This window comes from Microcaecilia unicolor, chromosome 2 (assembly GCF_901765095.1).
Source record: "Microcaecilia unicolor chromosome 2, aMicUni1.1, whole genome shotgun sequence".
Taxonomy (NCBI): Eukaryota; Metazoa; Chordata; class Amphibia; order Gymnophiona; family Siphonopidae; genus Microcaecilia; species Microcaecilia unicolor.
In genome coordinates this window covers 420,449,358-420,521,446 of record NC_044032.1, presented here as the reverse complement: position 1 = coordinate 420,521,446, position 72,089 = coordinate 420,449,358, and the positions used below count along the sequence as shown (strand labels likewise).

The window sequence follows — 72,089 nt, the reverse complement described above, 5'->3', positions numbered from 1 at the left end:
GGCATCCTCTGCCACTGCTGCACCTTGCTCACTGGATCATGGGGCTGGGGTGCCTGCAGATTGTCCAGAATGTGGCTGCACAGTTGATTATTAGTACTTCAAAGACTGCTCATATCACTCCTATACTGGAAGAATTGCATTGGTTGTCAGTGCTCTATAAAGTGCACTTTAAGATATTTTTTTTATTCATAAACAGATATATGCTGAAGAACCTGGTTATTTTATTGAAATTTTGAAAATGTATACTCCATCACATTCATTGAGAACAGTTTCTACCAAGCAATTATGTAACCCAAATGCTGCGGCATATCATTATATAGAAACCCGAAACCGTGCACTTTCTGCTGTGGCACCTTTTTAAAGAAATAATCTGCCTGGTTATCTAAAATGTCGTGCTAGTATACAACAATTCGGGAAATTGTTAAAAGCTCACTGTTTTGTAAATGATGTTACTGAAGTTTTTTATATATAGGATTTAATGTTCTGCAGATCCTGTTCTTATCTGATATGATCTTATCTGATTAAGAGTATATTTTGGTTATGTATGTATGATCTACTCATATATTTGAGCCCTGTGTGGAAGGAATCCAGCATAGAGAGCATCATGAGTCCATTACACACTGGTGGATGTCCTGATTCGTGGAATCCCAGTGTGGGGTAGAGTTGATGAATTGCATTTAAGGGAGGGTAGTGCTGTGTAAATTTGTCCTTGGTTGCCTGTATTCGAGAAGACCAGAACCCCTACCAAGTGACCCGTTAGAGTTAAGAGGGGTACCTGCTGAAAGCCTTGAATGAGAAGCAGGATTAAAGCTTTTACTGTTAATCTCCTGAGCCGTGAAGAGAAGCCGACCTGCGGGCTGGAGATTGGGGAGTCTCACTGCAACCCAGGCTTAGGGGAAGGATGCTGTCTGCCCTTGGCTGGTGATTCCTTTCAGGGTGAACCCCTGAAGGGCTGGGACAGTTAGTGATGTTGCAGCAATGGAGGAGTTGAATATGAATACCAACTGGTTGCAGGTCAGGCAAAGGGATTTTATATATAAGGGCATAACCCAGTAAGGAAAGACTAACTGCTCTTGTGACTTTATAAGATCAACTGTGTTTACCATCTAAGTCCTATGCTGCTTCCTATGACCAGTGTTGCAGAGTTATACTTGTTAAATAAAGTTTAGTTAATTTCTTGCACTCTTCTGACTACTATGTGGTTCCTGTGTGAGACCCAAAGGGGACCTGAAGTGAGTAGTTATATCCAGTCTCCCGAACCCAAGATTAACTCAAGGAGTCCACCTCCTGAGCACGAACCTGCGTCTGGGTGAGAGGAGTGGGTTACATATGTATTTTTGTGACCTACTTTGGGTATATCAATTCAAAAGAAAGTTGAAGGCACTGTTTTTCAAGGAATGTTTTGATTGAAATCTGTATAAGACATGAAGGCTTACAGTAAGAAGTAGGGTTTTGAGATTTTGTGTGTTGGAGGGAGAAGTGTTTTCATATTTTTAGGAATGGTTTTGATAACTTGTAAATTATTTTATATATGATTTTGTTTTGGAATTTATGAATGTATTTTTATAAACAGCTCTGAACTGACATTTGTTAGTATAGCGGTATAACATTTTTTAATAATGATAAAGTCTCAACGCCCTATGTGGTTCTCATTCTCATCTCAGCCCTAGGCTTGAGCCCCAAGTTCATTCTCTTCCCCCTCCCTCCCAAGATTTTATTCTCCTAAACTCCTACACACACACACACAATCTCAACTCTTAATCTCTGCTTCCTTACCCCTCCCCTGGTTTAATCCTCTTGCTCTCACTTTCTCTCTCCTCATCCCTCTCCCCCCCCCCCCCCCCCAAGCTCCCTTCATCCCTTGTTCCTTTCTCCATCCTGTCCTGGGTGGAAGCAAGGGATATGCATAGGAAAAATACTTTTTGGATCACTCATTGAGTTCGTTTTCAGATACTGAATGATTCATTTCATTTGTTTCCATTAAAGTCAATAAGACCAGCAATTTTACATTACAACAGTGGGTTTTCCATCTATTTTTAAGGGCACTGGCACCAACCTAGAGTACAGGAGTAGCCTAGAGGTTGGAGCAATGGGCTGAGAGACAGGGTTCAAGTTGCATTGTGTGCAGCTGCTATCTCAGGTACCAACATTTGTCTTTTTTCTTATCTTTGATATAACACCTAACAACAAACCACTATGTGGTTACATCATTAGAGTCAACAAAGCATAAACTCATTACGAAATCACTCAGTAAGAAAAAATGTTTACAAAATGCTTAGACAAGTATTTAAACCAACCCTATTAACAATTTTTTTAAAAAGCGTGTTGGAACATGTAGGCTTTAAGATAACAACAAAAATGATTCATCTTGGACAACCTCTAAAGAAGTGTGAGCTAAATCCATATAATTTTTAAACTTGCTGGCAGCAGTCGACAGACTCAACAGCACTGTAAGATATCAAAGAGCTGAGCTTCCAAGTAAGCCACTTTTAGAAGGGAGATTTTACTCCAGTCCTAGATTTTTAAAAACTGTATCATAATGTGTTAAAGGACCTGCAGCACTGATTTCAACAGTTAGAACCAGGGATTAAAAATACCACACTGATTTAGGATATAAATTCAAAACCACGATTGGCCAAAAAGTCTCTATCCTGGAACTGGGTAACTTCACAGCTCTATATGAGTGGTATGAAGATCCCACGGCAAAAAAAAAACCAACAACTGGTATAAACCAGCAGATGAAAGGATGTATTGTTGCCCCTGTACAAGTAATTGATGAGGGCCCACTTGGAGTATTGTATTCAGTTTTGGAGGCTGTATCTTGTTAAGGATGTAAAAAGGTATGAAGCAGTTCAAAAGAAAAGCAACAAAAATTGTATGGGGTTTGCGTCACAACACATATGAAGAGAGACTTGAAGACCTTAGCATGTACAGTATACCCTGGAGGAAAGGAGAGACAGGGGTGATATAATACAGAGTTAATCCCCTATTAGATGGGGGATTACTGGAAGGGAAGGTACCTATCAGGCTCATTTTTGAAAGAGAAGGACGCCCATCTTTCAACACAAATTGGAAGATGGGTGTCCTTCTCACAGGGTCGTCCAAATCGGTATAATCAAACGCCGATTTTGGACATCCCCAACTGCTTTCCGTCGCAGGGATGGCAAAAGTTCAAGGAGGCATATTGGAGGCACAGCGAAGGTGGGACTTGGGCATGCCTAACACATTGGCGTCCTCAACCCATAATGGAAAAAAAAGGGCGTCCCTGATGAGCACTTGGACGACTTTACCTGGTCATGTTTTTCTTATGACCAAGGACCAAGAAGGTGGCCAAAATGACCAGATGACCACCGGAATCTGGGATGACCTCCCTTACTCCCACAGTGGTCACTAACCCCCTCCCACCCACCCCCAGCCTCTATGCCAGCCTCAGATGTCATACTCAGGTCCATCACAGCAATATGCAGGTCCCTGGAGCAGTTTAAGTGGATGCAGTGCACTTCAGGCAGGCAGACCCAGGCCCATCCCCCTCCCTACCTGTTACGTTTGTGGAGGAAACAGCGAGCCCTCCAAAACCCACCACAAACCCACTGTACCCACATCTAGGTGCCCCCCTTCACCCATAAGGGCTACAGTAGTGGTGTACAGTTGGAGGTAGTGGGTTTTAGGGGGGTTTGGGGGGCTCAGAAGACAAGGTAAGGGAGCTATGTTCCTGGGAGCATTTTATGAAGTCCACTGCAGTGCCCCCTAGGGTGCCCAGTTGGTGTCCTGGTATGTCAGGGGGACCAGTGCACTACAAATGCTGGCTGCTCCCATGACCAAAGGGCTTGCATTTGGTCGTTTCTGAGTTGGGCGTCCTTGGTTTCTATTATCGCCGAAAATCAGAAACGACCAAGTCTAGGGATGACCATCTCTAAGGACGACTTAAATTTCAAGATTTGGGCGTCCCCGACCTTATTACTGAAACAAAAGATGGACGTCCATCTTGTTTCGATAATAAGGGTTTCCCCGCCCCTCCACCGGGATGTTTTGTGAGGACGTCCTCAACAAAACTTGGGCGTCCCTTTCGATTATGCCCCTCTTAGAGTCACTGAACATAAGAGTAGCCATACTGGGTCAGACCAATGGTCCATCTAGCCAAGTATCCTGTTTTCCAAATACCGGCCAAGCCAGATCACAAGTACCTGGCAGAAACCCAAATTGTGGCAACACTCCATACTACAAATCCCAGGGCAAGCAGTTGCTTCCCATGTGTGTCTCAAAAGCAGACTATGGACTTTTCCTCCAGAAATTTGTCCAAACCTTTTCTAAGCCCAGATACACTAACCGCTGTTACCACATCCTCCGTCAAAGAGTTCCAGAGCTTAACTATTCATTGAGTGAAAAAATATTTCCTCCCATTTGTTTTAAAAGTATTTCCATGTAATGTCCTTGAGTGTCCCCTAGTCTTTCTACTTTTGGAATGAGTAAAAAATTGATTTACTCATTCTACACCACTCAGGATTGTGTAGACCTTAATCATATCTCCCCTCATCCATCTCTTTTGCAAGCTGAAGAGTCCTAACCTCTTTAGCCTTCCTCCTACAAGAGGAGTTCCATCCCCTTTATCGTTTTGGTCACTCTTCTTTGAAACTTTTCTAATTCCACTATATCTATATATATAGGAGGAGTGGCCTAGTGGTTAGGGTGGTGGACTTTGGTCCTGGGGAACTGAGGAACTGAGTTTGATTCCCACTTCAGGCACAGGCAGCTCCTTGTGACTCTGGGCAAGTCACTTAACCCTCCATTGCCCCATGTAAGCCGCATTGAGCCTGCCATGAGTGGGAAGCACGGGGTACAAATGTAACAACAAAAAAAAAACTGAATGCAATACTCAAGGTGCAGACACACCATGGAGTGATACAAAGGCATTATAGTATTTTTCAGTCTTATTCACCATCCCCTTCCTAATAATTCCTAGCATCCTGTTTGCTTTTTTTGGCCGCCACCGCACACACTGAGCAGAAGATTTCAGCCTATTATCTACAACGATACCCAGATCTTTTTCTTGAGTGCTGACCCCCAAGGTGAACCCTAGCATCAGGTAACTATGATGTGGATTATTCTTTCCAATGTACATCAACTTGCATTTGTCCACATTAAATTTCATCTGCCATTTGGATGCCCAGTCTTCCATTTTGCTAAGGTCTTCCTGCAATATTTCACAGTCCGCATGTGTTTTAACAACCCTGAGTAGTTTTGTATCATCTGCAAATTTAATCACCTCACTCATCATTCCAATTTCCATATCGTTTATAAACATGTTAAATAGTACTGGTCCCAGTACAGAACCCTTTCGGCACTCTACTGTTCAGCCTCCTCCATTGACAGAAATGACAATTTAACCCTACCCTCTGTTTTCTGTCCAGTAACCAACTCCTAATCCACATCAGAACCTTGCCTCCTATCTCATGACTCTTTAATTTTTTCAGGATGACCCCAGATGGGAGTAGTCCCAGCTCATGGGAAGTGGTTGATACAAGTTGCAGAGAAATGCAGGTTCCCTGGGAGTGACTGACAAGGAGGGAGGAGTTACCAAGGGAATAAGAGGTTGAAATTATTCCCAAGGGGGGGTCTTTGGTTGCCTGAGTGTTCCCTGCCAAGAGACCTGGAAGAGGAAAGGGAGAATCCTGAGTGAGGAGTGTGGCCTCTGGCAGTACATGGGGGAGGGGCATTGTGGCTCCTGAATTGGCAACCAATAAACTGAGTGGTACAGGTGGGAGGAGGAGAGGCCCAGCCCATGAGCTAGGGATTGGAGCCAGGAGCCAGGGAGAGTTCACAGCTTTTTCATGAGAGACTGATCCCAGATTCTTGCATGCTATGTTTTAACAGCTGCATCAGCCAGGCTGATTTTGAAATTTTACATCTGCTGGTGACCTACTGCCCATGACTCAGCCATTTATACTAGCAGAACATAGCCAAGTCAGGCATTTTATGTTGAAATTCTGGGAGCTTTTAGTCTATTAATAAAGACTGTGTTTCTTACAAGGTCTACCTTGTTGTTTTATCTTCCATATTGGATTTGGTGGACCGCCTGCCTTGCTGTTTTGTGACTCATATTCCATGATTGAAACTTGCCCTTGTAAATGAACCTGGAAAACAGGGGCGGACTGAGAGTGGTCTGGGCCCCTGGGCACTGAGGGTGGTCTGGGCACCCTGCCTGGCTGTTGCCCGACACCACCCTACTGCTGCGCTGCTGCCTCCCCTAATGCCACAGCTGACGCCCCAGTTGCCCCGGTCCTACCTGAAGGGCCCTGGTGGTCTAGTGATCTTTGCAGGGTGGGGGCATGTTCTTTCCTGCCTGCTGCGTTGTCACTATTCCCCCATCTGCTGGTGCCACGAGACTTCCACAGGGAGTCTCGGCCGCCATTTTTAAAATACAGCAGTGCCAGGCAGGGGGAATAGCGGCAGCACAGCGAGCAGGAAAGAACATATTCCCCCCTGCAGAGGCCACTAGATCACCAGCGGAGCACCTTTAATAGGACCAGGGAGGGCTGTAGAGTGCGACAGGCATCCGGGCAGAGCCTCTGGGCCCCCTAAAGCCTCTGGGCCCTTGGGCACTGACCGGTTGCCCAAATGGTCAGTCTGCCTCTGTGGGAAGGAGAAGTGGCACGGGAGTTCCCCTGTGGAACAGCAGAAGTGAAATTCAAGTTTGACTTTATCTACAGTTGGAGTGCTGAAACTGTTTTAACGTTGCCATCATTGCACAGTTAGAGAATAAAGATTTGAGTTCTTGCATAGATTGCTGATTCCAGTGTGCTTTTTTGGAGAAAGAGGGTCAAAAGTGAACTGATTCCTGAGAGTGCTAATCTCTCCCAAATCCCCAGATCACAATTCTGAAACTTTAACCCACTCCCAGCTCATCAGAAGTGTGGACTAGAACCAAGGGAAGAGTGGTGTGATTGGGTGTAAGTGGTTGTGGAATTGTCCTTGTGAGCTCAGGTCAAAGCTGAGTCTAGCCTAGGGCCCAGGTCCAGGCTATATAAAAATGGCACACAATGTGGAGCATTTGGGAGATCAAAGAGAATAATGATTTTTGCTAAAGGATTACAAATTTGGTTATTCTATTGTGGAGAACAGACTGGAAGCTCTTGCTTGTGGATTATAGTTACCAGAAAGATTGCTATTCAGACCTGGGATTTACAAATATTGCTAGAACCAGGGGAAGAACTGTCGGTACAGACCTGGTAAAAGTTTGAAAACTCTCTCCCAGTAAAGACCATGCAAACAGAGCCAAGAAAATTCCGCCAGAACAGTGATTACCTGGGAAAGGGCAGGAAGGAGGAGCTGAGCTATTATGGTGGCAGTTTCTGCACCAGCAGCCTGGGGGGGAAGATAGAGTGCTCCAACTGATAGTACACTGCAAAGAATATTGGATCTCTTTTGAACATTTGGGGTGTTTGATGTCACACGTAACCCAGGAGGGTGGAGGTCATGCACGTGGATCAGACACGCCTGCTGCCCCTAAAAATGCAAGGAGGATCAGTCTGGCCACATGGGAGATTTGGTGATTGTGAATGGCAGAGAGACTGAATGAATGAAGAAAATGGCTCACCACTTGCTAGCTCTTGTTATTGCACATATAGTCAAGGTATTGTCTAAACTAAAGGGTACTTTTACTAAGCTGCGGTAACAAATAGCCTTAGTTAACCTTACATAGGTCATTCCCATGAGCCAAGGCCATTTTTACCACTTACATAAAAACCCACATTTTCTATTTATTTCAATAATTGCGATGTACTAATGCTGCCATTAGTATGCGGCCATTTTTTTAAAATACAGTGGGAGCACTTATCAACATCTATTTTGAGGTGGTAAGGGCTCCCATGTTATCTATGCACTAACTGGTTAGCGCAGGAATGCCCACTCTCCACCCCTGACATGCCCCCTCAAAAAAAAAGTAATAATAATAGCATGTGGTTAGCAAGCGCACATCCCAAAGCTTATATGGAATATGGAATTATGAGACTCAAAGGTGCTGAAGGCGGATGTGTGGGAAGTGGTGATAAAAAAGTGAAATTGCAAAATGAATACTCCAGTGTTCATGGAAGAAGAACTTGGAGAAGGTCCACAGATAATTGGTAAATATACATATGGGGATGGCGTAGATACCATACCATTCACTGAAGATAGTGTTTATCAACAGCTAGCAAAACTGAAAGTAGATAAAGGCATGGGATCTGATGAGAAACATCCCAAGATTTTATAATAGATCTTTAGAAATGGGGAATGTTCCACGAGTTTGGATAAAGCTTGATGTGATCCCTCTTTACATACGTGGGAACTGAGAAGAGGTGGGAAACTACAGGCTGATAAGTTCAACCTCAGTGATGAGAAAGATAATGGAAATGCTGCTGCAAGAAAGGAAAATTAATTTTCTATAATCCAATGGGATGCAAAATCCGAGGCAACATAGCTTCACTAAAGGTAGATCATGCCAAACAAATCTGATTGATTGATTGATTTCTATCACTGAGTGACAAAAGAACTGGATTGAGGACATGCACTGGGTGTGGTCTACTTAGATTTCAACAAAGCCTTTGATACTTTTCTTCACTAGAAACTCATGAATAAATTGAGCAGCTTGAGGAAGTGATCCAAAGTGGTTAACTAGATCATAAATTTGTTGACCAATAGGTGACAGAGGAAAAATTAGTGAGCAGTGCTGTGCTTCAAGGATCCATCCTGGGGTCAATTCTGTTCAATATTTTTGTGAGCAAGATTACCAAAAGGTCAGAAGGAATAGAATGCCCTTTTTCAGATGACATGAAGATTGACAACAGAGTGGACACCCCAGAGGAAGAAGAAAGCATGAGAAGTGATTGAAAAACATTAGAAGCATGAACAATTGTTTGGCAGTTAAGCTTTACTGTAAGCTCCTTTGAGCAGGGACTGCCCCCCCTTTTTTGTTAAATTGCACAGCGCTGCGTAACCCTAGTAGCGCTATAGAAATGTCAAGTAGTAGTAGTAGTAGTAGTAGTAAAGTGTATTTGGAGTGCAGAAACCCAAATGTGTTGGTGTCTGAGGATCTCAAGATAGTGAAACAATTTGATAAGGCAGTGGCCAAGGCCAGAAAGATACTTGGCTGCATAGACAAAGGCATAACCAGCAGAAATACTAGGACTAGGGGGCATGCGATGAAACTACAGTATAGTAAATTTAAAACAAATCGGAGAAATTTTTCTTCACCCAACGTGTAATTAAACTCTGGAATTCGTTGCCGGAGAAAGTGGTGAAGGCGGTTAGCTTAGCAGAGTTTAAAAAGGGGTTGGACGGATTCCTAAAGGACAAGTCCATAAACCGCTACTAAACGGACTTGGAAAAATCAAAAATTCCAGGATAACATGTATAGAATGTTTGTACGTTGGGAAGCTTGCCAGGTGCCCTTGCCTGGATTGGCCGCTGTCGTGGACAGGATGCTGGGCTCGATGGACCCTTGGTCTTTTCCCAGTATGGCATTACTTATGTACTTATGTACTTATGAAAGGAGGAGGAGAAGATAATGCCGCTGTACAAGTCATTGGTGAGACTTCACTTGGAGTACTGCGTTCAGTTCTGGAAGTCATATCTTAACCAAGACAAAAAAAAATGAAACAGTTCGGAGGAAAAGGATCAAACTTATATGGGGTCTCCATCAGAAGATGTATAAGAAGACACTTGAAAACTTATATATGTATACCCTGGAAGAGAGAAGGAAGAGGGGATATATGATACAGATGTTCGAATACCTAAAAGATATACATTTATAAGCATACCTTTTCCAAAAACAGAGAAGCTATATAACTAGAGGACACGAAATGAAACATCAAGGGGATAAACTGAAAAGCAGCATTAAGAAATACGTTTTCACAAAGAGGGTGCAAATGCCTGGAATGCTCTTCCATGGGAGGTGGTGGGCAGGCATGCATGAAAATGGTAACGGACTTTAAAAAGACATGAGATATACACAGATGATCCTTAAATTGGAAGAGGATGGACTAAAAATATAGAGCATTTCCACACAAGTAAAATATAACTAAAGTCACACACAGAAAAAGAGAGCATAGAAGAGGTAACCTGTATGGAGTGGCATGTACAACCCTAACAAGAAAAAGGAAAAGTAGCCTGAAGAGAGCAGCAGATTCAACACTGCCTACCTTTCTGAGCAGACTGGATGGACCATACTGGTCTTTATCTGCCATCAATTACTATGTTACTATGATCACACCAATAGAACCCCTCTCAGAACAACACTGTAAAATACATAATTGGACATAATGAGGGCAATTTCAAAAAGCCGTTTACCAAGGTAAATGGACTGTTTGAAAATTGCCCACCGTCTCTGTACACAAAAATACAAGCACTTGGTTCTTTGAGTTTTTGTGGCAGTTAGGACCTATTGTTTTGCTTTAACTGCAGCTGTTATTTGCCATCCCCCAGAAGCTGTCATCCTAGGTGTCCACCTAGTTAGCCTTAATGGTTACACCAGCCCTGCCTCAAGAGGTGGTGCGAAGGTCATCTGCTCTACCGGCTGGCTGGTAGCATAGTTGCTGCCTAAATAAAGAACAGCTTAATCCTCAGTGGTGCACTCTCTTTTCCTCCTCCTCCTCCTCCTCCTCCTCCACCTCCAAAGAACTTATCCCTAGATCAGATCCCCGAAAGAGCTTACACCCTGATCTTATTCCTTCAGAGCAGAGGCGTAGCCAGACAACAGTTTTTGGGTGGGCCTAAGCAAGAAGTGGGTGGGCACCAAGTTTCTTCCCCTCCTCCCCCACCAAAAAAAAATGTCAGCTGGTGGGAAAAATGCTTCTTTCCCACCTTGGCAGTCTGCAGTAGACATGTGCTGAAAACTGAGCATGCACAGGTGCCATTATCGTGGAGAGTAGCGTTTTCATTACCATCAGGAGGAAGTCTTCAGGTGGCTGAGCTTGAGATCTCCACCAGCTACCGCTAATCATGTGCTACTGTTGGGTGGGCCTGAGCCCTAAGTGGGTGGGCCCTGGCCCACCCAGGCCCACCTGTAGCTACGCCACTGCTTCAGAGGCACCACCTCAGAAATAACCTGCTCCTCCATTTATCCCAACCGCCTCCCCCAGCACTCACCCAGGGAGTCTCCTTGGTAGTCTAGTGGCCCAAGATGAGCACAGTCCCCCTCCACCTATGACTCCTAGCAGTACTGTCGGGGTCATCCTTCTATTTAAGGAGCAACTTTCTAACATATGCTCTGCATCTATGCTGGAGTGAAATCATTCAAGAGACTGACAAAAAAAATGGATTTGTCATTTGCTACAATAACATCCAGGATATTTCTAATTAGGTGTATAAAAGTGAAATGAAGCTCAAAAAAGCTTTCTTTGATTTCTTGGTATCTGGAATCATTATGTGGCACATTGACAACTTGGGGAACTGGGTTTGATTCCCACTACAGTTCCTTGTGTCCCTGGGCAAACCACTTAACCCTCCACTTAAACTTAGATTGTGAGCCCACTAGAGACAGAAAAGGTACCTGCATATAATATATGTAAACCACTTTGGTTGTTTTACACAGAAAGGTAGTATATGAAATCCATGACCCTTTGAAACAATTGGCCCCACTTGTTGCTGAATCAGAAATAAAATGAGTTATGTCTGAGGTTACGAAGGACAATAAGAAGTTTTATGGCTGAGTGTAAACAAATCTACATGCAATAAAAGGAAATCTTATAACTGATAACGTATAAAAGAAAAGTAAATAGCATTAGAGATAAACAGCTATCATCATACCAGCAGCACCAGAGTTACAACCGATTTAACAACAGCTAGTCAAACCATCCAATGTCATTCACGGAACGTGCACAAGAATACAGCATCAACAATGCACCAAAAGAGTGAAGTAGGCTACAAAGTGGGATGGAAGAAACAATTTTATTAAGGACCCGACATGGGCCATATTTCGGCATATTGGCTGCATCAGGGGTCTGCATAAAAATACATATAAATATTCATATATAAAAAATAATATGATGAAAATAAACATTAAAAATCACAATACAGAACAGAAATAAAAATAAAAATAAAGCAACATAATAATAAAATATACATAACTTTTAAAATGTTTGTAGTAGCACTTATTAAAATAATACAATCACATAAAAGTACTTGACAGGAAAATGATGTTCTAAGCATGCAAAAATAAATGTATTAGATATCCATTAAAACTTGTGAAGAAGTAGCAGCATCTTCTGTCTCCTCCAACATCTCTTTTGGTCTCTTCAACTCCCAGTCCCTTGATGTAATTTGACATCTTTCCCCCTATCTGTGAGTCAACGTCACCACCCCCCCTATGCGCCAGTCCTGCCTTAAAGGTGGTAATCTGTTGATACCCACGGCAGCAGCATTGCACATAGGCTGCCTTCACCTGGTCCAAAGCTTTCCCTCTGACCCATCCAACCATGCAGAAACAGGAAGTGATGTCAAAGGAGGGAAGACAAGCCACAGGGAAAGCTTCAGAGCAGGCGTCAGGCAACATATGTGCAACACTGCCACTGCCTGGGATCAACCTGGGTATAACAGTGGAGGGGGGATTGAGAGTGGGGCAGCTGCTGAACTCCAGGTAGGGGGAGGGGAGTAGGCTGCAGACCCACGAGCAGAACAGGAGGGGCCACCGATGGAAGCTATGACTGAGGCAGTAAGCTCCAGCAGCCACAAGAAGAGCTCGGTGCTGCTTATCACCAAGTTTGGGTGTCTGCTTATGGGGGTGGAAGACATGCCCCCTCCAAAAAATATTTTTTTAAATTAGTGATATATGTTAGTGTCTGCTAGCAAGCAAAATACCACAAAATGCCTTAACATGTTTCTGCAGTAGAATGTTTGCATGTGCTAACCTCACGTTAAGGCAGACAGAAAGATATATATCCTCATATAATCTCATTATACTGCAGCATAAGGACTGAATAGGCTGCAAGATTAAACAGACTCCTAGCACAAGTTCACTTAAAAAGGGAACTAGAATTCAGTTTAAAAATAATCATTAAGCTATACAGAGCAAACACAATTATCAAGTGGTTTATATATGTCTAAATTAAGGGGCAACCAATATTTAGGGGGAAAATTATCAAGGTGCAATGAAAATTCAGTAACCTGTGGAATCTCAGTCCCTCAGATTGCTGAATCCCGAGATAAAAGAATAAAAGAGCTTGTGCGTCACCTCACAAGCAGCATTATTCCAGTGGCCCATAAGCATCCAACATGATGCTCCCAGTTCGGCAGAGCAACCCCCCCACACACACACACAATCAAGCTCCCTCCCAGTTCAAACCCCCTCACTCAAACTCTCCCACCCTCATGTCCAAATTCCACCCCAGCTCAAGCCCTTCCAAAAGGCCCTAGCCCCTGCTAAAGGCCCTAGAGCTCCCCAAAAGAGTGAACCATGTACATTATTGGTGGTCCTAGGGGGTCCTCAGTCGCTCCTGCCCTCTCCTTATAAGTGCAATATGACCCCTAGCAGTAGTCATATGAGTCTATTTCTACGGGAGTCATTTTGATGACAATGCTGGACTGGAGTGGACAGGAGCAACAGGGCATCGTTCCTGCCCGAAGACCTTCCAGAACCATGAATAATGCATATAGTAGGCCCTTTCAGGGGATCTTACACCTTTTTTGGGGGGGGGGGGCTGAGGACTTTTGGAGAGGTTTGAATTGGGGGGGGGGCTTGACCTAGAGGGAGAGTTGAGCTGGGGGGGTGCTCTGCCAGCCCAGGAGCATCAGGCTGCATCTTTGTGGCCCGATGCTCCCAGTTGATAAATTAACCCCAGCTGTGTTACTCTGATTTACCATAACATGACTTGCAGTGTGTACCCAGTGCACACCGCAAGTTGCATTTTTACATAGTAATGAGCTGCATGTTTTGCATCTCATTTCTATGTAACCCCCTGCGGCAACTTAAATATTGCTGCAGTAAAATAAGTCGAGCTGCAATAGGGCCCTTTAAGTCATGTTAAGGGACAAATAACCCGACAAAGTCAAACGCAGCTTGATAACTTCCCCCCCCCCCCCCCCCTTAATGAATGTGAATAAATGTAGGCATATTTATTTATTTATGCATTCTTGTATCCCACTATTATCCAAAAACAAGTTTCGGTTCAAAGTGGCTTACAAATTACATTTTGGTGGAGTTACAATAGTGTTCAGTAATGTGGGCAGGGCATCTCCACATTGCACAGCAACACAATTGCATTACAAATGCAGTGTAAATAATACACAACTACAAATGCAACTGATGTCCGGGGTATAATTCAGAAGATAATAGATAGCCACAAAGTGAAGAAAGTGGCGTGTTATGGATTACGTCTCATTCATCTCTCTTCAGAGGAGGTTCACTGGCTGCACATAGACGTGGGTGTATCACATGTGAGGAAGAAATACGAACTAGGGCATCCTGCAGAGGAATGGAAGTAAGATGAGAAATATTATACTGTAAAATCGTACCTCTTTTTTTGCTTTGTTGATTTTGCCTCTCCCACTTTGCAACAAAATCCTTGTTTTAGTGTACCTCGTGTAATGATAAATCTGAGAATGGCATGACTAAAATGTTGGACAGTTGGAGTATGTAGTGATTACACTGCAGCTGTTCTAGGCTTGAAGAAAAATATAACACAGACGTTAACTGTAGAAAAGTATTATGCTTTAACCAAGTAATTGGGATTCGGTTGAATACCCACAATATAATTACCAGGTAAGTGTTACCTTCTGAGATTCCTCTTAAAAAGGAGAAATAAAACAAGTCAATGCAACCCTACATTTAGATGAATTAATTTTCTCTGAGAACAAGCAACATAGCAAGTCCTTACAGCACAAATGACATTGCTGATGCCTGCACAGAAGCTTCTCCAGCTTAAAATAAGCTCAAAGCTTTTGAATTGCTCCACCATGCAAGCATGCTACTCCTGTCTACTTCTATATGGATCCACCTCTGTCTTTGTGTTTTTTGAACAGAGCCACCTGTGTGTGCCTAATTGGAGCTTGCCTCAAGACATCATTTTCTTACACAAATCTGCACTTCTACATTTTTTTTTCCTAGAGTCTTGTCACTATCAAGTGGTCCTTCTTTCTCATCAGTATTAGGCTTTTCAATTTTTAGGTTTCCTTAATTTTTTCAGATCGCCTGGTGTAGAGCTTGCTGAAGACCTCAGGTTCCTGATTCGGTGGGCTTATTTTCAGAATCAAGTTTTGTGATTTTGCAGAGGCTGTTTTTCCAGACAAGATATCCCAGAAAGCAACCAGTGTCTTTACACCGGGTGACACTTCTTATAAAGAACCGTATCCATGATGAATACAGTCTCAATTATCCGACCTTCACTAATCCGACCTCCCTGGCATATCTGACAGACCCTCGGTGATGTCATCACAATGCTGTTCAGAAACGTATGCCTTTGCTTCCTTTTTTCCAGCTTCACACGCTGCAAGGAAGCCATGTTGAGCTGAGACTGTGCTTCTCCTCAAGGGAACCATGCTTTGCAGCTGATACTCCTTTGTTTAGTGAATGTTAGCAGGACGAGTGGCGGCTGATAGGGGACATCCTTCAAAAAGCATTCCAGCAAAACATGCCATGTCGGAGAAGATTGCCCCTAAACCAACTAGGTCAAGTGTTATATCCTAAAGATGAGTATTAAGTAACATATATAGGCTCATTTTTAAAGAGACGGACGTTCAAAAGTGGCATAATCGGCATTTGGACGTCCATCTCACAGAAATATCCAAATCGGTATAACCAAAACCGCATTATGGACGTCTTTCTGAGAAGTCCGTCGGGAAGGACGTCCAAATCTCAAGGGGGCTTATCGGAGGTGTTTCAAGGCGGGACTTGGGCGTTCCTAAGTCTTGGACGTCTTTGAGCCATAATGAACAAAGCAAAAAACGTCCAGCACTAAAACTGAACGTTTTGAGCTAGACCAATTTTTGTTACAATAAGACACAAAAAGGTGCCCAAATGACCAGATGACCACTGAAGGGAATTAGGGATGACCTCCACTTATTCTCCAAGTGGTCACTAACTCCCTCCCACCCCCCAAAAAGTGTGTTGAAGAACATTACTTGCCAGCCTCAGATGTCATATTCAGGTCCATGACAGCAACATGCAGGTCCCTGGAGTAGTTTAGTTGCCTTCAGACAGGTGGACCAAGGCCCATTCCTCACCCTACTTGTTACACTTGTAGAGGAAACTGTGAGCCCTCCAAAGCTCACCAGAAACCCACTGTACCCACATATAGGTGCCCCCTTCACCCGTAAGGGCTAAGGTAGTGGTGTGCAGTTGGGGTAGTGGGTTTTTGGGCTCAGCACACAAGGTAAGGGAGTTGTGCACCTGGGAGCATTTTATGAAGTCCACTGCAGTGCCCCCTAGGGTGCCCAATTGCTGTCCTGGCATGTCAGGGGAACCAGTCTACTAAAGATTCTGGCTCCTCACACATCCAAATGACTTGAATTTGGACGTTTTAGACTTGGACATTTTTTTTTTTTTAATGGCCGAAAATCAAAGACATCCAAATCGCAAAATGTCTAAATCCAAGGACGTCCATGGTATTTTCAAACACAAAAGATGGACGTCCATCTTTTTTGAAATGACCTTTTCCCCACTTCAGAATTTGGACATCTTTGTAAAACATCCAAATCTGACTTGGATGTTTCTTTCGAAAATGCCCCTCATAGAACAGTAAAAGGCAGTCTACTAAGTTTATTTCCATAAAAAAGTTTATTGAACAATTAAAAAACTATATAGGAAGGTGGCGGCTACTGAACCAGTGGCGATCTGAGTATGTAAGGCACTGTACATAAGGGTATAAAGCCACAGCGCATTACTACTGAGGTTCATTAACCAACACATTGACTTCTGTTGTTCAGCAGGATTTCACAGGTATCTTAAAAGAGTATTTGATATCCAAAGTGTGCTATTTTTAATGCAGGCATTAAGCGATGAGCTCAGGTGACTAGAATAACAGGGATACCAGAGAGGCTTACTGTGTTTGTTGGTCAAATGATACCACTGTGTATGGAATATAAAAAAAAAAGGCAGTTAAGGCAGTTAGAATCTCAGTAATAAAAGGAAACATAAAAAGAACCAGGCTTACCTCAGCTATACCTTTGTATGGTCCTGCACACACACATATAAACACACACACATGTGCACACACAATTTTTCAAACCTGTTTAGTCACAATTAAAGAGAACAAAAACAGAATAAACACAAGCTATATTAATTATTAGTCCTTCAGTGCTCTCTGGGACTCATTTTTGAAACAGAAAAACATCCAAAAAGCAGCATCGCTATTTTCAAAACCCATTTTAAGACATTTTTCTATGCAGTTCATCTAAAGTGTGTACAAATCACAAGGGGGCATGTGAGGGTGTGTTGGGAGTCGGATTTGAGTGTTCCTAACATTTGGGCGTTTTTCTGCCATAATGGAATAAAGCAAAAATATCCTGACCTAAAACCTAGTTGTTTTGGGCTAGACATGTTTTAATAACAACTAAGCCATAAAAAGGTGCCCCAAATGACCACTGGATGGATTAAGGCATGAGCCCCCCTTACTCCCCCAGTGGTCACTGACCCCCCTCCCACCCCAAAAGATGTAAAAAAAACAGTACATACTAGGATTTACGACAGCTTGAGATGTTATGGCCAGTCCTATTAGAGCAGCAAGCAGGTCCCTAGAGTAGTCTAGTGGTTGGTGCAGTGCTCTGTAGAGACGGGGACCCAGGCCATAACCCACTCTAACTAGTACATTTGTAGTAGAACCTGTAAGCCCTCCAAACCCCACCAAAAACCTACTATACCTTCATATAGGTGACACCTGCAGGCATAAGGGCTATTGTAGTGGTGTACAGTTGCGATATTCAGACCGCAGGAGGTTGCCTCCTGAGCCAGATTGGTGCTGAGCACAGAAATTCCATGCCGAGCCATTTCCAATGTCAGGCATTGAATATCTGGGTGTATTTCGGTCAGTTTAAATTTAACCAGCCAAGCCGATATTCAGTGCTAGCCGGTTAAGTTTAAACTGGCCAAAGATATACCTGCTATTTTGGCAGATAAACTTAGCCAGCGATAAGTACATAAGTATTGCCATACTGGGAAAGACCAAAGGTCCATCAAGCCCAGCATCCTGTTTCCAACAGTGGCCAATTCAGGTCACAAATACCTGGCAAGATCCCAAAAAAGTACAAAACATTTTATAGTGCATATCCCAGAAATAGTGAATTTTCCCCAAGTCCATTTAATAGTGGTCTATGGACTTTTCCTTTAGGAAGCCGGCCAACCCTTTTTTAAACTCCGCTAAGCTAACTGCCTTTACCACATTCTCTGACAATGAATTCCAGAGTTTAATTACACGTTGAGTGAAGAAACATTTTCTCCGATTTGCTTTAAATTTACTACATTGTAGCTTCATCGCATGCCCCCTAGTCCTAGTATTTTTTGAAAGCGTAAACAGACGCTTCACTTCTACTCGTTCAACTCCACTCATTATTTTATAGACCTCTATCATATCTCCCCTCAGTCACCTTTTCTCCAAGCTGAAGAGCCCTAGCTGCTTTAGCCTTTCCTCATAGGGAAGTCGTCCCACCTCCTTATCATTTTCGTCGCCCTTCTCTGCACCTTTTCTAATTCCACTCTATCTTTTTTGAGATGCAGCGACCAGAATTGAACACAATATTCGAGGTGCGGTCGCACCATGGAGCAATACAAAGGCATTATAACATCCTCATTTTTGTTTTCCATTCCTTTCCTAATAATACCTAACACTCTATTTTCTTTCTTAGCCGCAGCAGCACACTGAGCAGAAGGTTTCAACGTATCATCAATGACGACACCTAGATCCCTTTCTTCATCAGTGACTCCTAACGTGGAACCTTGCATGACGTAGCTATAATTCGGGTTCCTCTTTCCCACATGCATCACATGCACTGAATATCGCTGGATAGCCGGTTATATCATGTCATATAACCGGCTATCCGCTAAGTGCTAACTGGCTATCTCCCACTGAATATTGCCGGGGGGCGATGCCAGGTGTGGGGGTGGATTCTGCTCCAAAAGAGTGCCGCCTGAGGCCCCCGCCTCAGATGGCCTAATGGTAGGGCCACCACTGCAAAGACATTACAAAATATTAGTGTAAACCCACTTTGGTGCACCAAAGGTTAGGCACAATCACTTATGCCTAGGTGCACCATGCACCACATGCAGCTGATAGTATCTAGAAGTTGTGGACATTGCTCAGTGCCATGCCATGGCCCACTCATGTTGTTACCCTTGCAGTTATGCACCATAGCACTTACACACTACTTTATAGAGTAGCATTTAGTGCATTTTAATTTAATTTAAAAAATACTTATATTCCGCATGATCCATACAATTCTCAGTGGATTACACACAAAACACACATAATAAAACCATGATAAAACAATGTACATAACAATACAGCAAACATAAAATCATTACGCAAATTTTCAAAATACTAATTTTTTCCTGACTCTTATAACAAAATTCACTGTGCAAAAATCAATTTCAAACTACACCGTACACCTATATACAAACATATCTTCCATGCAAATCAATATTAGTAAATGTCTGCTATTATCTTCTGTTAATCTCACAGGACTATATTAATATATTGGCATTACTCTCTTCTTTTCCATCCAGACAAAACCATACAACAAATTCAGATACTCATTTTATTCAGATTCTGACAGCACAAAATTTGCTGCGAATAAATCAATTTCAGGGTTCCAGAGGTGATCTGGGAAATTATAGACCGGTGAGCCTGACATCGGTGCCAAGCAAAATGGTAGAGACTATTATAAAGAACAAAGTTACAGAGCTTATTCAAAAGAATAGATTAATGAGACAAAGCCAACATGGATTTAGTGAAGGGAAATCTTGCCTCACCAATTTACTACATTTCTTTGAAGAGGTGAACAAACATGGATAAAGGTGAACTGGTCAATACTATGTATCTGGATTTTCAAAAGGCATTTAACAAAGTACCTCATGAAAGACTCCACAGGAAATTGGAGAGTCAGGGATAGGAGGTAGTGTCCTATTGTGGATTAAAAACTAGTTAAAGAATAGAAAACAGAGATTAGGGTTAAATGTTCAGTATTCTCAATGGAGAAGGGTAGATAGTGGGGTTCCACAGGGGTCTGTGTTGGGACCACAGCTTTTTAACATATTTATAAGTGATCTAGATATGGAAATAACTAGTGAGGTAATTAAATTTGCCAATGGCACAAAGTTATTCAAGGTTGGTAAATCTCAAAAGGATTGTGGAAAAATTGCAAGACGACTTTAAGAGACTGGAAATGGGCATCCAGATGGCAGATGATGTTTAATGTGAGCAAGTGCAAAGTGATGCATGTGGGAAAGAACAACCCAAAGTAAAGATACGTGATGCAAGGTTCCGCCTTAGCAGTCACTGACCAGGAAAAGGATCTAGCAGTCATCGTTGACGATACTTTGAAACCCTCTGCTCAATTTGCTGTGGCAGCAAAGAAAGCAAATAGAATGTTAGGTATTATTAGAAAAGGATTGGAAAATAAAAATGAGGATGTTATAATGCCTTTCTATCCCTCCATGCTGCGACCGCACCTTGAATACTATGTGCAATTCTGGTCACTGCATCTCAAAAAAGAGAATGTGGAGTTACAAAAGGTACAGAAAAGGGCGACGAAAATGATAAGGGGATGGGACGACTTCCCAATGAGGAAAGGCTGAAACGGCTAGGGCTCTTTATCTTGGAGAAAAGATGGATGAGGGGAGATATGATAGAGGTATATAAAATAATGAATGGAGTGAACGAGTAGACGTGAATCACTTGTTTACTCTTTCCAATAATATTACAACTAGGGTGCACGCAATGAAGCTACAAAGTAGTATATTTAAAATGAATAGGAGAAAATATTTCTTCACTCAACATGTAATTAACTCTGGAATTCATTGCTAGAGAATGTGGTAAAATCAGTTAGCTTAGCGGTGTTTAAAAAAGGTTTGGTTAGCTTCCTAAAAGAAAAGTCCATAAGCTATTATTAAAATGGATTTGGGAAAAACCCACTGCTTATTTCTAGGATAAGCAACATAAAATGTATTGTACTGTTTTGGGATCTTGCCAGGTAGTTGTCCCTGACTCTCTTTGCTCAACTGTAGATTCGTATGCTCCAAAACTACCGCCCTCCATAACATTATTGTTTCTTGCCTGATATGGCTCCTTTGTTTAACTGAAAGCTGGCTCCATGACAGTGAGGAACCTGTCCTTTACCTGTGTCTACCTGCAGGCTATATAAAACTCTATCTCTACAGCTGCCAAATAGAGGACCTAGGCTTCACCTATGCTTAGCCACCTTTCCCCGAGGGTTGAGCCCTCAGGTTCGGGCAGCCGGCAGGACTTACAGGAAAAACCAGAACTGGAACTTGCAAGCAGGAACAGCAGGAATGAGGATCCAGGAGTGCCCCCAGGCACCTAGGCAAAAGCAAGGCAGACAGGCAGGGAATGTCCGGGTTCCGGCAGTAGGCAGGTTCAAGGCAATGGTCAAGTCAAGGAACAAGGCTGAGGCTGGAGCTTCAGTATCAAGGAGTGCTGGCAACAGACTGAACAAGGGCTGAAGCTCCAGAAGCAAAAGAAAACACACACGGGAAAACCAGCAGGCTAAACACACGAAGACTAGGAAACTGAACACAAGCTAACAAGAAAGCTATGCCCAAGCTAACCAGTCATACACTAGAAACATACACTAAACAAACACAGGAGATCTGGTAAAGCTGTACACCGGCTAACAAGCAAAGCCGTGCCCAAGCTAACAAGTCATACACTAGAAACATACACAGAGCAATCACAGGAGAACTAGCAAAGCTGTACACAGACTAACAATCAAAGCTGTGCCCAAGCTAGCTAGGCATACACTGGAAACATACACAGAGAACTAGCAAAGCTGTACACAGGCTAACAAGCAAAGCTGTGCCCAAGCTAACAAGTCATACACTGGAAACATACACAGAGCACACAGGAGAACTAATAAAGCTGTACACAGGCTAACAAGCAAAGCTGTGCCCAAGCTAACAAGCCATACACTAGAAACATACACAGAACAAACTCAGGAGAACTAATAAAGCTGTACACAAGCTAACAAACAAAGCTGTGCCCAAGCTAACAAGTCAAACACCAGAAACATACACAGAGCAAACAATGTAGCAGTGTACAGAGCACTCTACATACCAGGGCCCTTAGACGAAATGCAAAGGCAAGGGCTGCAGTCTCTAAGTGATTAATAAAGCCCTTCAACACCAGAGGCACAGCTGCAGCAATCACCTTGCATCCAAACAGAGGCTTGACACTCAGAGAAGTCAGCCCACAGGAAGAACAAGCGGGAGCCATCTTGGATACTGGCATAGAGGAGTTGGCAGCCATCTTGGAAGAGGCATAGCCCACACAGGTGAGGTTCAGTAGGGCAATCAGCACCCAGAGCCAGAGAGAAACTAAGACAGAGACAGACACAGAGACAAGCAGGAGCCAGCACAGCCACTGACTCCCAGAAACCGGGTAAGTATGAGGGTGGGCATGGCCACAGACGTGACACAATACTTATGTGATGTGTGCATAGCGAGGACAACCAACTAGCAACAGCAATTTGTACAATTATGGTACATATCTTCCAATTAGGGCGTCACTTACATATTCAAGACATGCATAATTGCAACTGTCCATTTATAAAATTACCTCCATTATATTTTTCTACCAGCCTATCTAGCAGGACTTTCTCTTCCTCCAAGAACTATCATCTGCACTACAATCTCCTAGAGGTCCTGCAGTAGTTTACCAAGAGGGGCATAATCGATAGGGACGCCCAAGTTTTGCTGAGGATGTCCTCACAAAATATCCTGGTGGAGGGACGGGGAAACCCATATTTTCGAAACAAGATGGGCGTCCATCTTTCGTCTCGATAATATGGTCGGGGACGCCCAAATCTTGACATTTAGGTCGTCCCTAGAGATGGTTGTCCTTAGACTTGGTTGTTTCTGATTTTCGGCGATAATGGAAACTAAGGACGCCCATCTCAGAAATGACCAAATGCAACCCCCCCCCCCCAAAACCCACTACCCACAACTGTACACCACTACCATAGCCCTTACAGGTGAAGGGGAGCACCTAGAGGTGGGTACAGTGGGTTTCTGGTGGGTTTTGGAGGGCTCACATTTACCACCACAAGTGTAACAGGTAGGGGGGGTCCGCCTGCCTGAAGTGCACTGCACCCACTAAAACTGCTCCAGGGACCTGCATACTGCTGCGATGGACCTGAGTATGACATTTGAGGCTGGCACAAAATATTTTTAAAGATTTTATTTGAGGGTAGGAGGGGGTTAGTGACCACTGGGGGAGTAAGGGGAGGTCATCCCTTTTCTCTCCGGTGGTCATCTGGTCAGTTTGGGCACCTTTTTGTGGCTTGGTCATAAGAAAAACAGGACCAGGTAAAGTCGTCCAAGTGTTTGTCAGGGACGCCCTTTTTTTCCATTATGGGTCGAGGACACCCATGTGTTAGACACACCCCCGTGAACTTTGGTCATCCCCGTGACGGAAAGCAGTTGGGGACGCACAAAATCCGCATTCGATTATGTCGATTTGGGCGACCCTGTCAGAAGGATGTCGAAAGATGGGCGTCCTTCTCTTTCGAAAATAAGCCTGTAAGGGGTTCTTTTACTAAGCTGCGGTAAGCACTATCGCATACTTACCGCAGCTTAAAATGCCTTACTGCTGGATTGCGTTCAGGTATCCCATGGTAATTTGGCATTGGCAGGCATTTCCCATGCGCTCAAGAATAGATTTTATTTTTTAGTCCTGGGGCGGGTCAGAGGCGGAGAGTAGGAATGTTCTGCAGGGCTCACATGCTAATGGCCATGCACTAATGGGAAAATTAGTGCATGGCCATTAATTCAAAAATTAGAAAAATTGACCATGTTACCCATGCAGTAAAAATAGCCTTAGAATGGGAATGACCCACGTAAGCACGCGCTAGGGCCACTTTTCTACTGCATTATGGCAAAAGGGCCTCCATGTATGTTAAGTCTAAAATATTCTTTAGTGAATTAACACCTCAGTGTTGGCAGTTACAGTCTATTGCATTTCTTCTATAAAAAGTTTATTTCTGTGCTTGAAAGCTTTTAGAGGTCAATTTCGTAAATACATAGGTCACCAAATACGTCTTTAACTAGCAATTCTACTCAGAATAGTCCTGGAAAGCAATAAGCAACATGTAATACATAATACCATAAACATATTCTTGTTCTCTTGGATGTTAATGATTAAATGGATACACATAAAAGTTGCCTAACTTTCTGCTGATTAAACAGATTTTATAGCACATGGCTGGGTAGCATAATAACAGGAATGTAGAATGTGGAAAAAATACTTGAATCCCATCTCTGGGATGGATAAATATTGTAAGCTTTAATAAAAACAAAGATGAAAGGACCCTGAATAGTAGCACACCAATTTACTATACAACAATAATCAGCTTGAAAAAGACTGGATAAGTTGATTTCAACAAGTACCCAAATGTTCTATTATAAATGATTATATGTTCTATTATAAATGATTATATGATTTATTTATTTACTTATTTATTTTAAAACCTTTATTGACCCTCTTCTAGGCCAAAGCCATTCAAGACGTTAAAGGGCCATTTTACTAAGCCCTGGCAAAAATTGGTCTGCGGCAGTGAGCGTGTGGTAATGAGTGTGCCGGCCCATTTTTTACTGCCGCTGGGAAAAAGAACTTTTTTTTAATGTGCCGGGAAAAGGGCCTGCGGTAAAATTAAAACCAGCACGCGGTTTATTCCGACCTGAGCCCTTAATGTTGCCTATTGATCTAGCGGTAAGGGATAATGTGCTACATGCACAGTGACCGGTCGGTGCGCGCCAAATGCCAATTTACACAGTAGGAAATAAATAAATAAATCATCCAGGTGGTACTGGCACGTGGAAAATCTGAAATTACTACCAGGGGAGCATGGTAGCCTGGCGGTAGTCTCATTTTGGCATGCACTGCATGTGTGTAGAACCTAACGCGCCTTTGTAGAAGGTTCTGTAAAAGCTGTAGACTGCTTCAGGTACTTTGGAGTTATGATCGATTACTAATTATCATTTTTATCACAAGTATCCATTGTTGTAAAGAAGGGCTTTGCCACTCTACATCTGCTTCGTTCACTCCATAGCTTTTTTTTTTACTCCACCATGCATATTCTTCTCCAAGCATTTCTAATTTCCTGCCTAGATTACTGAAACATGGTAAACATTTACAGACCTTTCAAAATTCCACAATTCAACTTCTTTGTCATGCTAAAAAGTTTATTCATGTAACACCACTTTTAGTACATAAGCATTGGCTTCCTACAGAATACCAGGTTAAATTTATAATCCTGATCTTCACTTTTAGAGGGCCTTTTACAAAGCTGCGCTCTCAATTTTAGCTCATGGTGCCGAACTGCCCATAGGAATATAATGGGCATCTTGATGTTTACAGCCAGCTGATCTCTACCATGGCTTAGTAAAAGACCCCCTTAAGCACTAATCAATGGCTGCCCATCTTTCTTGCTGCTTTCACAATTCCTTATGTTCTCACATGTTTCTTCCACTTCCTCAATGACCACTACTAGGCATAGTGCATTTTTTTTTTATTTGCCTTCCTCCTTGTGAAGTTTATTGCCTTTGATTCTTTGCTCAGATCCTCTTTATAAATCTTTTAGAACAGCTTTAAAAACACATTTTGGGGGAGGCATTCGGAGAGAGTGTGGTTTTTTTACCTCAGTCTGGTAATCTGTTTTCTGGTTTTAAGTTTTATAGAGGGGCATTTTCAATATGACATCTATGTCCGACTTTGGACGTTTTGCATAAAACGTCCAAACTCTGAATAGGAAAGAAGGTCATTTTCAAAAAAGAAAAACATCTATATTGTTTTGAACATGGTTTTGTGATTTGGACATTTTGTTTTTTTGGTCCATTTTTGGAAAAAAAAAACGTCCAAGTGCAAAATGCACAAAATCAAGCCATTGGGATGTAGGAGGGGCCAGCATTTTTAGTAGACTGGTCCCCCAAACATCCCAGGAAAGCAATAGAGCACCCTATGGGGCACTACAGTGGACTTCATAAAATGCTCCCAGGTACACATCTCACCATTGCTCCCTTACCTTGTTTGTTGAGCTCCCCAAAACCCACTACTCCCAACTGTACACCACTACCATAGCCCTTACGGGTGAAGGGGGCACCTATATGTAGGTACAGTGGGTTTCTGCTGAGTTTTGGAGGACTCACAGTTTTGTAACAGGTAGGGTGAGGTATGGGCCTGGGTCTACCTGTCTGCAGTGTACTGCACCCACCACTAGACTACTCCAGGGACCTGCATGCTGTTCTAATGGACCTGAGTATACCATCTGAGGCTGGCATAGAGGCTGGCAAGTAATGTTTTAAATCACATTTTTGGTGTGGTGGGAGGGGGGGTCAGTGACCACTGGGGGGGTATTGGGGGGGTCACCCCTAATTCCCTTCAGTAGTCATCTGGTCATTTAGGGAACCTTTTTGTGCCTTATTCATTATAAAAATAGGACTAGCTCAAAACATCTTAGTTTTAGTCCTGGACGGTTTTGTTTTGTTCCATTATGGCTGAAAAGCGTCCAAGTGTAGGAACTCCAGGATCTTGCCCTTAACACATCCCTGACACGCCCCATTGTGATTTGAACACACTTCTGATGGACTTTGTTTAAGAAAACCAGACTAAGGTCTTTGTCTGTTATCCAGTCCTTTATTATGTCTGTTTTGTTTACCACTGATCTGGCATTGATATATCCCATTGGTATTAGTAGATAATCATCTTCTGTGAACTCAATAGTGGTAATTTTCTTTAATTGGCATTTGATTGGGTTGCTGCATTTCTTAGTCTCCTTTCTGGCCTTCTACAGTGTTTTCCCATCGGATGAGTGGGTTCTATTCTTTGTAGGGACTTCTCCAGTTGTCTGGGCTCTGTTCGTGACGGGGATGTTTCCTCTCACTAGGTGGTTTAAGCTGCAAAGTATAAGTATGTTGTTATTTTCTCCCTGTGTTAGAGTGGTTGTGGATGTTATTAGGGTGGACATGGATGTTATTAGTAATCTTGTAATGAACATTTTGCTTCGAGATGTGCTAGGGGGTTGTCATTATTTCTTGGGGCCCTGTTGGATGTCTTTTTTTTTTAATTGTGTGTGGGTTGTCCAGTAGACCTTCTTATTTTGGGGGTGTGGGTGTGTGTCTTTGAGTCTCAGCTATACTTCCTAATTTTTGAGTGGGTGTGTGAGTGTATATGAGAGTGTTTGGTAGTGCTTCATGTTGTGTCTACCTCTAAGGCTATCCTAAGATAGTGTGGGTACTCTTCTTCAAATATGGCTCCCCTGCTTCTTTGGGTTCTTATTTTCTGGTTGTTGCTTCTTCCTTGACCCTGGGGTCCAAGGCTCATCCTTCATGTGGTTGCTTTGGGTTCGGTTCCGTTGGTCATGAGGGTTTGGGCTCAGATGCTGCAGTCTCCTGCTCAGCTCAGCTCAGCTGCTCAGTTTGTATTTTAGTTCACTGTTTCCAGGTTTTTTGGGGGGGTTGTTTTTTGGTCAAATGTCCACTTTTTTGGTTTGTTTGTTTGTTTGTTTTTGGGGGGTCCAATTTTCCGGTATGGGGGTCTGATGGGAGAGAAGGTAGTGGGCAGTGTCTCTACAAGTCTGGTCCGATTTCTGAAACCTTTGTATATGAGAGCAGTCACTTACAACAGATTGTAGTTTGGGTGGTTTCCAAGCAGCGGGAGCTGTAGCCAGCGTGCGGTCGCCCTAAGCTCCCACTGTTGAGGGCTAGTTCCTCTTTGTGGCCAGTGCTCAGGGTGAATGCAGCCATTGGGGTCAGATCATTTTTCCCTTCTGGTTCACTTTGGCCACTGCTGTGTCTATGGCTGGTTCCTCTCAGTGACGGCAAGCGCTCCTCGGTGTCTTATCACCACAAACTCGGTGCTCAGAGTGGGTGAGGACACAGGGATGGGTCTCGTAGGGTTTTGCCTTCTGCCGGTCCTCATCCTCCAGATGATCCTCCTTAACTGTGGTGCAGGCAGCTCTGAAGCCTGCCCAAACTTGTGGGTCGCTCACCTCCTTTGTGGATCCCAGCGCCTCGTGGTCATCGCGCTCGGGTGCAGGCTGGGCACTCGCAATGCCCTTTACACTCAGGGGCTTCTTCTGCATCAGGTCAGTAGGGCTCTCTCAGCCTCGTCCAGTGGTTTTGGTTCGGGTGCAAGTCGGCATGGTCTCCAAGGAGGGTACCATGGTGTCTCCCATTCAGAGGTCTTCACTGTGTTGAAACCGCTGTCTGCGTGGCTCTGAGCTGCTACGTTTCCATTCATGAAACAAGAGGGTGGCAATGTTGGTTGTTCCCAGGGCTGGGGAAGGCTCTACTCAGCTGAGATAGCCCAATTGTGCAACGGAGCTCTTGCGGGTGCGTCTTATTCAGACTCCATCTTGATCAAGAAACATTTTACACTGCAGTTCATCCAAATAGCAAGGAGGCATGTTGTGGGCATGTTTTGAGCGTGACTAGGGGGACAAAAAGTAGGACATCCAACAGCAGTTTTCAAACAGGAAAAAACGTTGATGCGTAAAAAAGGATGTTTTTATCTAGACCTGTTTCAGTCATGTCCAAGTTACAAAAAGTTGCTCTAATTGAGCATCTGACCACTGGAGGGATTAAAGTATGACCCATCCTTAATCCCCCATTGGTTGAAGTCCTTCTTCCTCTCCCCTGAAAGTGAAACCAGAAAGGAAAACCATCCTCTCAGCAGCAGGTATTTTGGCCATTGTGAACAAAGCAGCAAGTAGGCCAGAGGAGTAGACTAGTGGTAAATACAGTGGACTCTAAAGCAAGGGACTCAGGTTCAAATTCCACTGTAGTTCTATTAACCTTTTTTTCCTGGGGCTCCCTCCGGGAGCAGAAAAATACTGTACCTAAACATATATGACACCCTGCAAGCCTGAAGGTTATTGAAGTGATGTACATTCAGGTACAATAAGCATCACATTTATTTAAAAAAAAAAAGGGGGGGATCACATTTACAAAAAAAAACAGTTTCAGTGGGATTCAAACCTTTGTCCCTAGGTTTACAGTTCACTGCATTACTCACTAGGCTACTCCTCTGTTCTGTAAGGATATATATGTGGCTATTTACATAAGAATGCTGCCAGACAGATGACCCTGTACCTTTTTTTCCACATTTATAGTTTGTAAAATGGTTGTTCAGGATGGACATCTCACACATTTTTAAACAGGAAGTCTAGACATCTTTCCAATTTGAACATTGTTGTGAGATGGATGGAGTTTTTTTGGACGTTAGGAACAGGACGTCCCAATCCTGACTGGAACGTTCTTTCGAAAATGCCCCTCCGCGTATATTCCACTTGTCTTCCCTCTCTGCACACAATACTGTCCCTAAAAAAGATAGAGGGTGGGGGGTGCCAACCAAGTCAGCAGTTTGATAGGTTTATCATTTCCCTAGCTCCTTACCTCCCATATTCCCACCAACACACACACACATGTACTACAACCTTATTGCAACATTTTGTTTTTATATTTAGAGCTTAATTTTGTGCCTACATGACAAGTCCAAATATTTTGTAAAATAGGCTCCCAGATACTAGTGCACAAACCGCGACGCCTCTGAAGGAGGTGTAAATGTGTGTGGGTGTCCTCTATGCATGTACAGACATTTTATAAAATACATACATCACACCATGTCTCTGTTCCACCCAAACTACAACTCAGGGAACAACTACGTGCAGATGATGGAAAAGCAGACACTTTCCATGCACGTACTTTTCACAAACACATGAAGTCACCTGAAGTCTATAAAAGCCCTTTCCTGGGTGTAAAACAGGCTGTACATGCAGAAAAAGCTTCACAAAATGACCCCTATAAAGTATTAAGTTATGTACAGCCTGTGCCTCTCTTGCAGCACTAAACAATCATGGTACAAACCAGGCAGGTTGTCAATTGCTTTTACAGTTAGAAAACTCTGGCATTTTTGACAGTTCCGAAGGTCACAGACTCAGTCCTCAGATACATTTTTCTCTAGATATCTCACGCATGTTCCTGGGTTCTGTGAATTGAGCTGTCAGATGGGTGATAGTTGCTAAGAGCTCGCAGATACAGAGGCCAGGGCTGGGGGAGAGGCAAGCTGTAAGCTCTCTGGCATATTTAACTCAGAGCAGGAGCCTGTCCAATCTCTTCTGCATTCAGCGGGGTGGTGTGGCTGACAGATTCTCCCAAAACCTCCTGCACTAAAGAGTCCAGAAACAACGAAAATGAGCACCACTGGCAAAGTAAGGAGTCTCTCAACACTAACCATTCTTTCTCTGCTTTACACAGGAAATGCATAGTAGCTGGACAGAGATAGATAGATGGGTGCAGTATTCCACGACATCCAGATGAAATGAAAAAGTACCAAAAGGGACATCTTCAGTATAGCTTATTGTTACTTATTATACTGCTCTGACTGGGCAGAGAAGAACACTGTACAGACCACAAAGCAAAACTTTTGGGGGGAAAAAAAGGAAAAAGTAACTTTCCCCATAACAAGGAAATGGCAATATATTCCATAAAAGTGCATATTTAGAAACAGGTATGTTTCTTTTTGTGCATTCTATGTGTTCTTTGGAGACAAAAGGTTTGCTTTAAACATAAAGGCTGCTCCTTGTGATCTTGGGCTAGTCACTTAACCCTCCATTGCCTCAGATACAAATTTAGATTGTGAGCCCTCCTGGGACAGAGAAATATCCAGTGTACCTGAATGTAACTCACCTTGAGCTACTACTGAAAAAGGTGTGAGCAAAAAATCTAAAAATAAATAAATAAAGGCTGATTTTATGCATGGATCACATATTGTAAATGACTTAAGAACAGTAGCAGTGAGATTAAAACTCAGCTGATATGGGGGCTGGTTTTTTTTTTTTCCTCTTTCAATGGTTCATAAGTCAGTCAACTTAATGGTTTATTCTTTTGTTCACACTCCTGAGCTGCTGGTGCTAAGCATTCAGGACCAGCTCAGCCATTAGGCAGGGCTGGGCAGTCACCTAGGGTGACAGTTTTTAAGGGGCAGCAAAGAGCAGCAGCCGTCAAAGCAAAGCAATAGTTCCTGACAGCCACTCTACCTCAAAGAACCAACAAGAGTGGGTAAACACATATGTTCAAAGCAAAGTTTAATATTTAAAAGTATGATTTCCAACTATGCATTTTTACAACCTTGTTGTGGGAGGGGTGATGTTGGAATGATCTTGGCCGTTGAGTTTAATTATCAAAATCTCAGGGGGTGGGCGGGTAAAGCTGAAAGTTTGTCTAGGGCACCCTGTAAGCATTTTATTAGCCTGCAATTCTGGAGTGCTGGAGAAATACCAATGATTTACCACTTTCTTTTGTGCATATTCAAAGTTTTCTTGGTTTTGTTTAGGAGGGGAGGGGGAGGGGGAGGGGTTGTCTTTCCACTGAAACAAGAGTGAATAACATGCACAAAAGGAAGCTGCAGAAAACTCTTCAAAAGCCCAATTATGCAAGTATGTTGCGCTCCCAAAGATAAGGACACAAACCGGGTTTTATAGCAAACAGACTTATCCTGCAGTGAAATCAAGCTGAATTTCTATGTAGTCAATGTTTCTTATGATTTATTTCTTCCCCTGATTCAGAGCTGGGGTGATTGAAATGTGGCAAGGCAGGATGCAGGCTGCATCTTGTGTGCACAAGAATGGCTGTGTCCATTGTAGACTATGCCAAGATATAAAATGCTATGATATTTTTTCTTGGTTTCTATTTCTTTTATATTTTCCAGTTTGCAATTTTATTGTACCCTACTATTTGGGGGAGACTGTAGAGCACCATGATCTTCAATAACTTGGTTTCCCATCATTTCTCCATAGTTTCTCGGAATGTGCACAGTGCAAAAAGTTTTGGTTTAGTTTAACTTCATTTGGGGGGGTTTCCCAATTTTTGTACTTTTTCCAGTTTCTTTCACACATCTGTTTAATGTGCACTGATAGACTTATCATGCATTAAATTACTACTACTACTTATCATTTCTATAGCGCTACTAGACGTACGCAGTGCTGTACACTGAACATGTAAGAGACGGTCCCTGCTCAACCAAACTTACAATCTAATCAAGACAGGCAAACAGAACAAATAAGGGATAATAAGGGAATTAATTAAGGTGGGAATTATAAAACAGAGATGGGTACTAAACAAGTAAATAGGAGTTAGGAGTTAAAAGCAGCCTCAAAAAGATGAGCTTTTAACCTAGATTTGAAGATAGCCAGAGCTGGAGCTTGACATACTGATTCAGGCATTCTATTCCAGACATATGGTGTAGCAAGATAAAAGGAATGGAGTCTGGAGTTGGCAGTGGAGGAGAAGGGTACAGATAAGAGAGATTTACCCATGAAAGTTCCTGGGGAGGAGTGTAGGGAGAGATAAGAGTGGAGAGGTACTGAGGAGCTGCAGACTGAATGCACTTGTAAGTCAATAAGAGAAGTCTTAATTGTTTGTGCAGCGCTGCGTAAGCCTTGTAGCGCTATAGAAATGCTAAATAGTAGTAGTAGTATGTGGAAACAGATAGGGAGCCAATAAAGTGACTTAAGGAGAGGGCTAATATGAGCATAGTGACACTGGCGGAATATAAGTTGTGCAGCAGAATTTTTAACAGATTGAAGAGAGAGATGGCTTAGTGGGAGACCTGTGAGAAGCAAATTGCAGCAGTCAAAGTGAGAGCTGATAAGAGTGTGAATAAGGGTTTTGGTAGTGTGCTCAGAAAGAAAGGGGCGAATTTTGGTGATGTTATATAGAAAGAAAGGTTTTAGCAGTCTGTTGGATATGTGAAGAGAAAGAGAGAGAGGTGTCAAAGATGACCCCAAGGTTAGGAGCTTATGAGACAGGGAGGATGAGACTGTTATCCGCACAGACAGAGAATGGAGGAAGAGGAGAGGTGGGTTTTGGGGTAAAGATAAGAAGCTCATTCTTGGCCTTGTTTAGTTTCAGATGATAGTGAGACATCCAGGCAGCAATGTCAGACAGGCAGGCTGAGACATGGGCATGGATTCCTACTGAATTTTCTGGTGTGGAGAGGTAGATCTGGGAATCATCAGCATAAAGGTGATACTGAAAACCATGGGAGGAGATCAGAGCACCAAGAGAAGAAGTATAGATGGAGAAAAGAAGAGGTCCCAAGACAGAGCACTGAGGTACACCAACTGATAGTGGGATAGAAGTGGAGGAGACTCCACCAGAGCATACACTAAAAGTGTGATGGCAGGGATAAAAAGAAAACCAAGAAAGAACAGAACCCCTGAAATCCAAGTGAGAACAGTGAATCAAAGAGTAGGTGGTGATCAACAGTGTCAAAAGCAGCAGATAGATCGAGAAAGATGAGGATAGAATAGAGTCCTTTAGATCTGGCCAGGAACAGGTCATTGGAGACTTTAGCAAGGGCTCTTTCAGTTGAATGTAGAGGGTGAAAGCCAGCTTGAAGTGGATCAAGTATAGCTTGAGATGAAAGAAAGTCAAGACAACGGCGGTGAACAGCACATTCAAGGATCTTGGATAGGAAAGGGAGGAGGGAGATGGAACGATAGCTGGAAGGGCAGGTAGGGTCCAATGAAAGTATTTTGAGGAGTGGTGTAACTATGGCATGTTTGAAAGCATCAGGAACAGTTGCACTGGAAAGTGAAAGATTGAGGATATGACAGATAGAAGGGATGCCAGTAGGAGAGATAGTGCTGAGTAGATGGGTAGGAATAGGATCAGAGGAACAGGTAGTCAATTTGGAAGAGGAAAAATGAGCAGTTTCCTCTTCAGTGATTTTAGAAAAGGAAGAAAAGGAGGCAGGGGCTGAAGGAGGGTTGACAGAATGGACTGGGGAAAGGAAAGGTGGAGGTGACTTGGTTGAGAACTCAAGGTTAATCTTGTGAACCTTATCATGAAAGTACTCAGCCATAGTCTGGGGAGAAAGTGACAAAGGGGCTGGAGGTGAAGGCACTTTAAGGAGAGAGTTCAGTGTGGCAAAGAGACATTGAAGGTTTGAGCCAAGAGAGCTTGTCAAGTGGATGTAGTAGTCCTGTGTGGGAAGTAAAAGAGCAGACTGGAAGGAGGTCGGCAAGAATTTGAAATATATTAAGTCATCATGGGCACAGGAATGTAGGTAACGAATTGTAGAGGTCAGCCAAGGCTGGGGTTTGGTACGCCTTACAGAACGGTGAAAGAGAGAAGCAAGGGTATCCAGAGCAGAGCAGAGAATAGTATTATAGGAAGAGGCAGCCTTATTAACAGACTTGGATAACACAGTGGTTGAGAAGAGGGATGAAACACTGGTGGAGAGAGTGAAGGCTCTTTGGCAAAAAAAAACCCTTCTATAATGTCCACATCAGCTCTTATTAATACACCACTGCAGAGGCTTTAAAATTGGTTCTTCAAAAGGACATTGTTTAATTTTTATCTATTGCATAAGCAATCTGAACTTTTTAAGTTTTTTTGTTTGCATAAGAAGGTAACAGTTCTACTTTCAAATTTGCTTAGAAATGACCTTCTAATGAAGAGTAAAACTGCATGAAGCTTCTCTCTCTCTGCCTGCCTCCCTCCCCCTCCTCTCGAATCAACACTGCAAGTCTGCATCCTAGGAATATATATATACAGCACATTAGCACATTACAAGTCAGTGCCGCTCTTATATCCTTTCACAAGAGCGCTCTCCCTGTAAGCCATGTGGGCTATATTGCTAAAACAAATGAAAATGGGGTGACCTGTTATTACTTTTTTTCTTTTTTAAGATACAACTTTATTCTGTAGAAATTTAAAAACATAAATGAAATACTGAAAATGCAGCAGATGAAAACCATATGGCCTATCCAGTCTGTCTGTCCATCCATACCATCTAATATCCCTTTCTCTCCCTTACAGATCCTATCTACTTATCTCAAGCTTTCTTGAATTCAGTTAGTCTTCATCTCCACCACCTTCACCTGGAGGCCATTCCATGAATTTACCACCCTTTCTGTGAAGAAGTACTTGCTTAAATGACTCCCAAGTCCATTCCCTTTCACTTCATTCTATGCCCCCTAATTCCAGAGCTTTCTTTATTATTCAATGATTTGAGGGGAAAGGGGTTAGCAACCATTTTGGATGAGTTCTTTTACCAATGGTGTCATGCCACTAAGATGGAGCTGTCATGTTAGGAGATTTTAGCCTAATCCTGCATTTCTGACTTCATCTTAAGGCATTATGGGACCTGCAACACTAATCTTAATTATTAGAAATATTGATTACAAATACCCCAGTGCTTGGGATTAAAGCTGAAATCCAGGACTGTCCAAATGTCTCCCTCCTGGACCTGGGGAACTTGCTAGTGGAGTCAAGGAACCCCCTCAATGAAATAGGAACTTTATGATGGTCCCATGCTAAAATCCAAGACGAGACGGTAGGGTCCTCCATCATTCAATCTCAATTCAGCTTCTTTACCTCCCCCCTCTCCCTCCCCCCCCCCCCCCCCCCCCCCCCCCACCGACATAAAGTAGCCTTGATTGTGGCACAAAAATACAACTTCCTCTGGGTGGGGAAATCCCCTCACCATATTCCTGTTGAGATCCAAAGTCTTTTCACTTTACTCTGGTAAATTCCTGCCACTGTCAAACTGCCTAACTGAAATGCCCTTCACTTTATGAGTAAGATGTTGCCATTGCCAGAATGATCAAAACCTTGCTGATCTCATGCATCACGGTAGCAGCATTTTTCAGTGAACAGTGCGCTGGTAGTGTGTTTAAGTGCCAACATGATGGCCTTCATAACAAGTGTCACTGACACCTGGCACAGTGGAAGGATTCCTCCTGGATGTCACAACAGAGCTCTTCTTATTTAGCAAATAATCAGAGACTCCGTCACATGCAACCAAAAATGGTTTACAAAACAGATTAATCCTGTTGGATTATTTGTAGTAAATAATTAGCAGATTTTATACACACAGCTTCAGCTTTAGAAATGTTAATTTCTTTTCTTCATCTCTCTCATACACCCCAGAATAATTCACTGCTGAGTCACTTTAAAGTTGAAGTAACAAAACATCTGTTTACTCACAGTTTGTAGTTAGATTATATTCAGACAGGTTTATATATACATAATACTATACATTTGGATTATCAGCTCTTTCCATGTGCTTAGATGGTAATGGATGCTCACACCACCATAGATCCTCTCAGCTAGGAGAGATCATGAGCTCCATGTGCTGTGTCTAACCCCCACAGGAAGTTGCATAGCTGTGACCTCTCTAAACAATTCACATCAGAGGTCACAGAGTAATCACAGAGAAAAAATTGGTGACAGGCAATGCATGTAAAATACAATACATTATTCCAACAAACCCCTTCTCATGCATAACTGTCATGCAATTATTAATTCACACAAAGTCCAAGCTTTATACGCAGATTCTCAAAACGTTCTCTGGGTAACGGTTTGGTCATGATGTCAGCTGTCATCTCACTGGTGTGACAATAGTGTAGACTGATGACCCCTTCTTTCGCCAACTCTCGCACGTTGTGGTATTTCGTTGCGATGTGCTTGGTGCGTGACTGAACCTTGTCATTCTGTGACAGTCGGATGCAGCTCTGATTATCTTCCATTATCTGGATTGGTCTCTGCTCAGCTATTCCAAAATCCAGCAAAAGTTTTTCAATCCACATCAGTTCTCTGCATGCTTCTGATATGGCCACATATTCAGCTTCTGTAGAAGACAGACTCACAATACTTTGTTTATGACTGGCCCAAGAAATTTTTACATTTCCATACATAAACACATATCCACTTGTGGATTTATAATCAGAATGATCCCCTGCCCAATCTGAATCACAGTAACATATTAGTTTTGGATTACTATTGGCTGAAATCTTTAATTTACAATCAATGGTACCTTTTAAATACCTTACCATCCTTTTAACTGCAGTCCAATCTGATTTGGTAGGTGAGCTGACCCTTCTGCTCAAAATTCCTACTGCATTTGCTATATCAGCCCTGTATGTGGTAGTCAGATATAAAAGCTTACCTATGGCTGATCTATATTGGATGTTATCTGGTAAAGGTTCTCTTACTGTTTCATCCTTCAGAAAATCAGTGATCATGGGAGTGCTTACAACTTGGGCATCTTGCATACCTAAACTTTCAATAAGCTCATTTATTTTCTGCTTCTGGCTTAGAAGATAAGAACCATCATTTTGTTTCTCAATTTCTATACCAAGATAGTATGACACATTACCAAGTTCTTTTATCTCAACATTGAGGTTTAAATATTTTACAATGTCCTTGTACTCTTGCTCACTTTCGCTTGCAATGAGCAGATCATCAACAAAAGCTAAAATGTATGCATATTGTCCATTTCTGCACCTAGTGTACAAGCATTTATCTGCTTCACCTTGCTTAAATCCTAAATTTGTCAATATTTCATGCAATTTGTCATTCCAACATTTTGCACTTTGCTTTAATCCATAAAGACCTTTGTTTAATTTACACACTAGCTGTCTTTGTTTTGTATTTATGAAACCTGTTGGCTGTTCCATGTACAAGTCTTCAGTTATATCTCCATGAAGAAACGCTGTTTTCACATCAATGTGGTTGACTTGCATGCCTTTTGAGACTGCAATGCTCAGAAGTGTTCTAATTGTCGTGTGTTTCACTACAGGTGCAAACACTTCATCAAAATCTTCTCCATATTTTTGAAGATATCCCTTTGCGACTAATCTGGCTTTATACCTTTCCACTTTTCCTTGTGCATTCCTTTTTAACTTGAATACCCATTTGCATCCTATAGCTTTCTTGCCAGGAGGTAATTTTGTAAGAATCCAAGTATTATTTTTATCCAATGCATCAATTTCTTCTTGTGCAGCTTTATGCCATTCAGCAGCTTCTTCTGCTGGCATTTTCTCAATCTCATCCCATGTTAAGGGCTCTTGAGCTTCTGCTGACTTTGTTAGGTAAGACAGTCTTGGGGGTGGAACACCTTTGTTTTCCCTGGATGAGCGTCTGACAACAGGTTGGTCTGACCTTTCCGCATCCTCTAAATATGAGAGTCCTTCTCCAATTGATTCCCCTTCTCCAACTGTACTGTCTCCTGCAATGATCCTTTCTGTGTCTGCTTCCTCTGCCTGTTCCTCGTTAGATACAGATGAGTTGCTTTCAGACATCTGCCTTGGTATGGCATTTATATACACTGGCATGTCTATTATGGTTCTAGTTTCATATTCTGGATGATAAGGCTCATCTGGGATAATCCAGCCTTTATCAACCCTTTTGTTTTCATCAAAATATGTAACATGTCTTATGCCAACAATGCCAGTTTTCAGATTCAAAATTCTATATCCTTTGTGTCCTGGAGCATAGCCAACTAAAATGCCCCTTTCTGTTGTGGAATCCAGCTTATGCCTTCTTTGCTTTGGTACATGAGCATATGCTGTACTTCCAAATGTTCTTATGTGTGACAGGTTTGGCTTCCTACCATGCCATGTCTCATGTGGTGTGCGCTCAGCGCCTTTAGTTGGCATTCTGTTTTGTAGGTACACTGCTGTGAGAATGGCTTCCCCCCATAGTCTTTTAGAGAGATTGCTATCTGACAGCATACACCTGGTCATTTCCACAAGTGACCTAAATTTTCTCTCTGCAACAGAATTTTGCTCTGGTGTATAAGCTACTGTTGTGATATGCTGAATGCCTTCTTGTTCTAGAAATGTGCGCATGCTTTGTGAAGTGAACTCACCACCATTGTCGGTCTGAAGAACCTTTGGTTTTCTTTCAAATTTATTGCTCACCATGGCTACGTATTTCTTCAGCATGTCTGTGACTTGACTTTTTTCTTTCAGCAAATAGGCCACACAATATCTAGAGAAATCATCCAAGAATATTAGCACAAATCTGTTATTTCCCAATGATGGGATATTAAACGGTCCACATAAGTCACTGTGTATTAAGTCCAGTACTTTATTACTCCTATTTCCTGTGTATGCAGGAAATGAGGGTCTTACACCTTTTTGAGTAACACAGTCTATGCATTTCTCCATTTTACCAGTATCTGCACGTATCTGAATGCCGGTGGCTAGTTGCTTACTGTAAAGATCCTGGATCACCTTAAAATCACGATGTCCCAGGCGGCGGTGCCAGATTTCCAGACTACATTTACCATCATTCTTCCTTACTTGCGCCAGATGTGAGGCTTCACCTGAAATGCTCAGTTTATAAATATCATTATGCATAAAAGCTTCAGCATACACTTCATCATTTTTAGAGATTGTGCACTTACTGTTTTCAAAATGAATCGCAAATCCCTTCTTATCTAATGTAGATACACTAAGCATATTGCAAACTGCTTGGGGAATATACAAGACATCACTTACAGGAATTTCTTTAACTTCATTAGACACTTTGCATTTTAAGAATCCAATGCCTTTTGCTTGGATCTGAGTAGTCCCTGCATTTGCAGTTTTAAGAATACCTTCTTCTGGACTCATTTCCTGAAAGAAATCCTTACAATTGGTTAAATGGCATGTGCTCCCCGAATCCAAAATCCAAGTACTTTCATTTGAATTATTATTTACCATAGTCAAAGATTTTTCTGCCATTAGAAAGCTCTTATGTTTATTATTGTCCTTCATACATTTTCTGCTTGGAAAATTCTTTAGTTCCATTGGCTTAGGTGAGCTAGAGGGAGTGTTTTGTGTTTCCTTACACCATTTAGATACATGTCCCTCCTTTCCACATGAGTAGCAAATCAGCTTGCCCTTGGGTGGAGTTTTCCCATAGCTCCGCCTTCCTCTGTTCTTTGCCAAGAAATTTGTTTCATTTCTCTCTGACTTGCTTTGAGAACACTTCTCCTCAGAATCATTAATTATGCATTCCTGCCTCAGTTTTGATGCTGCCTGTTCAAAAGATTGCCCTTCAATGGCTTCATTTACAGACCTAAAAACATCAAACTTCTTTGATAGTGAGGTAAAAAGAAATGCTCTTTTCAATGCATCACACATGGGAATTCCAGAAAGTTCTAACTTTTGAAATGAAGACATAAGATGCATAATGTGATCATTACACTTACTTTTATCCCTTAATTTGGTTTCATTCAACTCTGCCAACCAAATTGGTTGCTGCTTTGCATATGTAGTTGCATACATAGTTCTCAGTTTATATAAAATGTTGTTTGCTGTATCTTTTTCCTCCACTAATATGGCTTGTTTCTCTGAGAGAGCTTCCAAAAACATGCACTTCACATAATAGTTTGCATTGTCCCATTCAGCCATATTTTCATCTGTTCTGTTTTGGTCTAAGCATATACTTAATTTCTTTGCTTGAAGGAGACATATGAATCTTAGTTCCCACTGCTGATAATTAAATTCAGTTAATTTAGGCACCTTGAGAGAGTGGAAAAATGGTGAATTTCCTCCCTCAGCCATTTTCTTAGCCTTCTGTTTGGTGTGTGGGGGGGAGAGAGAGACAGACTGAATCTTTCTTTTAAAACTTAAGAGAAAAAAATGTGGCTTTTTTACTGCCTGGTAATATTTCTCCCTTTTTCAATTCCTGGGCTCTGGGCCCATAACCCTTTTGTTGGATTATTTGTAGTAAATAATTAGCAGATTTTATACACACAGCTTCAGCTTTAGAAATGTTAATTTCTTTTCTTCATCTCTCTCATACACCCCAGAATAATTCACTGCTGAGTCACTTTAAAGTTGAAGTAACAAAACATCTGTTTACTCACAGTTTGTAGTTAGATTATATTCAGACAGGCTTATATATACATAATACTATACATTTGGATTATCAGCTCTTTCCATGTGCTTAGATGGTAATGGATGCTCACACCACCATAGATCCTCTCAGCTAGGAGAGATCATGAGCTCCATGTGCTGTGTCTAACCCCCACAGGAAGTTGCATAGCTGTGACCTCTCTAAACAATTCACATCAGAGGTCACAGAGTAATCACAGAGAAAAAATTGGTGACAGGCAATGCATGTAAAATACAATACATTATTCCAACAAATCCAGCTACAGTTGCAGAACTGAAAACTGAACTCAAGTCTGTACAGAACTATATTGTTCACCGGGAAACACCTAAAAGTCCTCTAAGTAAGATAAGTACTGTGCAAGCAAAGCATCCTTTAAGCCAGGGGTTCTTAACCAGTGGTGCAGGAAGGGGTTGAATGGGGTGCAGAGAACGTTGCCCATTTTACAAGGGGAATACATATTGATCTTTAAAAATGTAAACATCAGCATTTACACCTGCCTTGAGGCAAACATAAGTGCTTGCTGGAAAGGTCAGCATAAAGGCAGAGGCCAGCTCTGCCACCCAATACCCCCTATCCCCCCACTCCCAGCAACTGATCCCCCCAGCAACCAAATCCCATGGCATCTGATCCTCTCTTAGCATCCAATCCCCCACCCAACATATAGAACCCCTCCTCAATGACCACCAAGCAGACCTTACTCACCCCCACCCCTTGATCCCCCTACCTCCGCTCTTACCAGTGTACCATGGTCCCTGGTGTCTAGTGAGAGCAGGAGTGATATCCAGTCACTCCTGCTCCTCCATGTTCCAGGTTCAAAATGGCACCTGCAGTCCCCAGTGGCAATCTTGCAGTACTACTGCTAGAGGTTCAGGCTGCATATTGCGCTTATTTGGCAGCCTGACCTCTAGCAGTAGTACTAGGTCTATAAACTAGTAGTACTAGGACTATTACTAAATCTAGTCGCAGGCATTTACACCAAGTTTTACGTGGAGTAAATTCCTGCGACTAGATTTAGTCACACAGATAGGCCCTAGACGTATTCTATAAACCGTGCCTTTTTATGACACCATATATAGAATCTAGCCCTATGTCTGGCTGGTTGTTCCTACTTCCTCCACCCTAAGTCTGCCTTGGCACTGTTAGGATAGGTCCCTCTGAAAATGCACAGAAGCTGCTAAACCTGTAAGTCCCTTTGAACACTTACCCAAGTGTAAATGGCCTCATGGAGTGTTAAAAATTATACTGGTTAATGTGACCCACATAATGTACAAAGTTAACTATACCTCTGCCTGTCAGAGCCAACTTAAATAATTGTTCAACATTTCCACAACTGTGCGAGCATAGTGACTTGCATTTCTTTGTCCTTCATTTTCACCCGATTCTTAAATCTAAACTTTACTCCTCCCCAAATATAAAACAGAAGAGTGTCATCACTAATCCCTGGGAGCGAAGCCAAGTATTATTCATGCTTTCAAAGCAACGACAGAAGTTTGGAAGGCAGTTGCATCTCTCTGCCACCGGAGGTCACTGGAGTATTGTACCTGAGCATGGAAAGGGCACTCAGGATATTGGGATGAGGGCTCTTTTGAGGAAATACTGGAGATGAAGTGGAAGCCTTTGCACAGTAGCAAAAACAGGTTTACATAACAAGGGGTCTGACATTTGGAATTCATTGGTTACATATATTGTTGAAATTTAAGTTCTCTACTGTGTGTACAAAAAATGTTTTCTTAAATACCTACAGTCTAGCTTACACAATGCTGTAAAAAGCCATCCATTGAAGAGGCCAGAGTAAAGATGTAGGGCTCCATGTTCACTCAATATTATTTTCTGTGTATACTAATGTAGGTGAGAAAATCATGCTCAGGAGGGATGTACATTTTAAAAACATGTTTCAGAATAAATCAATCCCAAAACAAAAAAGATACCTTTCCTACCAAAATCCTTCCGTTGCAACAAAAGAATGTGTGGGGTATGAGAAAAGCCAATTTTATTGTTTTATAGCTCCCCGGGCACTGTTTATAGTCCAACTAGCAGTGGAGTTTCCAAACACCACAGAGACTGTATTAAGATGGCAGGATCCCAGCAGCTTATTGTTAACAAGCCAGCGGGCTGAAAAGAGACACAATTAGGACACTGCAAAATAATTGCTAATAAGAACAACTTTGGAAAGAAACTTTGAGGATAATTTGAAAAGGCAGAGCTATTATGTGTTATGTTATGTTACAACTTATAATAACCCCCTCTTAAATGGGTAAATCATTTCCTTGATCAATTTTTCTGGAAGAAATGTCCAAGTCTAAAAAGAAGGACGTCCTTAGACCTATTTCAATCACATGTAGGGTACAAAAAGTGCTCTGACTGAACAGCTGACCACTAAAGGGATTACGACATGACACCTCCTTAATTCCCCTGTACCTCCCTCTCCCCTGAAAGTAAAACTGAAAGGGGATACCAGGCTCTATGACAGCTTCAGGTATTATGGACATTCTTAGCAAAGTGAGCAACAAGTCTGATGAGTAGCCTACTGGTTAGTGCAGTGGACTTTAACCCAATTTACTCAGGTTAAAATCCCATTTTAACTCTTTTTTTTTTTCTTGAGAGCCCTCCAGAAACAGAAAAATACATACTGTACTTAAATATAGAGGTGTATTTGGGGGGGGGGGGGAGTACAAGGGGAGCAGTCTTTCTCCCAAATGGATTTTGAATGAAATGGTTCAGAGCATGAGCGAGAAATCCCAGCATGCTCAGAGCAAGAAGGAAGCAGCACAAGGAGGAGGGGAGTGGTGGCACTGTATTTATTTAGATGGTGGGACCTCAGCATCCCCACCAACAAAAGGTAAAGGGGTGCTGCAGTTCTGGAGGGGGCCACTGTTCTCTAAGATATGTGTGTAAGTGTGCATCCCTTCCATGCTCCCCCATGTGTACACCCCAGTGGCATAGCTATGGGGGGACCACTGGGGCCTGGGCCCCCCAAATGGATCCAGGGCCCCCGGTTTGGCTGGTAGGGGTCCCGAACCCCTGCCAGATGAAGTGTTTCCCCAGTGCTGCTCTCCTTACATTGCCTGCTTCCCTCTCATTGAGTGCATGTTCGGTTTTATTGAAACTGTTTCATTAAAATTGAGCGTACGCAATGTGAGGGGAAGAAGGGCAGGCTATGTAAGGAGAGCAGCACTAGAGAAATGCTTTAGCTGGTGGAGGTTGGGGACCCCCACCAGCCAAGGTAAGTGGCGTTGCAGAGGGGAGTGGTGGGGAGGTGGACCAAAATGTGCCCCCCCCATTTTGGGCTCTGCCCCCCCCCCACTTCAAGGTCTGGCTACACCCCTTGTACACCCCCTTGTAAATGCACACTGTGCGAGATAGGCATGTATTCACAGAAGAGTGCTTAGGCAGAATTTTTGCAGATGCACACACATGTGCACATATGTGTATATATGCTAGTATTCTACATGTTTATATGTACTTATATGCATGTAAATGTTAGTGCCTATTGTATAGAATTGCCCCCATCTGAATAAAACTTAGCCAGAAAAATGAGAACATAATATAAGAACATAAGAGTAGCCATATTGGGTCAGACCAATGGTCCATCTAGCCCAGTATCCTGTTTTCCAACAGTTCCCAATCCAGATCGCAAGTACCTGAAAGAAACCCAAATCGTGGCAACACTCCATACTACAAATCCAAGGGCAAGCAGTTGCTTCTCATGTCTGTCTCAATAGCAGACTATGGACTATTCCTACAGGAACTTGTCCAAAACTTTTTTAAACCCAGATACACTAACCGCTGTTACCACATCCTCCAGCAAAGAGTTCCGCTTAACTATTCGTTGAGTGAAAAAATATTTATAAGTACATAAGTACATAAGTACATAAGTAGTGCCATACTGGGAAAGACCAAAGGTCCATCTAGCCCAGCATCCTGTCACCGACAGTGGCCAATCCAGGTCAAGGGCACCTGGCACGCTCCCCAAACGTAAAAACATTCCAGACAAGTTATACCTAAAAATGAGGAATTTTTCCAGTCCATTTAATAGCGGTCTATGGACTTGTCCTTTAGGAATCTATCTAACCCCTTTTTAAACTCCGTCAAGCTAACCGCCCGTACCACGTTCTCCGGCAATGAATTCCAGAGTCTAATTACACGTTGGGTGAAGAAAATTTTCTCCGATTCGTTTTAAATTTACCACACTGTAGCTTCAACTCATGCCCTCTAGTCCTAGTATTTTTGGATAGCGTGAACAGTCGCTTCACATCCACCCGATCCATTCCACTCATTATTTTATACACTTCTATCATATCTCCCCTCAGCCGTCTCTTCTCCAAGCTGAAAAGCCCTAGCCTTCTCAGCCTCTCTTCATAGGAAAGTCGTCCCATCCCCACTATCATTTTCGTCGCCCTTCGCTGTACCTTTTCCAATTCTACTATATCTTTTTTGAGATACGGAGACCAGTACTGAACACAATACTCCAGGTGCGGTCGCACCATGGAGCGATACAACGGCATTCCTCCTATTTGTTTTAAAAGTATTTCCATGCAACTTCCTTGGGTGTCCCCTAGTCTTCGTAGTTTTGGAACGAGTAAAAAATCGATTTACTTCTACTTGTTCTGCACCACTCAGGATTTTGTAGACCTCAATCATATCTCCTCTCATCCGTCTGTTTTCCAAGCTGAAGAGTGGTTAGGCATTCTAGCAGCAGGGCCTGACTTTATGCAGTTGATTTTATAACAGGTTGAATACGTCCATCTAGCTGGTAGGCACCTAAAATAAGCCTTTTACAATGGAAAGTATGTGTGCTATTAAACAAGCGTTAAAAAACAAAACATAAAAATTTAGGATGGTCAAAGTTATACTTGTTCCTTGCAGGGTATAAGCTTGTGCTTATAAATTTACATGCATCCTTCATAAAAAAGAAAGTACGCATGTTAATGTTCAACTCCCGTTTTTTGTGTGCATGAAAGTATATAGTACTGTATTTGAACAGGGCATCTTACAGTTGCATTTTGGAGACACTCCAAAGAATGCAAAAGATAGTTTGCATTCCACCAATTCCTTTAGAAGACGACTTTTTAAAACTTTATTCTCGTCTAAACAACAAGTTCCATTCTGTTCTAAGTCACTTTGGCTTACTTCTGTCATAATGCTAAACATCTGACATGTGTTTTCCTCCTAGGTTATTAAATGCAAGGCAGCCATTGCCTGGGAAGCAGGGAAGCCATTTTCTGTTGAGGAAGTGGAGGTTGCTCCCCCTAAAGATCATGAAGTCCGCATCCATGTAAGTATCAACTATTAATTCCAGGGGAGTAATGTTTTGAATAACTTGGGAGTCAAAGAAAAAACAAAAATGTCTTTCCAGTGCTTTATTTCTAGCAAAAAAGACACTGGTACTCATAAGCAGAAAATTCCTCCCTTTCCTCACAGCACCAGTTGTTGCCATGCAGTAGAGAAATTGATACATTTACTGTCAGCCTGCTCTGGTCCCACAAACATGACATCATCAAGAACAGACCCCCCCAAAAAATCACACAGATCAAAATGCCAGTTTGAATAACACACAAGCTATAGTCTATCAAAACTCAGTTTATATATGTACTATACTCTCCCCTTCCTAAGTCTCATTCTCTACAACAAGATATCATCCTTTATACTAGTGCTTCCCAAGCCTGGTCCTGGGGGCACCCCGGCCAGTCATATTTTCAGGATATCCACAATGAATGCATAAGGCATATTTGCATATGCTCCTACTGCATCTAAATCTGTCTCATGAATAATCATTGTGGATATCCTGAAAACCTGAATGGCCGGGGTGCCCCCAGAACTAGGTTTGGGAAGCACTGCTTTATAAATCACTTTCTTTACTCCCAAGATTTCAGTGCAGACTAAGACTCGTTCCTCTCCTCATATTCCAGTTCCAAGTCTTTGACCTTTCCCATATTTATGAGAGGCAGTTACCTATAGAATAGCGTTTAAATTCTGGGGGTCGCGCTTAAATTTAGGTGCGTCCATTTGCACCAATGAAAACATGGTGCAAATGCCCACATCTAAAGTTGGGTGTGGAGCCCCTTAGTCTATACTTGCACACGTAACCAAAAACCAAGCCCATGATCTGCCCCGAACCGCCCATGATCCTCCCATTTCCACACCCCCTTTTACGGGATGCACGTAAAATTTAGGCATGGATCATGCACCTAAATTTACCCTAATTAGCACCAATAATGACTTAACAAGCCAATTATAGATGAAAATTGGCTAAATATTCAATTTTGTGCGCACACACCTCAAAGAACCCTTTATAGAATTAGGGGGTATATGCACAGACACTTGTGTTTGAGTTCCAGGGCTATCATAAGTCAGTCTCATTATGGGTTTCACAGCCCTGCCTGTGCTTTGGGGTTCTTGGGGTGGTAGTGGTGCAAAAGTCTCAATTACTCTTTCCCCTGTTTCCCTTTGTATATTGCATTCCCTTCCTGATCCTGAGATTCCAGTGTTTAGATGTCATTGAGATGTACCTCATATTTTTCTCATTAAATGTCTTCTGAATCCTCACCTTACCACTCACATACCCACCCTGTGGTTTGCTTTGTGTGTACTCAGAGTTCTTGCTTGTTCCCCAATCATCCTGAAGGGGCAATATTTCACATCTGTTACCCTCCTCCTTCTTGTCTGTGGGGGATAAGTTTCAGACATTGTCTGATTCTTCTCAGTGAGGAATATTAGCTGCCCAATGGATAAAAGATGGTTTCTGTCGTAAGTGAACCCTCTCCCCATGCTGGTCTGATTCTGTGAACAGGTAGATTATTCAGTTTTGCTTCCATAATATAAGGGGTGGATATCTGTTAGCAATCTTATGTTTCCCTGTTAACCTCCAATTTTCTTTCAATATTAGGTTCCCTTACATCAAATCATTCTGCTTCATTCTCTGATCATACCTGTCCTTGTTATGCTGACTCAGTTTTTAAGCAGATTCTGTAGCCAGTCTATATTCCTTCTCCAATTGTTCGTTCAGTTGTGTGACATACCCCTTAAAGCTCTGGGACAATAAGTACCAGTGACGTACCAGTGGCGTACCGAGGGCGGGGCGGTGGGGGCGGTCCGCCCTGGGTGCACGCTGCTGGAGGGGTGCAGAGAGCAGCCGCGCGCCTGTCGACTCCGCTGGTTCCCTGCTCCCTCTGCCCTGGAACAGGTTACTTCCTGTTCCGCGGCAGAGGGAGCAGGGAGCCAGCAGAGCCAACAGTTGCGCGGCTGCTCCCAGCAGCTAAGAATGTACCTGGGGGGGGTTGATGCGCCAGGAGGGGTGTCATTGCGCCAGGGGTGGTGTCGTGCTGCACCCTGGGGGAACAGACTCTGCTGCACCCGGGGGGGTGCGCAGCGGCGATCTGCCCCGGGTGGCAGCCGACCTAGGATCGTCACTGATAAGTACATAAGTACGTAAGTATTGCCATACTGGGAAAGACCAAAGGTCCATCAAGCCCAGCATCCTGTTTCCAACAGTGGCCAATCTAGGTCACAAATACCCGGGCAAGATCCCAAAAAAGTACAAAACATTCTATACTGCTTATGCCAGAAATAGTGGATTTCCCCCAAGTCCATTTAATAATGGTCTATGGACTTTTTCTTTAGGAAGCTGTCCAAACATTTTTTAAACTCCGCTAAGCTAACCACCTTTACCATATTCTCTGGCAACAAATTCCAGAGTTTAATTACACATTGAGTGAAGAAACTTTTCTCTGATTCATTTTAAATTTACTGCATTGTAGCTTCTGTTCCATTCCACTCATTATTTTATAGACCTCTGTCATATCTCCCCTCAGCCGCCTTTTTTCCAAGCTGAACAGCCCTAGCCGCTTTAGCCTTTCCTCATAGGGAAGACATCCCATCCCCTTTATCATTTTCATCACCCTTCTCTGCACCTTTTCTAATTCCACTATATCTTTTTTGAGATACGGCGGCCAGAATTGAACACAATATTCGAGGTGCGGTCGCACCATGGAGCGATACAAAGGCATTATAACATCCTCATTTTTGTTTTCCATTCCTTTCCTAATAATACCTAACATTCTATTTGCTTTCTTAGCTACAGCAGCACACTGAGCAGAAGGTTTCAACGTATCATCAACGATGACACCTAGATCCCTTTCTTGGTCTGTGACTCCTAACGTGGAACCTTGCATGATCAAACTATAATTCGGGTTCCTCTTTCCCACATGCATCACTTTGCACTTGTTCACATTAAACGTCATCTGCCATTTAGACACCTAGAGGCATATTTTCAAAGCACTTTGGGAGGCTAAGTTCCATAGGTTTCTATGGAACTTTGGGAGGCTAAGTGCTTTGAAAATGAGCATGCCAGTCTCCCAATTTCGTAAGGTCCTCTTGTAATTTTTCACAATCCTCCTGCGATTTAACGACTTTGAATAACTTTGTGTCATCAGCAAATTTAATTACCTCACTAGTTACTCCCATCTCTAGGTCATTTATAAATGTCACATCTATACATACTAAATCCATAAGACCCTGACTAGTGATGCTCACCAGCCCTGGTACTCTCTGTCTTCCTTTATGTACAGCTGAGACACTGTTTACAATACCTTTCAACATCTCTGGCTTGTCTGCACCAGTAAAATCTGTCCCTGACCAGCTACAGGACTCAGGACCGCCGAGACATAGAGCCGGACCTGGGGCAGGGCTGCCACCGCCCCCTGCCCCATCCTTCATCTTCTCTTCTCCTCCTTCGGTCTGTCACTTTCACTGCTCTTGTGTGCCGCAACCACACAATCACACGGGTCCTGACCACAGGAGAAGGAGAGACACAGACCTAAGCACCGGGCACCCCAGGAGGCCGGGCCCAGGGAATCTTCCCCCCTCCCCCCCAAGGGGCTCTGACAGGATTCTGTCTGTCCCCAGGTATCCCATGTCATTATGGAGAGACTGCATTACCATTTCATGAAACTCCTGTGGTAAATACAGTTGTTCAGGGTAACCTGAGTGGGTCAGCCTGTTGAGCTTGCCTAAAGTCCTGTAAAGTCAGTCTTTGGCATATTTGTGGAAATCAGAGACCAACATCACATTGTGCTGTGAACAGGACCTCAGGATAAATTCCCAAACTATCTACTACCTGATGTGCATTTTCAATGTTTAGATCAATTTCATTTCCTGTCCACCCATATATAGCAGTTACTCCATCCTCTGACAACTTACACCATGCCTGATTTAAAGTCCTAACCTTTGCAGCCGATCCTTTAGCTTCTTTTTAACCACTTTTGTCATTTTCTCAGTCACCCTTTTGAAAATTAAATGCTGCTACAGTAGATTTCCTTTGTGATTTCACTCCAGATATTAGCTCAAATTTGATCATGTTATGATCACTGTTTCCCAGTGGACCCAACATTGTTACCTCTTGTACTATGCCCTGCATTCCACTAAAGACTAGATCTAAACTAGCTTCCCTCTTGTCAGTTCCTGGACCAGTTGTTCTAAGAAGCAGTCATTTATTATGTCTACAAATTTTACCTCCCTAGTGCTCCCTGGTGTAACATTTATCCTGTCAATATTGGGGGTAATTGAAATCACAAAAAACTTCTACAATATAATTCTGTATCTCCAAGAGTGTCATATAATTTAATGAGAAAAAGAAGTGGAGAAAAAAAAGACTTCAGCTAACAAAAGAGACATCCCTACTAGTAAGGCAAAACCTTCATAAATATAAGGGACTCTTCATAATCATTAGTCATTAAAAAAAACTCCACTTTTATTTCAAAACTCTCCAAAATGACAAAAAAAACTTTTTAAAGATACAGAATTGAACTTAGAAAGCATGCAAAAAATGTTGCCCACAAACATATGCCAAGTACTTATCTTGGCATCATTCTTGGAGTGATTCAGGGGAAAACATTCTTCTCTATTCCTTCATCCAAGTTAACAAACAAATTTGCAACTTCCACAAAGGAACTTTCTGTTTGTGGCACTATCAAAATGGCGAATAGCACTAGGAAGACGCCTTCAATTTAAATGGTGTCATGCTACATTATACCGCCAAACGTTCTGACGTCAGATACTTCCATTTTCACAAAAAAGCTTTCCACTCTATCACAATATTCAAACCCTGAGGTATCACAGATCGTAACCTAAAAATCCATCTCTGTTCGTGTTGTCGAAGCCTTCATCTCACACCCCCTCTTCGCTCTGTAGTTCCAACACAATATAGCAAATATCAGAAAAGGCATGTTGTTTATCCAAAAATGCATAGCCAAAGGTTCATTCAACTTCTTAGCATGTATGCAATGTCTATGCTCTATCAGTCACATTTTTAAAGGTCTAGAAGTTTGACCTATGTAGTAGAAATTACACGGACATTTGATTAAATATATCGCATTCATGGAGGAACAGGTGGTTTTAGTATGCAGACGATACACCCTGCCCGTGTGTATAACTAAAAATTGAGTAGCATCTATCATCACTGTACACACAGAGCAAGTACCACATGCCGAATGATGACCCCTTATGGTGTCACATGTCTCTCAATTCCATACTTCAGCAGTGCATAACATGCCATTCAAGTTGCTATTCCTTTGATATGCAAACATAATTCTCAATTTTGAAATCATTATGGCACAAAACTGGAAAACTGGGCTAAGCATTTTACCAGAACAGAGGGATGAAATTTTAAGGGTACCAGCTTTATTGACATCAGATGTATTATTACAAGGTTCTGACATGTGGACACAGATATTCAATGCTCATCGGTCTCTTTCCCAATTAGAATTACATAGTGCCTCTTTGGTTGAATATTGTAAACAGGAAGATTTCCCCGGGGGGTTAAGAATGCTTCGGGCCCCTAAAATGTTTCAGGAAGATGAGGAGTTTGTTCTTCAATGGAGCATGATTTTGAATCGATGTTCCTTAGATTTGATGGTTCTTTTGATAAAACGGATCCAAGATCAGATTACAGTAGAAAAAGCTCGCTGTGAAGAACTGAAGAACACCATACAGTTAACTATGCTGAAGAATTTGAAATACTTAACTCATAAAATTGACAAGAGGTGTGAAAAAGTCATTATTATCTATGATAACAAGCAAATGCACATAATCTATTAGATGGTCAAAGTTTGATCAAAATGCCTGCAACATAATGTTATGGTTGTTTTCCAGATCATTGCCACCGGAGTGTGCCGTACCGATGCCCATGCAGTTAGCACCCATTTTAAGGAGGGCCTGTTCCCAGTCATCTTGGGTCATGAAGGTGCTGGAATTGTGGAGAGTGTTGGACCAGGAGTAACTAAAGTTAAACCAGGTATTAATCCATTAAGTCTAGCAGTAGAACCTTTAGTATTCTATTCTATTTCAGTTCTTCTATTCCACAATTATCCCAAAGGTTCAACGCAGATAACAAAATAAAGAAGTCCTCTAGTCAAAGGAGAATTACAGTAAAATGAATACAATTTGGTAAACAAAATTAACAAGTGACAGCTTCGAATAAATGAGTTTTCAAAGCCTTCTTGAACAAAGAGTAGGAGTCAATTTGTCTAATTTGTAAAGGTAACTGATTCCAAAAACACACACCTTGATAGGCAAAGGTAAGCTCTAAAAGATGTTTATGATGTATATCCTCATCAATGAACAATTACATTTCAAAAGATGGGTTGGCTGGATAAAAGTAAAGGATTTTGGAATACTCAAGCTATAAACCAGCTTCTCAGTGGTCAGGTTGTTCTAGGATTTAAAAACAAGGCATGCCACTTTAAATTTTATCCCTGCTCTAACAGGTAGCCAATGCAACCTTGCCAACCAAGAAGAAGCTCTCTCAAACTTTCCTAATTGGAAGATGAGTCTAGCAGCAGTATTTTGCAGTAGTTGAAGCCTTCTTAACTGCCTATCTATCTGATAGACCACAGTACCAGGAGTTACAATAATCTAAGTATTGAAGCAGAGCAATACTCCTGAAGCTTAAAGAACTCAACATAGATTGAATTGCCCTCAACTGTCTCAATCAAAAAAAAAAAAAAAAAATGCTTTTCACTAGAGCATTGAGTTGAAATCCAAAGGTAAGATTAGTATCAGCTAAGACTCCAAGAATTTTAGATTTATCTTCGAATTTCAAAGTCTCACCTGACTACAATGTAAAATCTAAGGTGGAGAGGAGTTGAAATTGACCAAACCATACTACCTTTGTTTTAAGCTTATTTAACTTAAAAAAAAAAATTCATGGGCCCACAGATCTGTCTTTGCAATAATTTGCTTCAGTAAAACTTATTCAAGGCAGGTACATAAATCACCCACATATGAGAAAATAGAGGCATTCAACCCAGATCAAACAACTCCCAAAGTCTTTAAATACATATTGAATAGTGAGTGAGAGAGCTGAGAACTCTGGGGAACACTACGTAAAGAATGCCATGATGCTTAAATGCTACTTCCTTTCTGGACACTTTGGGGCTCATTTTTGAAACAGAAAAATGTCCAAAACATGGCAGACAGCAAGAGATGGACTTTTTTTTTTTTTTTTGCAATTTTCGAAAAATGTTTTTTAGACATTTTCTATGCAGTTCATCTGCAGTGCATGCAAATCACAAGGAGGCATGTTGGAGGCATGTTGGAGGCCTGTTGGAGGCATGATTTGGGTTTTCCTAATCGCTGGATGTTTTTTCTGCCATAATGGAACAAAGCAAAAATGTCCAAGGCTAAAACCTGTTTTAATAACAACTAAGTCACAAAATGGTGCCCCAAATGACCACTGAAGGGATTAAGGTATGACTTCCCCTTACTCCCCCAGTGGTCACTGACCCTCTCCCACCCCCAAACATGTAAAAGAAACAGTACATACCAGGCTCTATGATGGCTTCAGATATTATGGCCAGTCCTAATAGTGCAGCAAGCAGGACCCTAGAGTAGCCTAGTGGTTGGTGCAGTGCTCTGTAGAGAAGGGGACCCAGGCCCCTAACCCGCTCTAACTGTTACACTTGCGGTAGAAAGTGTGAGCCCTCCAAAACCCACCAAACGTTTACTGTACCCACATATAGGTGACACTTGCAGGCATAAGGTCTATTGTAGAGGGTTTTAGTGTGGGTTGGAGGACTCATCATACAATATAAGGAGGTAACAGTGAGATGTATACCTTGGACCTTTTAAATGGAGGGTGCCCACTGATTTGCTGGGATGTCTGTTTCTGTGTGAGTCGCCCTGACGTCCTGCACATTCCTACATGCACATAGGGACGTCAGGACAACTCACACAGAAACAGAATCCTTCCATCCAGATCAGCTGCAGCAACATGCCAGCCCGGAGACCGGCCCTGAAGAGGACTTCGGCTGGCGGGGGTTGGGGACCCCCACCAGCACAGGTACCTGACGGCAGCGGGGAGGGTTGGCGACAGCGAGAAGGGGGGTCAAAATGGGAGGGTCAAAAGTGGCAGGGGGGGGTCGGTGGCGCCGGGGGGAGCTAAAATGTGCCCCCTCAGCTCGGGCTCTGGACCCCCCTCCCGCCGAAGTCTGGCTACGCCCCTGATTCCGAGTACAAGCATATTTCACAGAAAGTAGATCTCTAGTTGCCAACAACATCGCATTCTAGGCCGCAAGGCCCTTGAAGGCTGATACACAGAGATAGTATCTTTAAGGTACTATAGATCAGAATCTGAATACAGGGTCTGATGAATCAAACATGCAATCTTAGATAGTACTCTAAACTAAATAGATAACCAGTGCAATGACCGACGTACAGGAGAAACATGCTCAAACTGAGATGTTCTATCCAACAATCATACAGCAGCATTTTGGATTGTATGCAACGCCTACATCTTGGATTTAGTAATACCCAGATAACAGCGCATTGCAGAAATCAGTCTGAGAAATCACCATACTCTACAGACCTAAAGTCACAATTAGATAACATCGATTTTAACCTAGTCAACAAGTGAAGCTAAAAAAAAAGCAGTACGAACCACAGACAAAATCTGATCTTGCATGGACAAATGGGAATCTAAAATCACTCCCAAAATTTGCATCTTACTCTTCACTACTAATTCATCTCTCACTAGTATTTCTGATTTATCAGATTTTGTTCTGTTCTCAAAAGCTCTTCTCTGTTTTTCAAATCGGCTCTTCTATAGCAGTCATCAGTACATCCTACTTGATATCCTCTGTTTCAAATTTTCGGCATTGTCATCATAAGTAAATTTCTCTGAACTTAGTCTTTTAATCCTCAAAAATTGACTGTACAGTAGATTCTTTTTCAAAGCCCTGCTAAAGCAGCTCCTATAATGGCACAATTTATTTACATCCATGGGTTTCTGTAAATATCTGAATGGAGAATGCCATTCTTTATAAAAATTCAAATATCCAAAAAAGGAATACTCTCTCTACTAAAATTCATCTTGAATTGGATATTTTCATCCCTTAAAAAACATTTCAGATCCTCTTTGCTTCCTTTCCAAATGGCAAACACATCATCAATGTATCTTTTCCAAACTACCAACTGATCATTGTAGGGGTATGGTCAAAAATTGCTCTTCAAAATTGGCCCTGTACAGATTCACAATCGAGGGTGCCATAGCACATCCCATGGCTGTCCCCCGAATCTGCTGATAAAACTTCATATCAAAACTAAAATAATTTTGTATCAATGCTATTTCAGCCAAAGACATTAAAAAAATTCAACCGGTAATTTTCTCAAATGTAAATGATGACATAAAGCACTTTGAATGATATCCATAGCTTTATCTTGTGGGATGTTCATATATAATGATTCCACATCAAGTGTCACAAAAATATAATCTTCAGTCTTCACTTTATTAAGGACATTCAAGTGTACAGCGCTGCGTTCGTCTAGTAGCGCTTTAGAAATGATAAGTAGTAGTAGTAGTGATATCTGAAGAATCCCTTATGTATGATGGAATTAAAGGAATCTGCGGCCAAAGGAACTTGTCTAGAAAGATGGAAAGTGGTTCTAAAACAATTCATTTCCAGACACTATTGGTCTACCAGGTGGTTTGTCTAAAGATTTGTGTATTTTGGGTAAAATGTATAAACTCGAGATACCTGGATACTGTACTATCAAGAATTCCAATTATTTTCTTGTAATATAGCCTTCTTCAAAACCTGTCTTCAAGATGGAGTCAATAGAACTCTTTTTGCTAGCTGTTGGATCTCCAGGGAGTCTTCTATAAAATTTGTGATCCTCCAATTCTCAATTAATTTTTAGATACTGTTCTATATCCATAACACATTTGACATATCTAACGCACTTGCAGGGTTGTTGACGTAGGAACAAAAGATAAACCTTTGCTTAAAACATTAATCTCAACTTCATTCAATATTCTTCTTGACAAGGAGAAATACATTCGAAATCTTCTAGCCCAGTGGTTCCCAAACCTGGTTCTGGAGGAAACCCAGTCAGTCAGGTTTTCAGGATACTCACAATGAATATTCATGAGAGAGATTTGCATGCAGTGGAGGCAGTACATGCAAATCTCTCTCATGAATATTCATTGTGAGTATCCTGAAAACCTGACTGGCTGGGGTGCCTCCAGGACCAGGTTTAGGAACCACTGCTCTAGCCCCTGTTTATTTAAAAAGTTCAAACTTACAAAAGGCTAAAAAGAAAACTAACCGAGACATTTTGAACCAACAAATACATAAAAGTAAAAAATTATAAATGAAAACCTTCTTTCTTAAAACCTTCTTCAAACAATCAATATAATCAGTATAATATCCCCCAAGTAAAACCCCAAAGTTTGCCATAAAGGAGCATACTAAGGGGCATTACATGCCCCTTAGGCATGCTTGAGGCGGTGTGCCTCAAGGTTTGTACGCTGAAATACTCCAGCCACAGAGGACCCTGAGAATATTGATGATATCACAAGGGGCCGGGTCAAACACCACACCACCAGAGGCTACACAAAAAGCACAAGAAATGGATAGAAAGCCCAAAACAGGCACTGGCAGGTGCAGCACATATCACTCAGATGATTTAAATGTCATGGTCATCATTTTTTTTTAAATGCTGACTAAAGGGTTTAAATAGTCACCCAAATGTTTCTGGAAACCATGACTCGGGGCTTGACAAATTCTGGTGTCAGGTTGACATGGCGAGCAGAAAGTTTGCAATGGGACCCTGCAGGTGTGCTCCCCACTCTAGCTCCAGATGCTACTACAGCCGCTGTTGGACCTGCTACTCCTTTCCAGTTGGCACTGCCCAGCTCTCAGAGACTTTGAACCATTCAGCATACAAACTCCTGTGCTAATCTTAAAGTTTCATTAGACTATGAGACCAATGTGGCAGTTTGACCACTGTGCAGCTCAAATTCACTGAGAGTCACCTAGAACCAACTGGAAAGGATTCTGCTGAACATATAAACCCCTTTGAATATTGGGCCACTCATTTCTGTAGCATGCCTTGAGGAGACATTTATCCAGTCAATGTTAGGATAATTGAATGCATGGCATAGATTAGAATAAAAAGGAGGCAGTGCATGCAAATTCTTCTCATGCATATTCATTGTGGAAATCCTGAAAACCAGTTTGGCTGGCTGTGTCCCAAGGATTGAACTGAGAACTCCAGTTCTTCTGTGATTAATCATTTTAAATGTAACCATTAATCTTGTTTTCTAGGTGACAGAGTTATCCCGCTCTACATTCCTCAGTGTGGCAAGTGCAAGTTCTGTTTGAATCCCAAGACTAATCTTTGTCAAAAGATCAGGTAGAAGTTATGACTGTTTTACATATTAAAAAATGACTTCCTGGGGGAAAGGTCAGTGCTCTGGTGGTGGTTGATGTAATCTTCCAATCCATGCTTTGAACATAGGTTTTTGCTCCTCGTGCTAGCTTGGAACTCATTTCAGGAAAGAAGTGATGAAGAGATTGACCAGGAAAAAAGCCAAGAGATAAATGATCGCTGTAAACCCCATATTGCTTTCACCATAATACCACAAATAATAACAAACCTCTGCTGGGGATCCTGTAGGTAGCCTGATTTTCTGGCTATCTATAATCCTCATGCAATGGGAATCTACAATGGGACCCTGCAGTTTTGTGCCCCACTCTAGCTCCAGATACTACTACAGCTGCTATTGGATCTGCTGGAAAGGGGCAGTTGTTCGTAAGGTTCTGAAGAACATAGCTAAGAACTCTTATGATGTGGGTAACTACAGACCTATTTTGAACCTCTGCTGTTTAGCTAAATTGGCGGAGAAGTTAGTGTTACCTCAGTTACTGGATTATGTAGACACGATAGAGGCCCTTAGCCCATATCAGTCAGGGTTTAGGTCAGGTCTTGGTTCAGAGGCACTTCTGACCCTTCTGTTATCGAATGTCAAGGCCAAGTTGGATGGAGAGAAAGTTGCCTTGGTGATTTCATTAGATTTGACATCAGCTTTTGATGTATTAGATCATCAAGTATTATTAAGTAGGCTAGTCACCTTGGAGTTGAAGGACCGAGTGTTGGCCTGATTTGCATATTTCTTAGCAGATCGGATGTTTTTTATCCAAGAAGGGGGGGAGGGTCGTTCTAGCGAGTATTGAGTTTTGAGTGGGATCCCTTAGGATTCTTCTTTGTTGCCTGTTTTGTTCAATCTGTTTTTAGCTCCTTTAATTAGGAAGATTCAGGCCTTGTCTGTTGAGGTCTACGTATATGCAGACGATATACTGTTAGTGAGCTATTGTGATTCATATTGACCTGATTTATTGCCAGTGAATGACTATCTGGGTATAGTCAACGTATTCAGTAGGCATATATATTTATTAGTAATGAAGGGAGTAAATCAATCACTTATCTTATTATACTCAACTTCAATTTTCACTTTAATAATATACAAAGTATCATGGTCTAATTCAACAGAGACCCTTTTATGGGATCATCAGACCTGCATAACTACCTCTATAGTGGCTAGTATGAGCCAAGCATATTTCAGAGGTAGTACTGTAATCCTCATCGATCCTTCCTATTTGCTTATATTTTTCAAGACTTTTTTTTGCTTACATCAGTTAACATTAAAGGTAATATCTATTTCAATTGTTGTACTTAGCTTCAAGCTTTTAGGCTTCATATGCATAGTGGAGACCCAGATTCACCGACATAGATCCATGTTTTGCAATACGCTGTGTCAAGGCAGTCTCCTAAAAATCAAATTATAGAAGTAAATAAACTTCACTATTACTCAGTTTAAACATTAAAGCAAAGGTCCAACTGGTGAGGACTAGACCTGTTTTCTTAAGGCGTTTTTTCTAAAATGGCCACTAGTCTCTTTGGTGGGTGCTTTTATAACTCTAACACCCGCAGCGCCAATCAGATTTCCAGTCCAGAAACAGCTGATCAGGCGCGCACACTAATATCAGTAATTAATGATGTCTATCAAATAAGCGTCATCCATTCGATTTCTCATTTAAGACCATAAGGTTAATAGTGTTCAAAGTAAATATCCAGAACTGTTCTCTATAATTCAGTAGTTTTTCTATATCGCCACCTTCCCATCCCTCTTTCATATGATCTATTATTCGCTACTGCATATCAGCTATATTATGTTGATACTCGGTCCAATGTTGAACAAGCGGAGCTTCCATTTTGTTAGTCATAATCCTGGATTTGTGTTCCGTGAGACGTGTTCTTACAGGCCTCATGCTGCGTCCAACATATATTTTATTGCAAGGACATTGAATGATATAAAATTACCATTTTAGTAGTACAGTTTGAATTGTCAAATGATTTAATAATACACCCAGAATTTGGATCAGACCAAGTGGGTCCTGTTATTGATGTTTGACACCATTGACATTGTCCACACAGACCATGGTTTGACAGATCTTGTGCAGTATAACGATAGTGATTTTTCCAAGATAGAATTTTTCCAATATGTTTCGATTGTGTAAATGCAATCACTGGTTTTTCTGAAAATACAGCATCTAATTGTAGCATGTGCTAATGCGATATAATAATATAAACAATATCTTTCGCCAATGAAGAATATGGTAATACGCAGACTACCCGATCTTGTTCTTATAGGTCAAAAGCAATTCTCTCTGGGCATAGCGTGCTCTTAAATACGCCCTTCATAAAGTCTTGAACGGGTACCCCCGTGCCAAAAATTTATCTGTATGTTTCGCGTAGTATTTAAAGTCCAAAGAGGGATTGTCCAGTTTTTACAGCATCTTGCAATAACACTTGTCAATAATAGTGATAATTTTTTTTTACGCACAATTGTTTTGAGGTTATTTGGAAAAATGTTAGGGGGAGGGTCCCGTTTTTTCCAAACACTGTAGTTTCAAAGTTCAAAGTGCTCACAGATAAAAAAGGAAACACTTTTTCCTCACTTTGCATAATCCAATGCTAATCTGTAGTTTTGCTGCCAGTGGCTGTGGTAGCCTTTCCCTGCATGGGTGCTGCTGCTGCTGTCTCCTCTATCCCCCATTATCTATGCCCCTGCAGTTTGCAGGTCACTGGGCCTCTGCTTCACTGGGTCCCCATCCCATCCCCACCCCCCTCAGTGCAGGGGCTGTTTAGATGGTATTTATGCTATTGTGTTCATGCTGATTTTTGATAGACTTAATGCTCTGATTTTGCTACAGTTCTGTCTGTTTGCTGACATTCATTAATTACAATTTGTTTCCTCCTTAGCAAAATCAAAACTGCTATTTCAGATCAAGATCTGATGGCGGACAATACCAGCAGGTTTACCTGCAAAGGGAAGCAGATTTACCATTTCATGGGGACCAGCACCTTTTCTGAATACACTGTTGTGGCTGAGACCTCTGTTGCCAAAATCGATGATGCCGCTCCTCTAGATAAAGTTTGTCTGATTGGCTGTGGATTTTCCACTGGGTATGGGGCTGCCATCAATACTGCCAAGGTAAAAGAAATAAATACTGTACATCATTTGTAAAATGAATGTGCTTTAGTCAGTAGTTTCCAAATCCCATTCATAAAGTTTGGTTTTAGGGTAACCAAAATATGCAGATTAACCTGGTTCTTTGCCGAACTATATGCAAATGCATATCATAAATATTCATTGTAGATAGCCAGAAATCCAGATAGAGAGAGAGAAGGTACAGAGAAAAAAAATTATGAGAGAATGACAAAAGAGAAATGGAGGGACTGGAAAACTAGAGATATGGAGAGGAAAGAGAATAATGAATTATAGAGAGAAGAAATGCAAAGGAGATGGGCACAGGAGGAGGAGAGAGAACAGATGTGTGTGTGTGTGCGCCTTAGAACAGTGTATCCCAAGTCAGTCCTGGAGTCCCCCTTGAAAGTCAGGTTTTCAGGATATCCACAAAGAATATGCATGAAATAAATTTGCATACAATAGAGGCAGTGTATGCAAATGGATCTCATGCATATTCATTGTGGATATCCTGAAAACCTGACTGGCAAGGGGGGTACTCCAGGATCAATTTGGGAAACACTGCCCTAGAAAGACAACAAGTAAGTTGGTGTGTGTGAAAGAGAAAGTATAGGCTAGGAAAATAGCACAGATGTGTGTTAGAATGATATAGGAGGGTGGGAAGGACAATGCAAAACTACATAGATTCTACATCTATAGGTGCCATCGATGCTTGAGCACCCCCAGTATCCAAGGAGGTGACATTTGTGTTGAGATTAGCACCCCTAGTTGTTTTGGAAAGATGACTTCTATGAATACATGAGTGTATATATGAGATACACATTGGATGAAAAAGAACATGTGGTTTAAAAGATGATACAGATCAATGTAGAAGAGTGAATGGCGATGCTACTGAACACTTCCAGAAAGAATTGGTATAGAATACCCAACTGCAAGAGAAAAAGAAGTGAACAGCAGTGGGTAGAACTAGATTGCAAAAGGGACAGAGAAACTAAAGAAAAACTCTCAGAAATGTCATGGGCAAAAGCCTCATGGGTTGTGTACAGTAGCTGAGGTTAAGTTGCCTGTCCCACAAGATGAAAGTCATTTGTCATCATATGACCCATCATATCTGGTTAGTTTCTTGGTTCCCACACTCAGCCACCATGGTGATGGCGCGTTCATAGAGTAACTAATTAGTTGAAATTAGGTACATTGCCTTTATACAGTATTTAACCTAAATTAAGGATAAGGAAATACTATTACTGATAAACAATGTGATGACTTTCAAATTTGGAACTTGGAATTCATTACGAGAAAATGTTAATGGTAAGTCTGTGTTGTTATGAAAATCAAGAAGCCAAGGATACCTTAAAATAGAACTCAAGTCCACTAAGCTGAGCAGAAGCCATTTACCTGTAGTCCTGCCAGTGGGGGTGCTGTTTCACTATCACATTTTCAAAAGAGATGGACAGGCAAGCTCTGCAGGACTCCAGGGAATCTGCCTGTCCCTAGCAATTGAAAAAAACAATATCAAAGTACTACCCCCTACTGGCAGCAATGCATTTTGAGGACTCACGCTCAACTTAGAGGGAACAGTGCTCAAGTCACCCTTATTTTCCCAAGAATAATGTGCATGTTTCTATTTAAGCATTATTCAGAAATAAGAAAAAATATATATCTTTTTTTTATTTAATGATTTTTTTTTTGTTACATTGGTACCCTGCACTTTCCCACTCATGGCAGGCTCAATGCAGCTTACATATTGTATACAGGTACTTATTTGTACCTAGGGCAATGGAGGGTTAAGTGACTTGCCCAGAGTCACAAGGAGCTGCAGTGGGAATCAAACTCAGTTCCCCAGGATCAAAGTCCACTGCACTAACCACTAGGCTACTCATTTGTGATCTGTCTTAGGGTTTTCAAGGTGAGGTACTTTAAAAGGAGCATAATAAAGCTTGCCTCGAATCCAAGGGTTCTCAGCTTAGTTCTCAGATTACATTTCAGTCTGGCTTTTAGAATATCCACAATGAGCATGTATTTAGTGAATGGAAATCTATCACATGCATATACATTTTGGATATCATGAAAACTTGATTGGCAGGAAATGTCCAACAAACTGGGTCGAGAACCACTGTTCTAACCAGAAAATAAAATTCAACAAAAAGAAACTTTAAAAAATGACCTTTCAGAAAATATTCTGAAATACATCATCATGACATCATATATTAAAGAAACTTAAAAACAAATAAATAAAAAAATCAACAAAAATGAAATAAAACAGAGAAAACTAATTAAGGCAATAAAAATAGTATGTAGAAAAAAGCAAACACTCATATAATAAAAGTAATGGAGCTCCAAAACCCCAGTCTCCTCCCCTCAAATCATCAAGCAGCCTAAAAATATAATAACCTATTACCTTTGTGCCAATATCACACACAAAATCAAAGATAATGGATGTTTTTGATTTGCTGAGGCTTTTGTTATGGTCTCTAATAAACAGAAGTCTTGTGGAAGCCTGACAAACCTGCTACTCTAGGAATAAAGCAAGTTTCTTTAAGTAACAGCATTGTTTGTTCGATTCAATGCATTACCTTATTGGAAATCTATATCTGTAACAGTGCTATATCAAAGGTTAATGTGACATGTGGGCAAGCAGTTACCACTCCATGTGGCATAGCAGGAAACCAGGACTAGGTTGATGGTTCTGAGTTATTCATTCATTTCTTTCACTGTACCTTACCTTGTAAAGGAAAAGGGAGGGAGACATATTTGAATACCAATTAGAATAGCCCTAAACATCACTGCAGTCATAGAATCCTGTTCACTACAGCTTATGGTTCTATAAACTGAGACCTTCACAGTTGATATAATTGCTGGGTGAATTCAGCTGGCCTCATCACATTTTTCTTAATCCTGTGTGTAGGTTGAACCTGGTTCTACCTGTGCAGTTTTTGGGTTGGGAGGAGTTGGTCTTTCGGCTGTCATGGGCTGTAAAGCTGCAGGTGCTACTCGGATCATCGGGATTGACATCAACAAAGACAAATTTCCAAAAGCAAAAGAGCTGGGAGCCACAGAATGCATCAATCCTAAAGACTACAATAAGCCCATACAACAGGTTATTGCTGAACTGACCAATGGTGGTGTGGACTTCTCCATCGAGTGCATCGGCAATATCGATGTCATGGTATGTGGGAGTTTTGTCATTCTTGCCTATTATTAAATCATTTAATAATCTTTTTTTCAAAATCTAGTGAAATTCACACAGTAAACAAACAGAAAAAAAGTCAACAAACAAGTAGAAATCCTTTTTTACTGGACTACTTGCCTTTGTTTGCTTCATTGGTGAGTTGTTGGTGCTTCCTAGGGCAAGGAGTATGAGTTTCACAGCAGTGTAAAACAAATTATTCATTCAATAACGCTGCAGAACTCTAGGCCACCAGACATTGAAATATAGATGGATGTCAGCAAACGAGGGTTACTTCAGCCACCTAGGGTATGTTTACTAGGTGCGTTAGCGTTTTTAACAATACCAGTAAATTAAGGTGCATTAAATGTTAGCCCCTAGTTTGTTACTCAGCAGCTGGTAATATAAAGAAGCAAGATTAAACCCTAATATGGAAATAAACGTTATCTTGCAATTTAGACTTCAGAACATATACTGATGATTTCTAATTTTCTTTGGATAGAGTTGAATTTTGGGGTCCAGTTGTTTCCTTTGCTTCCTTTGTTCTCATCTAGGGTTGTGGGTAGGGGCAGTTTCTCCAAATGGGTTAGTTTTTCACATGCTACAAAGACAATAGTTTGAACCTTTGTATCACATTCACTTGTTTTGATCAAACTTAGCTTTGAACAAAAAAGACCTCAAATTTCCAGATAGGGACAAATACACGACACGGCTCATTTTCAAAGCACTTAGCCTCCCAAAGTTCCATAGAAACCTATGGAACTTAGCCTCCCAAAGTGCTTTGAAAATATGCCTCAAGGTATTGCAACAACCACTATCTTACATGGGAGCAGGATAATATCATTAGTCAGTTTTTAAAACACCAAGAAGAGGGAAAAAAAGAATCAGTATTAAAAACTCTCAAGTAGTGGAGAAAATCTACTGATTAAAAAAAAAATACCCCTCTTGCAACTACAATAGAACAAAGTGAATTAACATACAAAAAATTATTGACAAATAACACTAATCCTTAAATAGAAATATAAAGTTAGAACGTAGTGAGAGCTCTTACTGCTAATATAGTCAAATGTACCAAATCAGAAGAACATGTATGAAAAAGCAAAAGAGCATGGCCAGCCCCCAAAAACCACTGAGCTGAAACTCCCACTCCTGTAGTGCTCCATGCATCCTCCAATATAACTCAAACCAAACTTCACCATCAGACAGAAAGCAGTGCACTGCTGGCTCCCCTTGATAGCTGGAAGCATTTCTTCAACAACAGCACCTTGTTTCGCTACTCTCCGTGCTGCTTCAGGGAAGAATCAAAATAATCCAAGGATTACACTCCACCATCACGGACTCAAAGATGGCGCCACGTACGTTTTCACTACCATGACAGGAATGAACCTCACTCCTAAGCCAGGGCATGTGGAATACGATCTCAGACTCTCACATTTTCTGCTAACGCAGTGAGACTCCATTAGTGACTACACGGGGACGTTGCTCCATCTATTTCATTCACGCTCTTCCTTTTATATCCTAGACCAGAGCTTCCCAAACCTGCCCAGGGTGACCCCATAGCCAAGACCAGCTTAACTATGATCTGTGCGCAGAACAGGCACCGTATGCGCTGACACTTTCATTTTTGTTCCGACATGCACACAAGAAGCTATGGGCATGGTTACTAAGGTGCGCTATCGTTTTAGCGCGTGCTAAAAATTAGCATGTGCTAACCATGTAGACACCCATAGCTATATTATAGGCATCTACACGGTTAGTGCATGTTAAAAATGCTAAAGTGATTATAGCATGGCTTAGTAAACAGGACCCACGTTTACTACAAACCTTGTGCATATGCATTTGGCACACTTTCCCCATTTTGCATGCAAGTCCTGTGTGCATAAATTTGCATAGACTTAGCTTGCATGCCACAGCATGATGCTCACAGTACTACTACTACTATTTAACATTTCTAGAGTGCTACCAAGGTAACACAGCGCTGTACAAATAACAAAGAAGGACAGTCCCTGCTCAAAGGAGCTTACAATCTAAAGGACAAAAGGACAAAAAGTGTAGTCAATCAGAAATCGGGAGCAGTCATAGGTTACTTGGGTAGAAGCAGATATCCGTGGTGGCTCTACCCATGGCTTCTCTGCTTGGTCTCCAAGGGTTTTGTAGTTGCAGTCTGAGTGCAAAGCTATTTTTCCTCTGTTGGGCAATTGATATTGCCAGGTAAGCCACAACGGCATTTTGAAGAAAGCACTTACCCGCCACCCATTGAGGTGGCTCCCACGCTTACCCGGCAGTAACTGGGAAGCGCACAGTGCTGCCCGATTACCGCCGGATAACTCCCTGCAGTAATATGTTTCTGGAATTGTGGTAGCGCTGAAAATGCTGCACACTGGGGGTGGAACTACTGCCATGAGGTTACGTTGGGCCTGCGGTATTTCCGATTTGCCACCCGGCAAGCCCGTTACCGCGTACAACCCTTTAGCGAAAGGGCCCTAAGTTGTACCAAAGTCAATGGAGGGTTAAGTTAAGATCACAAGAAGCCACAGTGGATTTGAATGGGGTTCCCCTGGTTCTCATCCCACTGCTCTAACCATTAGGCTACTCCCTCCACTCCCTGAGGTAGTCTTGAAGGAGTAAAATTGACTCATTCAATTTTAAACAGTTTGCTAATTCTATATTGGAGATCAGTAGGAACATTTTTTTCATACGTATTCTATCATACTTGATTCTTCTGCTCCCTGAGTTGAAAGATATGGATTTTACTCTTCCATTTCTGATTGGTGAGATCTTCCAAGTCATTCTTGAAGAATTGATTTTCATCTTTGTCGCTATTGAATCTGTTGCATGCTCATCAATTCTTTTCTATGTGTATTCAAGTTTTCCTTGAAAATGGTCATTTTAGTAGTTAAACTTCCTATTTCCACTGGGATTTGTTTGACGGCATTTCAACACCATTTGCTTCATGTTTCAGCATTCAGAATTCATAGACTCAGGAGCTGCAAAGGACACCTCTTCTGGCAGCCATTTTCTCTGATGTCAATGGATTAGGTTTTGATCTTTTTATCCCTGATTAAATCAAAGTAATCCACTTCATTTCCTGATGATGTTTTTTTGTAGCTGATGAATGCTACATTTGAGGAAATGCTCAGGCAAATTGTTATAAGAAGATTCCAGCACAGGGGACCTAATAGTTTTCTGAGCTCTTTGGGAGTTCACTAATTAGGGAATAATTTTATAAAGCATGTTCCACATAAAACTGTGCAGATATATACATTCGTACAAGTATGCATGTCACATGAACACAGGCACTTCACACAGAATGCAAACAGACATTACTACAGGCAACATGTGAGCTGAGGCAGGGTTCTCCAGCTGCATTCATACTTTATAAATACACACCTGAAAAATACATGTAATCCCCAATTAATGGGGATTACTAGATTACTGCAGAACTCTCCAGAGTTACTGGAGGGAGAACAGCACAGTGAGTGGAAAAGGATTCAGCCCAAGGGAGTGTGGGGGAGAAGTACAGAGGGAAATGTTTCTAGTTGTTGAATGACAAGGGGGGAGGTGTTTGGGAGTTAATAAAAGTTATTGTGGCACAGATCACATGGTCTTTGGTCCCTTCCCCCTGCTGGAACCCACGCGGAGGAGGGGGTGTCCTGGAAAGGCTAATAACCTAAGGCTGAAGTAAGAGAGAAAATGCTACAATCAGCCGTAACGGAGGAGAGGAGTGCTCCAGGTGGGGAGAAGAGAAACCCAGCCCGACAGCAGAACAGGAAGGAGCCTGTTCATTGCCAGAGACAGCTGCTCAGGGAAGCGCATCTCTGGAGGAGAGGACAGACAGGGAGGTCTGGTCCTGAGAGAGTCTCCCTGTTGGGGGAAGCCCAGTGGTGACAGCTTGCATCAAACGGCACTGCAAGCACAACCTTGATTCTGCCCAGTGTTGCCAGGTGGGCGTTTTCCGCGACCCGCCGCGGGAAATTTTTGCCCGCGGCGGGTTGCGGTTTTTTGGGCTGCTTTTTGGGCAGCTTTTTCGACCGCCGGGGAGGGCGGGGTTAGTGACGGTTTTGGGCGGGGTTAGTGACATTTTGGGTGGGGCCGATGACGTGGGAGGCGGGGCCGGTGACGGGGGAGGCGGGGTTGATGACGGCGGGGGTGGGGGTGATTGACGCGGGGGGCGGGGGTGTCAGGGGCGGGGTTTGAGTTTGGGCGGGTTTTGGGCGGTTTTTATGCTGGATTGGGTGGGAAAAAATTTTCCACCTGGCAACACTGATTCTGCCGCCCAAAAGGATAGGCATGGGACTGGTTGGAGTTGTAAATATGTGAATACCATTAAATTGCTAAGAGACTATAAATTAGATAAGCAAAAAGTCTCCTCAGAGTCTGGATTGGAAATAGTAAACTGACTTTTTTTCAGCAAAGCACTGTTTGTTAAGAGAAACTGTATTGATTTTCAGACGACAATGTACTGGAGTGACTGCCTGTTGCAGAGAGTTCAGTAAAGTTCAAGTTACATAAAATATAACATCTGGAGTGGGCATTGGGTTTTTTTGGAGTGGGAGCGAAGTTCATTTGCCCCTGGACTAAGAGAATAAAGATAGTTTCATGAGAGCCTGGCTTAATCCTTACGGCCTACTGGAGTAAGTCCGGCTCCAGCCTGCACCCAGCTCAGGTTATAGCAGAGAGAAGGGACTAATGAGGCATTCTCTGGATGGTTTGTTTGTGGCCTGGGTCAGGGGTGCCCAATCCGTGAGCTAGTTGGCACCCAGACACAGCTGGGTGTGAGACCCGAGGTTACTACATACAGAATGTTGAATCAGTCTCGGAGCAGATGTAACTTTATAGGAGTGGCATTGTGCAATAATAACAATACTTCTAGTAGTCTGTTTATTACTGTCCTCAGCCTTGAATGAAATTCTTTCAAAAGGCGGTAAATAATAAATAAAAAGTACATAAGGTGGAAGCTCATGTGCTGTGTTTTTGAGAAAAGGAAACTCTCTTGCATACGTGCTTTAATGCTCCAATGATCTGAAATCAATTTTGTGTGAAAAAGAAAAAATTGTCTACACTACTTACAGGATATTCATGGTCGAATTTTTTCAAAAAAATAGGGCCAATGAAGATTACAGGTGTTGGTGTTGGAATAAACTTAATCAAACAAAATTCCCATCTTCTATTTGTGAGGTGGCTGAGAGAGGGGATTGGAGGTGTGGGGGGCTGGGTTGGGGTGAAGCCTGTACAAACTTGATGATGATTATCTCAGTTGTTTATTTTCCATTTGATCTGTTATATGCTCTTATGGCTATTCCAAGCATTGGCTTTGCTAATTCTGATGAATCATCAATAAAAAATGTTGAAACATTAAAAAAAAACTCCCCCTTCTAACGGACCATATGTATAAAAATATTTGGTTGGAGTTGAGTTTTCTTTGGAAGTGGTGGCCTTTATAAAATGAGCATTTTTATTTTGTGGAAGCACCCTATTATTAAATTGGGCTCCATGCGATCATCTCATTCTTAGCTCAATAGGCATTGTACTAAGCATGTTAGCTTATGTTTATTTATTTATTTTATTAGGATTTATTTACCGCTTTTTTGAAGGAATTCACAAAAGGCGGTGTACAATAAGAATAGATCAAACATGAGCAGGCATTACAGCAGTAAAAATATTGTTAAGGATCACCTTTCGCACCCTGATGGTGATTTTTGCTGATATTCCTATCATAACGATTACATATCATTTCTATAGTATTGTATACACATACACAAAATAAAGACAGTCACTTGCCCATGGACTTTACAATCTAGCCAATACACAGAGACTATAAAAAAGAAGCTTCAGGAAATGTATATAATACAGTAAAAATGGTTAAAGTCAACTAATCAGGTGAAGCCAGGGTTTAAGATGTGAAAGCAACCTCAAAAAAGGTATTAATATGGTCAGGGGGGGGGAGGGCACAAGGACGGATGTGGGGGAGGGGGGTAATGAACAGCTACAGATTGAATGTGACATTGCAGTAGCTCTCATATTCCCATTTATTGATTGCAGAAAGCAGCTCTGGAGTGCACCACTGTAGGCTGGGGGACATGCGCAATTGTGGGAGTAGCTTTGGAAGATCGGGGTGTCCCTGTTGATCCATTCCAGTTGATAATGGGACGTACTTTAAAGGCCACGTTCTTTGGCGGTAAGTCCTGTGTAAGGTGTCAATATTCATTTAATTATGCAAATAAAATCATCATAGAGAAACAAATCGAACGCAACCTAAAACTTTCTAAATCAGCACAGAAGTTTGAAAGAGGTATGTGTTCTGCAAGTCATCAGTGTAGAGAACTTTGGGCCCTGTTTACTAAGCTGTGCTGTAGGCGTGCTAGTGTTTTTAGTGCACGCTAACGCTAGAGACACCCGTTTATTCCTATGGATGTCTCTAGCGTTAATGCATGCTAATTTTTAGGGCACACTAAAAACACTAGTGCACTTTAGTAAAAGGACCCTTTGGCAGTGGGTAGCTATTTTTAAGGAAATATTGTTCTTTCCTGATGTTTCTGGTCTTCTAGTTCAGCCAAACCACACTTATAAAATCTTTAAAATTTTTGGAAAATTGATTTTGTGAAGCTGTTTTCACACATAGTATTACTCATAGGGGCTTTTTTTCACTAAGCTATGCTAGTAAATGGGCTTAGCTTGCCCTAATTCATGACTTTCCTTTATGATAAGTCAGTTTCTAACACGGCCATAAATTCAGCCTTTTTCAATTATATATTTTTTCTAGCCATGTGCTATTAGCATTAGCGCATGGCCACTGAAAAAAATTAACATGGAAGTAATTACTATTTGAAGAGTCTAATGGCTCTCGTGTTAAGTTGGTGCATTCATGCCCACTCTCCACCCCTGACACGTCCCCTCTAAAAATAAATAGATAAAATAAATACCATGCAGTTAGCACGTGTAAATGGCAAAACTAACACAAAAACTTTACTGTGTCTTGTGTTAGGTCATTTTTCCTGTGTTAAGCACACAAGAGCACTTAACCTATAAATGTACTCACTCTGCTGCTCCCCAGTATCTCTCCACACTCGTCCTTCCCTACACCCCTTCCTGTACACTCCGCTCCATGGATAAATCCTTCTTATCTGTTCCCTTCTCCACTACTACCAACTCCAGACTTCACGTTTCTGTCTCGCTGCACCCTACGCCTGGAATAAACTTCCTGAGCCCCTACGTCTTGCCCCATCCTTGGCCACCTTTAAATCTAGACTGAAAGTCCACCTCTTTAACATTGCTTTTGACTCATAACCACTTGTAACCACTCGCCTCCACCTACCCTCCTCTCCCTTCCTGTACACATTAATTGATGATTTGCTTACTTTATTTTGTCTATTAGATTGTAAGCTCTTTGAGCAGGGACTGTCTTTCTTCTATGTTTGTGCAGCGCTGTGTATGCCTTGTAGCACTATAGAAATGCTAAATAGTAGTAGTAGTAGTAGTAGTAGTTAATGCAGTTCAGTGAAAGGGGCAAGGCGCCATATTTAATGATCTGCATTGCATAATTTTTGTGAGTAAAATTATGAAATGTGGCTCATTAACTTATTTGCCAACATAAAATCATGCATGAAATTTAGCTATGTGTAAGGAAAATAGTTCAATTTTTTTGTTTGTGCTTATACTGCACTTTCAAAATGCATTTCTCCACAGCAGATCACAACTAAAGCATGCATAAAGTTATACATACATTAAAAACAAACGGTCCATATAAAATATCAAATTTTATCAAATGGACAACCCTAACAGGGCAACTCAGCATCTGTTGACTGCTGTGAGAAGTAATTTGCCAAGATGATAATGACTTTAATTAAAGTGGAGCCACAAAAATAAACAAAAACAAAAACACAGGGGATAATAATACTTTACATTGAAAGGTAAAACTGATCCCTTAAGGTTCTGGTCCAGCATATCTAATTATCACAACTGGCCCCAAAATGTTAACTTCATGTAAAATTGGGATGCTCTAAGCAAATCTGTTTTAATGACCCAGTGGTATGCTGGGAAATTTTTAACAACGGGTTCTTTCTCCAGGCACAGCCAGCCCTGCAATTTGGGGTGGGAGGCTTGGGGTCAACTGGGGGGGGGGGCAATGCATTTTTCTTTCTCCCTTTCCCCCTACCTTTGCTGGTAGGCATGCCGAGCCCCACCAGTCAAATAAATGGACTACCACCGCTCCCTGCTGCTTGTTTCTGGCT

General features: G+C 41.9%; 1 protein-coding gene across 1 annotated transcript; it reads left to right on the top strand.

Annotated features, from left to right (window-relative positions):
* Positions 1-30,287: 30,287 nt before the first annotated feature.
* Positions 30,288-70,036, top strand: LOC115461127 (alcohol dehydrogenase 4-like; the record flags this gene model as incomplete). Its single annotated transcript, XM_030190723.1, is given in 7 exon segments — positions 30,288-30,399; positions 46,041-46,142; positions 52,016-52,157; positions 57,469-57,556; positions 60,467-60,698; positions 63,598-63,858; positions 69,901-70,036. Coding segments are annotated over 7 exon segments (979 nt in total), but the record flags the coding sequence as incomplete, so codon positions are not given.
* Positions 70,037-72,089: the final 2,053 nt, after the last annotated feature.